General features: G+C 36.6%; 1 protein-coding gene across 1 annotated transcript; it reads right to left on the bottom strand.

Annotated features, from left to right (window-relative positions):
- Window positions 1-14,903: 14,903 nt before the first annotated feature.
- LOC143532673 (protein ACTIVITY OF BC1 COMPLEX KINASE 8, chloroplastic-like) lies at window positions 14,904-35,240 on the bottom strand. The gene is made up of 21 exons (XM_077027656.1): window positions 34,746-35,240; window positions 34,256-34,391; window positions 18,979-19,145; window positions 18,614-18,734; window positions 18,420-18,520; window positions 18,254-18,352; window positions 18,053-18,163; window positions 17,885-17,964; window positions 17,583-17,652; window positions 17,411-17,484; window positions 17,261-17,330; window positions 17,055-17,143; window positions 16,843-16,967; window positions 16,591-16,671; window positions 16,379-16,439; window positions 16,218-16,272; window positions 16,028-16,126; window positions 15,845-15,934; window positions 15,710-15,769; window positions 15,490-15,613; window positions 14,904-15,317 (listed from the first exon to the last, which is right to left on the bottom strand). Exons 1-20 carry the CDS (start codon window positions 35,184-35,186, stop codon window positions 15,497-15,499), a joined length of 2,247 nt encoding a protein of 748 aa, XP_076883771.1. The 5' UTR covers window positions 35,187-35,240; the 3' UTR covers window positions 14,904-15,317; window positions 15,490-15,496.
- Between the last annotated feature and the right edge of the window lie 20,377 nt (window positions 35,241-55,617).

Below are 55,617 nucleotides of genomic sequence, written 5' to 3'. Positions count from 1 at the left end.
TCATCATCATCCAAATTAACATTGTAAGACTCATCATTAGAATCATCACAGTCTTCACCTAACTCATCTGAACTACTATCAACTGGTGGTGAAGTGTTTGTAACTGGTGGTAGTTCAATTGGTGCTGAAGTACTGATAATTTGTGGTAGTTGACTAGGTGGTGAAGCTGGAAATACCTGTTTTCTTGCTATAAGCTTGCTGTACCTCACAGGACTCAATGTTGGATGAGAAATGGTTGGCTGGGATTGTGGTTTACTATGCATTGTTGGATGAGATAGGGGGCTAGTGGGCTGCATAATGGGTTGGGCATCAGTGTTAGTGGGCTGGGATTGAGTGTTAGTGGGCTGGGATTCTAGGCTACTGGGTTGTGGTTTGGGTTTCCATAGATTTCGGTTTGAACGTATATAACTAACCTTTCATCAGCTCCAAGCAGAGATGCCATCTCGTTTACTACTCCATCACTATTTAAATGTATTACTCGACCATCACCAGGCATTAAGCAATATAAGAACAAATCCTCCTTCTTTTCATATGAACCATAATCCATTGCATAACCTAGTATCTCAAAATACGAAAGCTTATCAACATCTAACCCTAATGATGTTGTTTCCCCCCCAACATACCTTAATTTAGGAGGATTGACATCAAATTTCCCACCAGTCTTGAAGTCGATATTGATATCATCACCCATTGTTTCAATCGTCTGGCCCTAATGATGTTCAATCTTCGATCAATTAGGGTTCGTTCTTCGTCTACAGAGTATTAGGGATTTTTGAGATAGAATTAGGGATTGTATTGAGTTAGGGATTTGTATTGAGTTATGGATTGTATAAAGTGAGAGACGCCACGTAATGTTCCACATATACGTTATACACAGTCAGCCGGCCACGTAGACGTCCACGTAATCTATTTTTTGACAGATCGGATGGCCACGTCAGAAAAAGACTAACGGAGTTAACATCCGTTTGTCGCGGCCCGTTAAAAACAATTGCATAAGTAGTTGGTACTGCTATGTAACACCGCGTCTCAAACCCTATAAATTTTACTTTAAAATACTAACTTCTATAAGTATAGGGACCAAATTGTAAATTCTAAAAATCTTCTCCCATCGCGATACGCGACGGGGTAACATTTAACCCATCGCGTAGCGCGATGGACTTGCACAACAACTGAGACATGGGTGGCGTAGCGATACGCTACGGCCCAAATCACAACGGTCACCGCGTATCGCGATGACCTTGCCGAGTCATTGGACACGTGTCCAACAACCTGTCAACACGTGGCACGATATGACAGGCCACGTGTCATCACCAGATAAAGGCGGCGTAAATTGCGGCGCCGCGGTACGCGACGGGGTCCAGAATCAGCCTATAAAAGGGGGTGACGGGTTTGAGGTATTCTCATCCCAAACACACCTCCATTTACACACACTTAACCTCGAAAGGCGTGCCCCATTGCCGTAACAAGCCGACGTGCCATTTTCTCATAGTTCATGCAAGGAACGAAGTTATAATCAGCAATCGTATAATCGAGTAGATCAAGATCATGCCTTTTTCTTATTATCAATCTAAGTATCCAATCTAAGGTAGGAGTTATGTTTAAGTATTTGAATTATATCTTAAACAATCAATCGAGGCTATGGCCTTTAAACTTGATCTTGTTTTACAAACATTCACATTCATAAACGAGTTTTCATAAACATTACTTCATAACAAAGTAACGTTAACCAAAGATATATTTTGACGGACATGCAGTAACAGTAAGGGGGATATCTCTAGTAGTAAGTTTCTTGCCTAAGGAAAAGTAATTCGTATGAATCCCAATCAACCGAGGGGCCCGTTTACTTACCTGGAGGAACTTACCAATGTGTTATAACCTATTAAGCCAAAGCATGCTACATCAAACGTCACATAAAAACTAAGAGTTTTCATTCACAATCAAAGATAAACGATTTCAAGGTTAAGCTTAGTATTCATAGCTTAATCAAAACATCATTCAAGTATTTATACAAACCCATAGGTTAATATCATTCACAATCAATCAATCAAGGTTTTCCAACACCGAGGGTACAGGTGAATACGTTCAAACCTTTTATAACGTGAATACGTTAACCTTTTCAATAAGTCAAAACATATTTATACTCTATAAGATGAACGGGTGTTTGTCTTAACGAGTCAGTCAATGTTTACATGAGATTATGTGATCTCTAAAACATTATAATACAAAGTAGAGAATAAAATCAACTCAGACCGAATATACATGTGTCTGGATCCAAACATAACTGTTAAAGCTCAATCAATCAAAGGAAAGGTAGACGCGAGCTTAAACGGTCATGACCAGTTCTCTGTTCAGGGCCATTTGGCTCGGAGAATACCGTTATGTGTGTAGGGCAGTGGTACATATACCAGAAGTAGTAATGCTTCCGCTGACGTTGTCAAGAAAACTATGTTTGTATTGTAATCGTCATTCAAAATGCTTATTGAGTCATACGTGTTCACCAGCATATAGCTGACGTATTTTTCCAACCCATTGCAAGTAATTAAGCATAAGTAGCATTAACAAGGATTGGAGTCTTAATGAATATAGAGGCGCGTACAAGATGGCTCTGTTTTGATAAACTAAATCCTTGGAATATGAAACGTATCTTTTGTAAAATAATACTCGGGTATTTAATTTCCGAGTAAATTTTCAATGTAAATTAATATTATGTTCAAACCTAAAGTCTTCCGCTAAAATTAACCCTTTAACTCTGATATATTTACAAAACAAGTACCAACTATTGGTCACACGCCTAGGCCCTAAGTCGGGGTTTGACATGCCAGCAGGCAAGTGTAAAGTTGGGATGTATATTTACCAATATGCCATAGTTTGGATTATTTAAAACCAATTTTCCTATAATATATTAGAAGAAATAAAAATTATAAATAAACTTGTCAAATAAATGGGTAAAGATAAGGGGGTTTAAATGTAACTATACTACAAAATTAACATAATTTGATTGAAGTACAAGGACCATATTTGTAACTATATTTGAATAAAATAATGTAACCGTTCATGAAGTTACAAAAGACCACATTACCCCTAAAACTTCATAATTTTATGCATTGTGTGTTGTACAATTGGCAACAAATTTTATACCTCTTAAAATTTAAGAGGTCCTTGACTCCTCAATTATATATAGTAGATATATATATAAGGTGAAGTTAACATACAAATAAAAAAGCTTCCTTGGTCATAGACAACAAATAAGGTAGGATTGGTAAACTTCCTATCCCTAATCTAACTACGTGCAGATGTCTTATATTAATTACCTTGGTCATAGACACCGAGTAGCAATCCGATCAAAACCGGGAATCAACTACGAACCATCCGATATGGGGAGTAGCAATAGTTATTATACAAGCTTTTTCAATCATAATCAACCGATCATTCCAAAATTACCATATGGGAGCTAACCCGTGTATCTCCCAGAAAGCCAACAATGCCCAATCGAAATTTCCGATAATACTGCCGACAACAATCCTCAGTACTATCCATCCGACATTCCCACATACCATCCTTCCGAGGAACAGGAAGTGCAGAGTAAGATCAAACAGAAAATTGAATCAGAATCATCTAACTTGATGAATTGTCACTCTGATCAAAGGAGATGGCAATTCAGATCACCACCATCGAACTATCAATACCAAACCTGATCGAGGAATTTTATACAACTAATATCCCCGATGAGGAAATGAATACATACGTTGCAAATCCACACCTCTATCCACAAGAGAACGCTTATCTCTTCCCAGCTGCATCCGCACCAACGGGATACCCTAACCCGCCAAATTCAGTGATGGATGAGCTAAGGAATGAGAAAGTGGACAAGAAGAGAATAGGGAAGAAAATAGTTAAGAAATGTGACAAGATGAAGAATCTTGTTAAAAAGTGGATTAAGGATTAGGAATCGTTGTTACATACTGTTGTTAACTATTATGTTTTCTTTGTAAGATAAATAATGTATTATAAAGAAAGTCTGTCTTTTCTCTTAATTTTGTTTTATTCATGTAACAGCATGTCTAAAGGCAACAGTAATCAAGAAATGCAAATAAATAATAAAGAAAAGACCATAGCAGAAAACATAAACAACGATAAAGAAAAGACTGTAGCAGAAAACATTCAAGCAATACCGAAAGACTAGGTGCTCGGTATTCGTGATTTAATCAAAGAAGCTGTAACTCCGCTTTATGACTTAATCAAAAATGATTCAAGTCGAACCACCTCTCATAAGAGGGCAAGTCGAAGCAAAAGCGAATATGCTACTTCAAAAAGAGAATCAAAGAAAGAATCTAAAAAGGAATCGGAAAAGAAAGAAAGTAAGAAAAAGGAAAATGAGAAAAAGAAGGAAGCGAGTGATGAGAGTTCGACTGCTGAAAACGACCTCCGTGATAGAACCAAGAAGTTAAAAGTACACGAGGGTTGTGATTTCAAAATATTTAAGGTTTATAACCCCAAAGAGTTCCATGGGGATAAGGGAGCGATACACACCCTCCGATGGCTGGAGGAAATGGAATCAATTGTACTGATAAGCAAGTGTACAGAAAGTGAGAAAGTGCAATATACCTCTCAGATGTTTAAGGGAGAGGCATTAGAATGGTGGAATACCCTAATCGGAATCAAGGGTAGAGAAAGTTTATACAATCTAGACTGGGCAACATTTAAAGCCATGATACTAAAGAAGTTTTGCCCTATTAATGAAATGGATCAAATACAAACCAAGCTGTGGAACCACAAGGTTGTGGGAACAAACCTCAAGGAATATAACACTAAATTTCTTGAGTACTGCAGAATTGTACCTCACTTGGTCACTCCTGAAATCAACAAAGTGACGCGCTATATCTACGGGTTACCAATAGAAATCCGTGACTTAGTCCGTTCACATATGCCGTCTTCGACGAAATCTGCTATGGAGTTGGCCGGGTATTTGATGGATGGGATGATAAGGAATTGGTATGAGAAGAAGAAGGATGATGGCAAGACGCCAGTTGGAGGAAAACTAAGGAAAGCCGAGAAGAAGAGGGAATGCGCGTTTGTGTATAGTCACCCCATTTGCAAGTCATGCGGTAGGAGACATTTCGGTAGATGTCTTCGACCAACTAACATCGTTGTATGTGGATTTTTCAAGAAACCAGGACATTCGGAAACAAATTGCAGGAAAAAGACAGCAGTATGTTTTGAGTGTGGTGAGAAGGGACACTTTAGTACTGAGTGTCCAAAGAAGAAGTCGATGACAGTGGCGGTTGGTGCAAGTGGCAGCGGTGTCAAGACCAATGCCAAGAAGGGAAACGCTCATGCCTTTATGCTAAATACCCAGAAGGCAGCGGATATACCGGACGTGATCACCTGTACGTTTCCTATTAATAATGTTTATGCTAGGGTATTATTTGACTCAAGTGCAAACCAAAGTTTTATAGATTATAAATTATGTAGTCTATTAAACGAGCCCTTAGTTAAACTAGATAAACATTATGAAGTCGAGACTGCTGATGGAAATATAAGTAGAATAACTGAAGCCTTAAATAATGCCACAATTTCCTTAGCTGATCACGTCATACCTGTACGATTGTTACCCATGACATTGGCAGGTTTTGATGTAGTTTTAGGTATGGAATGGTTATCGTCTAATCAAGCCCGTATCTTATGTAATGATAAGGCAATTGAAATTCGAATGTCTAACAATAAAATTATTCATATCACCGGAGACAAAGAAGCAGGAAGAGTAGGAATCATTTCTAAGATATAAGCAAGTAGTTGTTTAGGTAAGGGATGCCTTGCATTCATGGCCTATATAACTAAAGAACCTGAACCCAAGAAGATGGAAGAAGTACCAATCGTGTCCGAATTTCAAGATGTATTTCCTGACGAGTTACCAGGAGCCCGACCAGATAGAGAGGTAGAATTTAGGATCGACCTCATGCTAGGAACATCACCAATAGCCAAATCTCCATATCGTCTAGCACCTACGGAAATGAAAGAATTAAAGAAACAGTTAAATGAATTAGTAGAAAAATGATTCATAAGACCGAGTTCGTCATTGTGGGGAGCTCCAGTTCCGTTTGTAAAGAAGAAGGACAGATCAATGAGGATGTGTATAGACTACCGAGAACTGAATAAGGTCACGATCAAGAACAAGTATCCACTTCCAAGAATCGACGATTTGTTCGACCAACTTTAAGGAGCAAGTTGTTTTTCAAAGATTGATCTTAGATCGGGTTACCATCAGTTTAAAGTACAAGAAGAAGATATACCAAAGATAGCCTTTAGAACTCGATACGGACATTATGCCTTTTGGACTCACTAATGCTCCGGCAGCTTTTATGGACATGATGAATCGGATTTGCAAGCAATACATAGACAAGTTTGTTATCATCTTTATTGATGACATTCTCGTTTATTCAAAATCCAAAGACGATCATCAAGTTCATCTTAAGATCATACTTGAAACTCTAAGAAACGAGAAGTTGTACGCCAAATTCTCTAAGTGCGAATTCTGGTTATCCGAAGTTCAATTTCTTGGTCATGTTATAAATGAAAAGGGTATTCAAGTAGACCCAGCAAAGATAGAAGCCATAACCAAGTGGGAGAAACCCAAGACACCGACTCAAGTCAGAAGTTTCCTAGGCTTAGCCGGTTATTACCGAAGGTTTATTCAAAACTTTTCCCGAATAGCTGTTCCATTAACTTCACTCACGATAAAGGCAATTAAATTTGAATGGGAACCGAAGCAAGAGGAAGCATTTGAAACACTCAAACAAAAGTTAACCAATGCACCTATTCTGGCCTTGCCAGAAGGACTAGAAAACCTTATCATTTACTGTGATGCTTCGCACACGGGAATGGGGTGTGTTTTGATGCAAGGAAAGAAAGTAATTGCATATGCTTCGAGACAGTTAAAGGTTCATGAAAAGAATTACACCACACACGACCTTGAATTAGGCGCTATAATCTTCGCGTTGAAATTATGGCGACATTACTTGTATGGTGTTAAGTTCATTGTATACACTGATCACAAAAGTTTAAAGCATATATTAGATCAAAAGGAATTAAATATGAGGCAAAGGCGATGGATGGAAACGCTTAATGATTACGATTGTGAAATCATATATCATGAAGGAAAAGAGAATGTTGTGGCTAACGCCTTAAGTAGAAAAGAACATGAGAAACCAAAGAGAGTTCGAGCTCTTAGGTTGGAACTCAAAGTTGATTTAGCTAGTCAGATCAAAGAAGCTCAGAAGTTGGCACTAGAAGAAGGAAACATTAAAGCCGAAAAAGAGAATGGTACAATTGATCAATTAGTCAAAGGAAGTGATGAAATACTAAGACTCGGTACTAGGATTTGGGTACCAATGGTTGGGAATTTGAGAGATAAGATTCTTGAAGAAGCACACAAGTCAAAGTATATGACGCATCCGGGAAGTGACAAGATGTATCACAATCTAAAAGATGATTACTGGTGGATCGGTATGAAGAAAGATATTGCTTTGTATGTAGCTAAATGCCTGACGTGTTCTAAAGTAAAGGCTGAACATCAAAAGCCGTTAGGATTACTACAACAACTGGAAATCCCAATATGGAAATGGGATATGATAACTATGGATTTCATCATGAAGTTACCTAAAACTTCTCGCCAAAATTATGTGTTCTGGGTTATTGTAGATAGACTTACCAAGTCTGCCCATTTTATTCCAATACAAGAAACGTTTAGCATGGACAAGTTAGCATACTTATATGTCCAAAACATATTACCCTTACATGGTGTGCCGTTATCCATCATTTCGGATAGAGATAGTCGTTTTACTTCAAATTTTTGGTCAAGTTTTCAAAAGGAAATGGGGACTCGATTAAACTTAAGTACTGCATACCATCCCCAAACTGATGGCCAAAGTGAACGTACAATTCAAACCTTAGAAGATATGCTTTGTGCCCGTGTTATCGATTTAGGAGGAAGTTGGGATACCCATCTTGCTCTTATGGAATTCTTGTACAACAACAGTTATCATACGAGTATCAAAATGGCACCATTTGAAGCGTTGTATGGGCGTAAGTGTAGAACACCTGTATGTTGGTCAGAAACAGATAATAGTCAGTTGTCAGGACCTGAAATTGTTCAAAGGACTACTGATCAAGTTATACAAATCCGTGAACGATCGAAGGCAACAAGAGATAGACAAAAGAGCTATGCGGACGTTCGTCGCAAGCCCTTGGAATTCAAAGAAGGCGATAGAGTATTATTGAAAGTGTCGCCTTGGAAAGGTGTAGTACGATTTGGAAAGAAAGGAAAACTGAGTCCACGATTTTTAGGACCATTTAAGATACTTGATAGAATCGGACCAGTTGGTTACCGATTAGAGTTACCCGATGAAATGAAAGGAATTCACGATGTGTTTCATATATCAAATCTACGCAAGTGTTTAGCTGACGAAACTCTTGCTATGCCATTAAAAGATGTTAAAATCAACGAGAAGCTTAAGTTTGTGGAACAACCGATTCAAATAGAAGATAGCATGATCAAGTTTCTCAAGCACAAACGGCTAAAGCTCATAAAAGTTAAATGGGATTCAAGACGATGACCCGAGTATACATGGGAGCTCGAGTCAGAAATAAAAAAGAAATATCCCTATCTATTCCAATAAATCTCGAGGACGAGATTATTCAAAAGGTAGGGAGGATGTAACACCGTGTCTCAAACCCTATAAATTTTACTTTAAAATACTAACTTTTATAAGTATAGGGACCAAATTGTAAATTCTGAAAATCTTCTCCCATCGCGATACGCGACGGGGTAACATTTAACCCATCACGTAGCGCGATAGACTTGCACAACAACCGAGATATGGGCGGCGTAGAGATACGCTACGGCCCAAATCACAACGGTCATCGTGTATCGCGATGACCTTGCCGAGTCATTGGACACGTGTCAACACGTGGCACGATATGACAGGCCACGTGTCATCACCAAATAAAGGCGGCGTAAATTGCGGTACCGCGGTACGCGACGGGGTAAAGGAACCCATCGCGTACCGCTACGGGGTCCAGAATCAGCCTATAAAAGGGGGTGACGGGTTTGAGGTTTTCTCATCCCAAACACACCTCCATTTACACACACTTAACCTCAAAAGGCGTGCCCCATTGCCGTAACAAGCCGACGTGCCATTTTCTCGTAGTTCGTGCAAGGAACGAAGTTATAATCAAGCTAGCAATTGTATAATCGAGTAGATCAAGATCCTGCCTTTTTCTTATTATCAATCTAAGTATCCAATCTAAGGTAGGAGTTATGTTTAAGTATTTGAATTATATCTTAAACAATCAATCGAGGCTATGTCCTTTAACCTTGATCGTGTTTTACAAACATTCACATTAATAAACGAGTTTTCATAAACATTACTTCATAACAAAGTAATGTTAACCAAATATATATTTTGACGGGCATGTAGTAACTGTAAGGGGGATATTGCTAGTAGTAAGTTTCTTGCCTAAGGAAAAGTAATTCGTATAAATCCCAATCAACCGAGGGACCCGTTTACTTACCTGGAGGAACTTACCAACGTGTTATAACCTATTAAGCCAAAGCATGCTACATCAAACGTCACATAAAAACTAAGAGTTTTCATTCAAAATCAAAGATAAACGATTTCAAGGTTAAGCTTAGTATTCATAGCTTAATCAAAACATCATTCAAGTATTTATACAAACCTATTGTGTATAGGTTAATATCATTCACAATCAATCAATCAAGGTTTTCCAACACCGAGGGTACAGGTGAATACGTTCAAACCTTTTATAACGTGAATACGTTAACCTTTTCAATAAGTCAAAACATATTTATACTCTATAAGATGAACGGGTGTTTGTCTTAACGAGTCAGTCAATGTTTATATGAGATTATGTGATCTCTAAAACGTTATAATACAAAGTAGAGAATAAAATCAACTCAGACCGAATATACATGTGTCTGGATCCAAACATAACTATTAAAGCTCAATCAATCAAAGGAAAGGTAGCCGCGAGCTTAAACGGTCATGACCAGTTCTCTTTTCAGGGCCATTTGGCTCGGAGAATACCGTTATGTGTGTAGGGCAGTGGTACATATACCAGAAGTAGTAATGCTTCCGCTGAGGTTGTCAAGAAAACTATGTTTGTATTGTAATCGTCATTCAAAATGTTTATTGAGTCATACGTGTTCACCAGCATATAGCTGACGTATTTTTCCAACCCATTGCAAGTAATTAAGCATAAGTAGCATTAACAAGGATTGGAGTCTTAATGAAGATATAGACGCGTACAAGATGGCTCCGTTTTGATAAACTAAAACCTTGTAATATGAAACGTATCTTTTGTAAAATAATACTCGGGTATTTAATTTCCGAGTAAATTTTCAATGTAAATTAATATTATGTTCAAACATAAAGTCTTCCGCTAAAATTAACCCTTTAACTCTGATATATTTACAAAACAAGTACCAACTATTGGTCACACGCCTAGGCCCTAAGTCGGGGTGTGATATGCCAGCAGGCAAGTGTAAAGTTGGGATGGATATTTACCAATATGACATAGTTTGGATTATTTAAAACCAATTTTCCTATAATATATTAGAAGAAATAAAAATTATAAATAAACTTGTCAAATAAATGGGTAAAGATAAGGGGGTTTAAATATAACTATACTACAAAATTAACATAATTTGATTGAAGTACAAGGACCATATTTGTAACTATATTTGAATAAAATAATGTAACCGTTCATGAAGTTACAAAAGACCACATTACCCCTAAAACTTCATAATTTTATGCATTGTGTGTTGTACAATTGGCAACAAATTTTATACCTTTTAAAATTTAAGAGGTCCTTGACTCCTCCATTATATATAGTAGATATATATATATTTATATATATATATATATATATATATATATATATAGGGTGAAGTTAACATACAAATAAAAAACTGGTACAAAACGTGTGAATCAAAGAAAATCCCAAAAATTTTGGCGGTGACATAATTGTAAATAATAGGAAAACTCCATCTCTCACATAACCACATTTTCAGTTAAAAACCCCAATGATCGATCACCCAAATTCCCCTCCAAAATCGATTAAGACACTCCCATTTGGTTCGAAAAATTCAAATATCAGATTATTCTACTCAAATCAATCATAATTGTTGTCTGATATTTATAAATTGTTTGATCCCTAGTCAGCCTAATGTAGCTTGAAACCAGATTTCATTGATGTTGCTGGATATCATTTTCAAATTGAAGTGAAGGCTATTTCCTTTGTGAACCTGGATAAACAAAATTTAAGTTGTACAGATTCAACAATAGCAGCTATGGTAGGAATCGTTCTAGTTAAACAAAATAGATTCAGAACGGATTATTACAATAATTACTCTACTTATATAAGTTTATTACTCTACAATTACTCTACTTGAAATTGAACATTACACTACTGCTTTTAATTGAAAATTACGCTAGTTGATATTGACAATTACTCTACTTTAAATTTAAATATACTTCACTGGTAATATAAATTACACTACTTGAAATTGAAAATTATTCTATGAAAAATTTAAAAATACTCTACTTGTAATAAAAGTACACAACTTGAAATTGAAAATTACTCTACTTAAATTTGAGTTTAGGATAATTACATATTCAAAGATTTACAGATCGGTCTCTTCAACCATTGCAATCAATTAATTGCTTAATTCTAATTGATTTGAGTTTGTAGCTTGTACAGGTCTTGTTCAATTGAAATTACTCTACTTATATAAGTTTATTGCTCTACTTGTAATTTAAATTTACTCTACTTGAAATTGAACATTACACTACTGCTTTTAATTGAAAATTACGCAAGTTGATATTGACAATTACTCTACTTTAATTTTAAATATACTCTACTGGTAATATAAATTACATTACTTGGAATTGAAAATTACTCTATGAGAAATTTAAAAATACTCTACTTGTAATAAAAGTACACAACTTGAAACTGAAAATTACTCTACTTAAATTTGATTTTAGGATAATTACATATTCAAAGATTTCCAAATCGGTCTCTTTAACCATTGCAATCAATTAATTGCTTAATTCTATTGATTTGAGTTTGTAGTTTGTACAGGTCTTGTTCAATTGATTTCACACACTCTTAATTTTCAGTTGACCCATTCACTTCAACTCTTTTGATTCATAGACATTGATTGAATAAAGGTTCAAACTCTGTAAAATCAACTTAAAAGAATGAAGTTAACTTTGTAACTTTAATTGCAATCTTCAAACGATCAACATGTTATTGCAATCAAAAGAACTTCAATTGATGGAAACTAGTGACGATTAGATTCAATTGATTGATTAGTTTTAATTGTTCGGTGAGATCAATGCAAGATAGAAACAGGGATTGACGTAACTAAGCTTCAATTGATTAGCGAAATTGATTAGCTATTTACAACATTGCCACCGTATTATTTCTCTTTTCTCTTTGGTTCGTAAGTTTAGTATGGTTTTTTAGTTTGTATTTGATCCAAACCCTATATATATATAGAGAGAGAGAGAGAGAGAAAATGGTTCAAATAAAAAGAAAGAGTTTTCTAAGAATGGTAAGAACCAATAGATTTTTGACAAGTGACATTAAAACATATGGTGAAAGAACAATTCTAATAAACTATGTCGGTTATAGTTGTTAAAGAGAAATTATAGGAAACTACGTCGGTTTTTGGTAATTTTAATCTCAACCATTGGTTAACATGATCCAATGGCTATGATTTATTCCTAGTCTTCATCGAAAACTACTTCTTTTTAGTATAGCCCTCCCATATATATATATATATATATATACACACACATGGAAAGAATTAGAGAACAAATAAAGAATTATTTTTAACTACTTTTTCAAAAGATATTTTGTGATTTTTTATTCTTCTAGTAAGTTGATGTTGTTCCTAAAAAAAACTGTTGATGTAGTGTATATGTGCAATAGTTTGTATTATATATATACAATAGTGTCTTATTGCATATAATATAACACAACTGCATAAACAATATTGAATACGTTTACGTATTATGTTTACATTTTTTTAAATATGTAACAACTTTGTAAATAAGATTACAGAAAAAGAAGATATACGATCTAAATACATATTTTCAAACACATAATTTACATATTTAAATATGTAACAAATATTAAATAAGTTTACATATAAACAAATTTGTAAAATAGTTTACAAATTTATAAATACATGTTTACATATTTTTATATATGTAACAAATTTATCAATAAGTTGTAACAAGTTTACATTTTTTAAGAGGCAACTCTATAGAATAATAATCAAGTTTTGGAATTGTTCTAACCAGGTCACTCATAAAATCTTTTGTTCTAATCAGGTCACTAAAATTTTTTTTGTTTTAATCCTTGATATTTTACCTGGATAGCAGATCATGTAAGTTTTTTATAAATAGTTTTCGTTGCAAAAAAAAATTGAATCAAAAAAAATAATTTTTAAATATAATTTTTACAAGTGCAAGTGCATTTGTTTTATTAAGTTCATTTAAAATATATCATTTTATGATATTTTAAAGTCAATTTATGTTACACGTAATATAGATGCAAATATAGATGTAATGCATTTTTCCATATATGTTATGTAATTTTATAATTTGAATCATTCCGTGTGTTACACGGGCTATAAAACTAGTATTTTTTATATATGTAACAAATTTAGAAATAAGTTTACGTATCAAGTTTATATTTTTAAAATATGTAACAACTTTGTAAATAAGATTACAAGAAAAAGAAGATATATTATCTTACTACATTTTTTAAAAACATAATTTACATATTTAAATATGTAACAAATATTTAAATAAGTTTATATATTACAAATTTGTAAAAAAGTTTATGTATTTATAAATATATATGTTTACATATTTTTATATGCTGTTTTTACCTGATTCGAACCAAACCCGCATTTTACGTCATAGTTTTTTTCTGAATATTATAGACGTGCCACCTGCAACAAAATAGAATAAAATCAAATTAAACAAATCAAAATGCAACCATACATACAGGTTCAATCTCATCTTTCAAACTATACTTTTAACGAATCATAATCTATCAAATAAACGAATCAGAAAATATCAAATTCGGAACTAAATAAATCGTGGATTCAAAATAGACCCCTAAAACAACCAAATTGCAACCATCGAGCAATTTTTGGACAGTAGCTGTTGATTTAACCTCAACCCATTCGTGACCGCATGCACCACCAGCTGAACAGATCTTGTTTTCACACATACTGCAGAAATCATGATTGAAATTAACATAATCTGAGGTTAAAAATAAGAGAAAAAACATTGGATCAGAAACACCAAAAAGTAAAAACATATATGCTGCAAAACAGGTTGTCACGCCATGCAACACAGGTTGCCACGCCATAAACTGAAATATCATCACAGCCAAAGACCATACACAACTCGCTAATTAAACAATAGCTGTGGCTAAAGGAAAACCATGAGAAATATGAGCGGCAATTAACGAAATTAACAGTTGCGTCTGATTTTTATGGAGCCCGCTAGCCACGAGTAAAAGTACGTTAACTAGGAAAATAAAATAATTGTTAAAAACCACAAAAGGTAAAAATAATTATTTTCTATAATTTAGCTCAATCCATTTCACCCGTGTTAAAAAGCAACCACTGCCTCAAACTAGGGTTATAAGGCACCAAAACAGAACTTTTTAAAACAGAACACTTTCCCAACCTAAATCCACACATGGTGATCACTGATCAAGAACTCGGGAGACAATTAAATTGCGCTCCAGCATAATGACATCGACAAACACTAATGAAAAAAAGCTCCATTAGCGGTCCAATTATTATAACCCATACAAAAAAAAAAAAAAAAAAAACTAATGCAATTGAATGGAAAAAATAATCAAATATATAAATTTATTAACATACAGATATTACTGTTAGTTTTACACCAAGGTAAATTGCACATGCCCGATCAAAGAAACCTGACCATGGTGAAACCATGCCCTTCTCTTATAGAGTATACGTATCTACAGATGTGAAAGTCGAATGTGTGAACCAAACCACACCCCAAGTATCCAAACGCTCATGGACCCATGGGCTCGGGGAGCTTCAATGACCCACAAAAAACATACAATATTTCACCACAGATCTCTAAATTGGAAGGATTGTTTGTCTACAAAACTCTGTAGCTTCTTTCGGAGGTTAGGTTGTGAACTTGTATCTATAACACACAAGTATTTACGGTTTTAATCTGCACAAGATAGAAAGTAGTTTCAAGAGTGTTTGAATATGCATTATGAAAGTGATTAAATAATAAGAAGTTTGATCGTCTAGTGAATTCTGATTATAACACTTACAATTTGTTTATTAGATAGCATTGTCTACAAAACAAAATGCTTAAAGATTAAACATAAACCACTTACAATTTGTTTAAGCTGTTCCAGTAATCAATTTCTCCCGTTGATCGAGTTTCTTAACCTTCAGCAGGCCAATCAGAACTTGTAATCCAAAAAATGCACAAAAGAAATATGATATCATAGCAGGACCCTGAAAGAAGACATGAAGCATAATATAATTTTGCACCAAAGGTCCAACAACTTTATTGCTAAATGAGGTTATCAGTTAAATAAATTTGGTGCTAACTCTGATAGAATTGAGGTATAAAATAGTTGCCAGGTTGACTAGGCTTCCAGCAGCCACCGCCTGTCATGTATTAAATATAATTAGAGAAACTATATTATATATGTAATAAGATCTTTGTTATTAAATAAAACTTACACTTCCGATTGTCTTCTGAACAGCAGCAACACGTTGAAATGACCTCTCGGACTCCAATGCTCGAACTCGTAACTTCAAATCACCTTGCTCCTATTTCAATATGATATACAAAAATTGTAATTCCGATAAGTTGTGGAAAAATGAAAATGAGAATGAAATTTAATAGACAAAAATGATATTCACCAATCGTTCAATAACTGCAACGAGTTTCTCAACCCTATCAGCTTGTCTAAATAAGTTATAAAATGCCTGTGCTTGTCTGTCCCATCTTTTTTTAATGTCCTGAAACACAAAGAACATACCAAAATATGAAATTAGATTTGAATACACAAAATGCAAAATATTATGAAAATTGGCTTAAAATTAAACCTACCTTGATGACCACTTCAATACCAGCTTCACGAAACCTTAGCAATTCCAGAGCATAGCTAGAAATAAACAAAAGATCATGTTACTGATAACACTAACCACTTCAATAATATGGCCTCTTTCCCTTTTAATCTAATAAGTAAATGGGTCAAAAATAACACTCACGGTTTAGCGATTTCAGTGATGTCAAAACGTGGGTCAAGACCCTTCCCAATGCCATCTAACACTGCAAGATACAAGTAAACACAGTGAGTTATGTCTTTAAATTGTAATTATTATGATATTATTAATACTTAGGTAGTTAGGTATCTAAGCATTTCCCTCTGGTATTAAAAGACAATAATATTTACAAAAGTTTAGATTTTAGAACCCAGTACCTGAAAAAGCTCTAACAACAAAGGTGAAAGTGGCAGGAAATCGAAACGGCTGATCTGCTGAAATAGCCAGTAAATCCTCACCTGAAATAAATAGCTATTCAACATAATTGCAACTAAACAAAAAAAATGCAATAACCGATATCACAGTACATGGAAAAAGCATTTTAAATCTTCTATACTAATACCATCAAATAAATACGACATTTGCCAAAATAACATAAAGTGAGATTAGATAGATAAAATAGTCAATACCAATTGCAGCTAAACGCTCTTTTTTCTTCTCTAACTTTTCCTCTTTGGTCAACGGTTTCTTAAATCCAAGTTCTGCAGTTGCCAATTCTCTTTCTCTTCTTTGTGCTGCAAGGCGTTCTTCAAAGCTGTAAATATGTAGGTTATATTGACATGGGTGATAAAAAATAAACGAAATATATATTTATATTTATATTACAGGCTTTGAGGATAACCTATTAAGGAAGAATTGTGCAGTTCTTCTGACAGCTGTCATGTCTCCAGTTGGCACAAGAACGCCCATTTGAACCATTGCTTGAATAACCTGCATCATATATCATAAAATTAATATATAGAAGTAATCGTTAATTTCTATTTCTTACCAAACATACAAAAAATTAATCAATGCAGCAAAGAGAATAAATCAAAGAGAACCATCTACCTTATTTGGATCTTTCTCATAAACTCCATAAAAAACTTCCAACAAAGCTTCCCTTATGTTTGGGCTTATGCTGCAAAACTTAAAGGTCAGTATTTTAAAGAAAATAGTTTATGACGTTTTCTCAAAATATTAAAATTGGTTAATCTTTACCTCCCCATCATTCCAAAATCATAAAATATAAGCCTTCCACCATTCACATCATCAACAGCTATATTACCAGGATGCTGAATCAAACAAGGAGATAGTTTTAACCATACTCTGCATGTGCATTGTATGTATGCCACCAGGCATCAAAATCCAGAAGAATATACAGAAAACTTACAGGGTCAGCATGGAAGAAACCATGAGACAGTATCTGTTCCAGATATGATTCAACAGCATACCTGCCCAGCCTGTGGAACATACATATTACCAAACATGTTTAGATGATCAAATCATGTTTAGATGTTCTCATTTATATTTTTTGTTGTTTCCTGTTAACCTAAACATATGATATTTATAATGGCACACATAGCGCTTAATATAACCAAGGCAGTTTATAGTTTTGCTATAGCAAATATGCATAAAAATGTGCTCTAAGCACTAAACTCACGTAGTTTTTATTCAAAACTCTTTTATACTTACTTTTTACGATCAACACCTAATTGATCCAAAGCTTGTATCCTATTGATCTTGATTCCCGGGACATACTCCATTGTAAGAACCTACAGTTGGATCAACATAGTAAGCTAAAAAAATATTAAAGTTACAATAATATTTAGGATCAATTTATATATGTACAGAACTATTTACCTGTGGAGTTGTGTATTCCCAATATATATTCGGGACTTTTACATAGTTTAGATCCTTAAAGTTACTTGCAAACAACTCTGCATTTGCAGCTTCTTTTGTATAATCAATTTCCTGAAAGATACACAAAATAGCACTCATTAAAATAAAATGTATAGCACAACTGTCACCATTTTAAAATAATGTGGGGTAGAAAAGAGTCACCTCGTACAAGACATTAGCACACTCGTCATAAATAGCAACCCAATCCCTTTTTGCACCATCAGATTTCGGGTCAAATTTCTGAAGATTTTCTGCTATTACCTGAAAAAGACGAAAAATGTTGAAACATGGTTTTGATAACATAAATTTAAATTAAGAACTGACTAACCCTTAGATTTTTAAGATCAATATCGAAAAGATCCTTGAGGCCTGGTCTTTGTACTTTAACAACCAATTCTTGACCCTTTAATCTTGCTCGATGAACTTGACCTGCATTACATATAAGTCAAACCAAGACTATGACCATATATTGGTTGATTAACATAAGATTTTTCAATGGCATTTAAATAATCTTGTGATTACCGAGACTGGCAGCAGCTATTGGCTCAAAATCTAAGTAATCAAATATTTCACTAACAGGAGCTCCAAGTTCTTCTTCAACGATGGAAACAGCAGTTTCTGATGGAAATGGAGGAACTTGATCCTGTATGCAGAGTTCATAGAGTTAGTTCATATGGAAAAATATTATATTTGGTTGATTTATATAACTATTAGTAGGCAGAAAGTCGTGAGATTTAACAATCAATACGGTTTAGGGTTTTGTGAAGTAAAACTATCTCATAATTCATATCTTTACAATTACATACTTAAGAAAAAAAAGTTGATCAAATTAGTTAACATAAATCATCAATAACAACTGAGATTTAACAATCAATGTGATAATATACCTGAAGTTCTGATAATTGATCAACATATTCTTGGGCAAGAATGTCTACTCTTGTTGAGAACTGCTGCCCAATTTTGATGAATGTGGGCCCTAATCTCAAAATACTCTCTTTCAACCACTTGGCTAGAGTTTTCCGTCTTTGAATTTTCTTTTGCTCTGTCATACCCCCTGCAGACAGCCAAAGACTTTAGCCAAAAACTTATAGTAACAAAAAAAGAAACTATAAAAAACTTGCAAATCATATGCCAAGAGCATAGAAATAGGTTTTGACCGACTTCTCGAAATAACAATGCCATATAATAATGAAGAATTCAAAACAACATCAAGAAAACTTTAATACTTGAAGACATTAAAGAGCACATGCCCTGCCTCAATAACAGTACATGCATATTGGTGTACCTGGATTAAGGTGCCCTTTAAAATCTTCAGATATCAAAGTGTCCTTGCATTCTTTCCGAATCCCCATTGTTCAGGTGGTTTCTTTCCATTTTCATGAGAGAGAGAGAGAGAGAGAGAGAGAGATTGGAAGTGACTTGATGAATGATATGTGATATGCCAATGTATAAGGGAAAAAATCTAACGGTCATACTGTTATCATGACTTTTTTAAGCAGATTTGTTGTCTAAATTCATTGTCTCAATTTTAACGGTCAGAATGAATTTATATATCATGTATAAAAAAGTTTATTAATGATATTTATTGGGCTTTATATATGGACAAAAATTACTTAAATTTTTTGTTTCTTTTTATGCTTGCATATATTTTAATTTAGTAATTTATTAATCATTTTTAACGGTCGGATGAATTTATGTATTTAATTATGATAATGGAGAGCTAATAAACCGCTTTATCATGAATACTAAGAAACCCACAGTTAAGATTCAAACAGAAAGATACAAAGTACCGCGATTATTAACAACAATTACTACAACAGTAACAACTGTTATTATCAATGCGTGCTACTGTTCACTGATTTTGATCAGTTGATTTCCTTATGAATCAACGTGATCTTTTTCGGTGATTCTCCTGTTTCCCCTGATAAGCCATTAGATTATGGCATTGTTCATTCACGTACTTTCATCAGTTCGTCTGTATTCATAGCTGATGTAGCTAGGGCTTTTGTAATAGTGATTTGGGTCAATCAGTGGTGATCCTAAGATTGGAAGCTTGTCTAATGAGGGTTTGGGTACTTCACCTTTGGAAGTACCTATTGATGTTGGGAGCCCTGATCCAGGGTTTTCATGTTAGGTATCGAAGCACACACACACACGAACAGAAATCAAAGAACAAAGAAACACGAGAGATTTACGTGGTTCGGTTACGGTGTGTAACCTACGTCCACGGGGGGCAACTAGGGTTTATTATTTTTGTGATCATAGATTACAAGTACAAGAGATATATTTATAGTCTAGCTAATTAGGGTTTAACCCTTTGCTAATCTTGTTGAACAAGAAACTAACAAACTGGGCTTGAGCTATTAGGGCTGGCCAGGCCCGTCTCTGCCGCTGATGGGCTGGGCTGAAGATAACACATCTCCAACAATCTCCCACTTGGTGTCTTCGGACCTCGAACTGCACCATCTCTTCCGTACTTATGTAAAATGAAGAATCCCCTTTATTCTTCAATTTTCCCTAGTTACCCCACTCTCCTCAACTATTCCTGGAGACCAGCTGAAGCTATGCATAGCTTCAGCTTATCCAGCACCACAGACTTGGTTAACATATCTGCTGGATTCTTAGCACCTGGGATATTCTTCAAACTGATTGTTCCATCTCTAATCAATTCCCTCACAAAGTGATACTTTCTCCCAATGTGCTTCGTCTTGCTATGATAGACAGGATTCTTAGCAAGCTTCACTGCCTCTCGTTGTCACAATACAACGAGTAATCAGGCTGATGTTTTCCTAATTCTTCGAGAAAAGTCTTCAACCAAACTAGTTCTTTGCTCGCTTCTGCAACAGCCATATACTCGGCCTCTGTTGTTGATAGAGCCACACTTTTCTGAAGTCTTGAAATCCAGCTCACTGTTGTGCCTCCCACTGTAAAAACATACCCTGTAGTGCTTTTGTATGTCTCTCTGCAACCTCCCAAATCTGCATCAGTATAACCTCTGAGCATAGTATCTTTACCCTTAAAACACAAACCCATCTTTTGGATACCCTTCAAGTATCTGAGTATCCACTTGACAGCTTCCCAATGTTCTTTACCAGGATTTGACATAAATCGACTGACTACCCCAACAGCATGAGCTATATCTGGTCTAGTGCACACCATAGCATACATGAGACTCCCAACCGCTGATGCATAAGGAACCTTAGCCATCTTTGATTTTTCTTCTTCAGACTTTGGTGATTGTTGTTTGGTAAGCTTCAAGTGACTTCCTAATGGAGTATTTCTAGTCTTAGTCTTCTCATCATTCATCTTGAATTTCTCTAACACTTTCCTTATGTACTTCTCTTGAGATAGTGTTAGTGAACCAACTCTTCTGTTTCGAGTAATACTCATCCCGAATATCTGCTTGGCTGCACCTAAATCCTTCATCTCGAATTCTTTAGACATTTGTTTCTTCAACTTGCTAATCGCATTTATATCAGACCCTGCTATCAGCATATCATCTACATACAGAAGTAGAATGATGTAGGAATTTTTGAAATTCTTTAGATAGCAACAGTGGTCAGTTTCACAACTCTTGAAACCTATTCTCTCCATGAAGTCATCAAACTTCAAGTACCACTGTCTCGGTGCTTGTTTCAGACCATACAAGCTCTTCTTCAGTTTACAAACCCAATTTTCTTCACCTTTTACTTGAAAACCCTCTGGTTGTTTCATGTAGATGTCTTCATCAAGATCTCCATGTAAGAAAGCTGTCTTGACATCTAGTTGCTCTAAATGTAAGTTCTCTGCTGCAACGATACCAAGAACCACCCTGATAGTAGTCATCTTCACAACTGGAGAGAAGATTTCACTGTAATCGACCCCCTCTTTCTGTTGAAACCCCTTAACCACTAAACGAGCTTTATACCTCTTGGCTCCATCGTTCTCATCTTTGATCCTGTACACCCACTTATTCTGAAGAGCTTTCTTGTCTTGCGGAAGCTTGACAAGAACCCAAGTCTTGTTCTTGTCTAAAGAGCCCATTTCTTCTTTCATTGCTTGCTCCCACTGGAACGATTCTTTTACCTTAATTGCCTGAGAGTAGCAACCAGGCTCACCATTATCAGTTAAAAGAAGATAATTAACTGACGGACTTGTACGACCGGGATTGAACCTGTCCGGCGGTTTAGTAGCTCTGGTGAATCTCCTGACCCACTTGTCAAGTTGTTGTGGCTGTTGTGGAGGTTGATCTTCAGACTCTAAACTCCCACTATCTGAAGACCCCACTGGTTCTTCAACTCCACCGTCATTATTATCAAACTCGGGATCTGAATCATCTTCAGGACCTGCTATAGATTTTGTAACTGGTTCTTTTCTCTGACTTGTGGTTTCGAACTCAACCTCTTCGGTCTGAACCTCTGAGTTGACTGACTTTCTGTCTTTGTACAGCTCTGCTTCATTGAATTCGGCGTGCTTGCTTCTAACTACCTTTCTGCTTTCAAAATCCCAAAGCCTATAGCCCATCTTTTCTGACCCGAAACCAATGAGTGTGTACTTCTTTGCTTTAGCATCTAACTTGTCACCTTCTGGATTAATGTCATAAGCACTGCACCCGAAAATTCTTAGGTGATCATACTTTACAGCTTTACCCTTCCATTCTTCTTGAGGAATCTTGAATCCCAACGATACTGAGGGCCCACGGTTGATAAGATAAGCTGCAGTATTAACTGCATCAGCCCAGAACATCTTTGGGAGCCCTGCATCCAATCTCATACTTCTGGCTCTCTCACATAATGTTCTGTTCATCCTCTCTGCAACCCCATTCTATTGCGGAGTTCCCGGAACTGTATTTGTCATCTTGATCCCTCTTTCAGCACAATAATCAATAAATTCTTTGCTGATGTATTCTCCTCCGTTGTCTGACTTTAAGCACTTAACCTTCAAATCAGTTTCAAGTTCAACAGCATTCCATTTCTTAAAAATACCAAAAAACTTCATATTTATGTTTAAGAAAGTAAACCCATACCTTGCGTGTTGAATCATCGATGAAGGTAACATAGTAGCGAGATCCTCCAATTGAAGCGACCGATGTCGGTCCATATACGTCTGAGTGACCTAGCTCTAATTTATGAGCTTTTGGTGCTCTACCTGTCTTCGCAAAAGTTACCTTCTTTTTCTTGCCAAAGTCGCACGGTTAACAAAACTCAGACTCGACCCTCTTCAACTCTGGAAGCTTTTCCCCGGCGACAAGCAATTTTTAACCCCTTTTCACTCATTTGACCGAGTCGTTGATGCCATAACTTTGATTGACTCAGCCCACTAGTCACTACATTAACCCCTTCATCTGGTACTTCAACCATATATAAAGTACCTCTTTTCTTACCTCTAGCAATCACCATACTACCTTTCACAACTTTCCATTGTCCTCTACCAAAGGTGACATCATATCCCTCATCATCAAGCTTACCGATGGATATCAACATCTTACTTAAACCTGGAATGACCCGAACATCTTTCAAGGTCCATATGGTTCCCAATGGAGTTTTTAAGTCTATGTATCCCCCACCTGTTATATCAAGACACTGATTATTAGCCAAACGAACTTTACCAAAGTTACCTGTTCGTAGTTTCTTCATCATCTTCGTGCTAGAAATAGCATTAAAAGATGCTCCTGAATCCATAATCCAGTCTTCAACAGGATTCTCGACACAACATATAAGCGCATCATCTGATGCTGATGTGGCAGCGTTCACCTCTTTCTTTTCTTTAGGTGGGTTGGTGCATTGACTTCTGAAGTGCCCGTTTTCTTCACAATTCCAGCAAACTATGTCTTTCCTTGGTTTTGCTGATCTTGACTTACTTCTTCGTTTAGACTTTGATCTTCCTCTGTTTCCTCCCCTACTACTGTTTCTTCCTCTACCCTCTGTACTGAGTAACGAACTTGTCTCTCCAGTGCTTCTTCTTCTCGAATTCTCACTTAATATCAAATCACGAACCTTACTGAACGTGAGAGCTTCGGATCCAACTGACCCGGTAACTGCAGTGATTGTTCCTGACCAGCTATCAAGTAATGAGGATAAAAGTAGGCACACTTGTAGTTCATCATCTAACTTGAAATTAACGGAAGACAAACGAGACAAGTGAGAATTAAACAGCTTAATATGAGCAGTAACTGAACTTCCCTCTTTCATACGCGTGTTAACTAACTCCCGTATTAGGAACACTTTATTGGCAGCAGATGGCTTCTCGTACATGTTTGACAACGCTTCCATAATCCCACGCGATGTGGTTTGTTCTAGGATGTTGTATGCAACATTCATAGATAAGAGTAAGCCGGATTGTTGACATAGCCTTCTTGTCAAGTGTTGTCCAAGCTGGTGTTATTGGTGTAGGAGGAGTCCCTAGATCCGAATCCAAATCCTTTTGTACTAGCAAATCCGTGATTTGCATCTTCCACCATCCAAAATTCTGCCCATCAAATACCACAATTCTGATCTTCCGTCTTCAGCCATTACTTCTGTTTCTGGATTGAACAGAACCAACAACAGCAGTAGTTCGGTTCTCAAACTGATCAGCAGCAGCAGCTGCGTTTGGTGGGTCAGGGATGACTGCGGTCAACTGCAACAGATCTGGGTTGTCTTCCAGCAAAACCCTAGCAGTTGGCTAGGATCGGTTTTGGGTGGGTGACGGCTGGGTTGGTGTTCTTCGATGATCAAGAGTCGAGCCTGGCTCTGATACCAGTTGTTAGGTATCGAAGCACACACACATACGAACAGAAATCAAAGAACAAAGAAACACGAGAGATTTACGTGGTTCGGTTACAGTGTGTAACCTACGTCCACGGGGGGCAACTAGGGTTTATTATTTTTGTGATCATAGATTACAAGTACAAGAGATATATTTATAGTCTAGCTAATTAAGGTTTAACCCTTTGCTAATCTTGTTGAACAAGAAACTAACAAACTGGGCTTGAGCTATTAGGGCTGGCCAGGCCCGTCTCTGCCACTGATGGGCTGGGCTGAAGATAACACATCTCCAACATTTCAATGGGCAGATCTAATTCCAAGACGGCTGTGCAACAATTTTCGTTATCGGAGGCTGAAGCTGAGTTTCTACAACAATCTATTGGGCCTAATTGAATTAATAGGCTTCAATTTGATGACATTGATGAGTTATGTAAGTTGGTTGACGCTTATAATTCTTCAGGTAGCTTCGATTTAGCTCATGATAGTGACATTTTGTTATCTGGTGACGAATCTGCTAGGGTTGAGGGTAATGGATATGGTGATCCTAACTTTGGGATCTCTTTGGATGATATTATTGTGGTTCAACAGTTTTCTGGGCATAATGATGCTATGTTGGCTGCCATTGCTAATTTTGCTAAAACTGGTAACCTTGTTGCAGTTGATGGTATGAAGGATAACAATGTTGGTAGTAGGATAAAGAAAATAGTAAAATCTGCTTTTAGATGTGCTCATTTGTTCCCTCAGTTGAACCCCAATCACAATTTTAATGATTTTGTTTCTCTGAGGCTCTTTGAGCTTTTGGATAAACGAAAGAAGAGGACTATTAGATATGAATTTGGGGGGATTAAAGCTAGAAGATGTCGTGGGATAGAGAGGAAGATTTATGACTGTTCCATGGATATTATAAACACAGGATTATTAGGAGATGGTATTATGCCTGATGTGTATTGGAAGGAGGGTGTACAACAATCTAGATCATGTAATCCTGATTTACTAAAGACTGATAAGGGTGAAAGGGTATCAATTACTAAGAAAGGAGAGGTGAATATGACTTTTGACGGTAGCATGAATGAATTTAGTAGTCACATGGATCGCGGTTCGCTCCGGTACGGGAACGAGGAACGGGAACGCGATTCGCTAGTGATGACGTATTCGGTACGTAGGGGGGTAGGTTCATTTCGGTACGAACCGGTACGGTGTACCATAGAGTTCGGTTCGATGTTCCCAATTCAAAACATAGTATATCAAACTCCAAATTCAAATGACCAATTTCAAAATCCGAATTTCAAAATCTAAATTCCAATTAAGATAAAAACAAAAAAAGAAAACATAAATGTTGTAAGTTATATAAAAAATGCTGTAAAATAAAACTTGCACTAAAATATTAATTGATTTCATTGCTGTAAATAGATCAAGATGTATGTGTAATATAATCGCTCAAAAATATACATTGATTCTGTTGACTTTAATTGATTTGCTGCATTTGGAAACCAAATCTGAATAGGAAAGTCGTTTCTAAATTGATAGTGTATTAAACCCCTAACAAAAACGATCGCTAACACTGATTTAATCAATTAAATTGAAAGCAATCGCTAACAATATTGAACCCAGTACGTACGCTATATCAATGGATCGATTTCAATTGAAATTAGGAACGCCGAACCAGTTAATTGGAATATGATCGCAAAATTGATTGGGAACGACGAATCAGCCAACTCAATTCGCGATTTCATGGCGATTGGGAACGATGGCGATTTCGATTGGGAACAAAACGATCCAATACGAAATACGTGGCCTTGCTAGCGAATTATGTGACTATGGAATTTACTGCTATGGGTTTTGCTTATAAACCTTTATACATTGGGCCTGTCATTAAAGAAGATAATGTTGCTCTTAATGCTATCCCTATTTATTCCATTGGTGGTTCTACTTGTGATGAGAGTAATGTTGGTAAGAAATATTTATTTCCTGAAAGGGGAAGGTTGAAGAGGATTTCATTCAAAAAAACTGTTTGCAAGAAGGCTAAAAAGGAGGGTAGATATATAACTACCGCTAAGGATATCCCTATGATTGCAAGGTTCTGATTGAGAAAGTCAAAAGCATAACTCAAGATTGGAAGAATAATTTTTTATCCTATGCTGTTAGGTTACAATTGGTGAAATCTGTTCTTTGCTATATTTCTGGTATTGGGCTTCTGTTTTTATCCATATTGAAAAGGCTTTTGAGAGGGTTTCTTTGGAATCAAGGTGAGTCTAGTAAGGGCACTTCAAGAGTTAAATGGGAAGAGCTTTGATTACCTAAGTTGCAGGGTGGTTTGGGTATTCCTTCATTAAAACTTAAGAATGTTGCTTTACTGGCAAAACATATTGACAATATCCTAAATGACAGATTGATACAGACCAAAACTTAAACAAGATATTAAAGGGTATTTGGCCCGAATCAAGATGGGCTATTCTCCAATTAATCCGATTCGAGAAGGATTAGATCTCCATTACCAGGACTTTAACCAAGTAAATTCATAACATAAACATTGACCTCCCCTAAAACTAGAACACAATATATAAATAAGCATCAACAGAATAATAACTGGCCCTAAAATTAAGCTAATAGAATAATAACCGGCCCTAATCTTGAGCATCTCATTTACTCACTTTCCCCCTTTTTCAATAACATCTTTGACCAAGATTTGGGATCTTATCACAGATGTTCTATTTGGGTTTAAATGGGTGAAGGATGTAAAGTTGAGAGGTAAGAGTATATGGGATGTTGACCATAAGAGGGATGGTTCTTGGAGTTGGAACCAATTACTCAATTGTAGGGAGAAGATTAGGGGTTCACATGTTCAGAAAATAGGGAATAGTCTTACTTGAGAAAACCTTTAAACAGTATTATTTCTAGAAGGGATTTTAGATCAGCTGGGTTTGCTTATGATTGCAAAGTGGCTGATCTGGTGCAAAATTGTTTATGGTTGTTTCCTGATTTTTGGTTTCTCAAGTATCCTGAACTAACTTTAAATGATCTCCCTATTTTATATGCCACCAAAAGGGACTCGTCTTTGAGGAAATGCTCAAATGATGAATACAATTATTTCTCCGTTAAGCATGTTTATGAAAGTATGGGTGCTAAGCATGAGGTTAAACAGTGGGGTGATTATTTTTGGGAGATGACATGAATACCTGGGATAGTGTCATGTTTTGCTGAACTGGCTCCTAATTCCAAATATGTGTGGAGTATTATACAAAGGCTGGTCCTTGCCGCTACTGTGTATTATATTTGGCAGGAAAGAAACTATAGAGTCTTCACTCAAGAGGTCAGACCTGTTTCTGTTTTGATAAAATCTATTATTGATTGGGTTAGGTACAGATTGCTTGGTCTTAATATTAAAGCTTCTAAGAATTCCATTGAGGCTGCCAAGGTTTGGAATTTTTGTCTAATCCATAAACATCATTCTTGTTAATGTGGGCCACTAGATACTTAATTAAGAGAGTGGATGCTGTTGGTTGGTAATCTGTTTTTCGGTTGGTGTATTTTTTATTGGTGGTTATGGAATTGGAAGAATGGTTCGAAATGGGGTGACCAATGGGTTCAAACTGTGGTTGATTGTAGTTAAGAAGGTGGAATATGTTTTTGGTTAAACACAATCTTTGTGGTTGGTCTGATGAAATGCATTATTGTAGCGGTGGCTATGTTAGATGGCATGATGAAGTTTTATGGTACTCAGATCTTGTTATTTTTGTTGTTGAGGATCAGATGGTACAATTATGAGGCTGCCCTAAAGTGGGATGGGAATGGGTAGCTGATAAGTACGAATTTTTGTTGGTCTAAGAGATTTCTTTTCATTGCTGAATATGGGTTGACTTTATCTACTGAAGATGCTGGTAAGATTTGTTATAAGTTGTTGATTGGACGAGTGTGCTTGTTTGAGTTGCAGATTATTGGGCATATGCTGAGTGGTTATTTCTGTGTTGTGGGTTGTTGGCTTTTTGATGGATGCAATGATCTTCATTGCTACTGGTTCTAATTCTGGTTTGGATTGTGGGTTGAATAATAAGGATCTCAATGTTCTTTTAAAGTTTTAAGGCAGCATGCTTTGGAGTTGTCCGGAATTTGTTGGTGACTTGGTTTGGATTGTGCCTCTTGTTGCTATTTGGTTTTCTTTTTTGACTTGGCCCTAGTTGTGGGTGCAGTTTTAGTTTGAGTTTGGTAGTTGGGTAGGGTTGTTTGTAGTCTGTTGGTTTTGGTTTGTTTGTTTTGAGGATTAGGTCATCCTTTAGGGTTTGTCCCGGGGTCCCTAATCGCTTGGTTTGTACTGTTTTTTTAAGTTATGATATTTTTTCCGGGGTACCGTCCCCTTTACCAAAAAAAGAAGGTATTTGTATTGCATAAATTTTACAATGAGACACACACACACACACATATATCGAATAAGGAAAGTGATATCAAGAGACAATACAATCTCAAGAGACTTAGAAACTGAAATTGCATAGCTAAGGAAACCAACACAATTAAACGAGAGTGTCATATGGCAGGTTTCATAAAAAAAAAAAACTTCTCTTTAACATGCCCCAGAAGCTAAACTAGTGGTAAGACAGCGAGCTTGGAGCCTTGGACTGAAGAGTGTTAAACAAACAGATGCCAAACCTTTGGTCATGAGATCAACAAGTTGAGCAACAGTAGAGACATGCTTAACAATTTAACATGAAGAGTGCGAGTGAGAACCATATCATAGAGGTTGATTGTGTTAGGAACAAAGCGGCGCGCGGAAGCGAAACAGCACACACATGCACAACGATAAACACACATAAACGAAAATATAAACGACACAAGAATTTAACGTGGTTCGGTCCCCGCGAGGGGACCTACGTCCACGGGCTGCAACTAGGTTTTCTTATTAGCTCAGAACCAAGATTACAATTACATGATGGGATATATATAATAAACAAGATTAGGGTTAAACATAATTAGGAGCCAAAACCGGGCCTTCTAATAAAACCGGCCCAAAGGCCTTCATAACCCAACAATCTCCCACTTGAAGGCCTTGCGATAAATTCCAGCCTGCCATCCAAGTAAATATAACAATCTCATTCATCCAGTAACTCTAGTAATCTTCAGTAATAGAAATCAACCAAGCCTCCAGTTCCAAGAACAAGCTAAAACTTCAACAAAAGAAGTTCTCCAAGCCTCCAGTTCTCTAGGAACAAACTAAGATTTCTACCAATCCACACCAGTTGCAGCGCCCCTTCCCATCAGTTACCTGAAAGGCCCATTGAAGCTCCCGAGAGCTCCAATCCGGTCATCACAGACCCAGCCATGACAAAACCCGCCAATGGCTCATCCTCAATCTTAACCGGCCCTCACTTACTCACACTACCGGCTCCAAAGACTTCCAGAGGATAATCACTCTCCAAAAATCAGCAGACTATACCAGGAGAGATTTTCACATTCGGATTTCCCAGTCTTCCGAACTCAACGTCCCTTTGGAAACAAACCTAGAACACACCGCGTGCTCCCACTGTTACCAAAACCCCGAACATGTTTAGACCTCCGAATACGCTCAAGCTAACATCACTGTGGCTCCAGGCTTCATGTCTGCAAACTGAAACCCCTTAGCTCTACCCGATTCAGCGAGCCAAGACCTTATAACTCGGAAGTTGGTTCACTTCTTCCGACGATACAGAGACCGTATCTTCCAAAAGTCTTTAACTAAAAGATTCAACAAATGCTTCATTGAAGTGAGTAACAAGAAATAAAGCAAACTAGAATCTTGAACCCAAGAGTCGTCACCGCCTTCACTGAGTCCCAATGCATCAACCCCAGATACATTCTCAAAAGCAGAATTCCAAACCTTTCGACATCGACTCTTAAAATGTCTCACCTCTACGCAACCTATCAAGTCGACTATGCCCAGCTCCCACTGTTTCTGTTATCCCAACCCATGCCACACCAACACTCCATGAGATGAACCCCACTCGTACTATCCGGGCAAATAACTTTACCCAACACGAGATTATGAACCTCTCAAATGGTGTACCACTGATCACCACCAAACAAGATATAACTTCACAATTCCAAACGAACAAGAAGTAATAATCACAGTTTCGAACCAGCTAACAGGCAAACAGCTATAACAACAATAGAACTTTCATGAAATCAAGCGGGTACCAAGGGTTCTATGACCGTACACACGATCAGTTAACTCAAACCCTAACCGAAAGATCATCCAAACGAGCAATAGTTAACATGACTTGCCACTAACCTCATTTTTTTTTCACTTATGCCGTCACCAGCACACCCGCTGGTTCCATTTTCTCCAAGTTTATCCATCACCAGTACTATATCCAAGTTCACATGACAAACCAATCAACCAAAATCCAAACCGTCAAACATTCCGATCATAACCACCTCGTCTTCAGTTATAACAATAACAAACGAGAACAAATCGAAAACAGTGAACAGACACAACAAGGGCACGGGCCTAAACTTGACGATTGTTCAACAGAACACTGCCAAATAAACCGATTTGCTCTTGCAATAACCGATAAATCAACTAACTGTAAATAAACTATATAAAGTTACCTCAGACTAATCTCTTGCAAACAAATCTGAACCCGAACCTAAATGGTCTTCACAAAACCCGGTTCCCTGAAGCCGAGCAACCTCCAAAGAAAAACCCTAAAACCCGAAACACCCGACCCGGTGCTTCACCTGCAACGCCCGAGTGAAACCTGCAACTCCAAGAAGTCCAAAACAGGAATTCTAATTGCAAAATCACCCGGAAAACCGTCCCAAACAGCCCTGAAAAACAGCCCCGAACAGCCCTGTTAACCAGAAAAACGAAGATCTCTGACAATACTGTTCACCGCCGGAATCACTGTTCACGGCCGGAAACACTGTTCATGCCGGATACTGTTCACCGCGGCACTGTAGCGGCGGCACTGTAGCAGCCCTTCTCAAACCAGCCTCTTCTACCTTTTTTTTTTTTTTTCGATCGATACCCGTGCAAAACCGTGTGTAAACAACGAGCCAAAGCTCTGATACCACTTGTTAGGAACAAAGCGGCACACGGAAGCGAAACAGCACACACATGCACAACGATAAACACACATAAACGAAAATATAAACGACACAAGAATTTAACGTGGTTCGGTCCCCGCGAGGGGACCTACGTCCACGGGCTGCAACTAGGTTTTCTTATTAGCTCAGAACCAAGATTACAATTACATGATGGGATATATATAATAAACAAGATTAGGGTTAAACATAATTAGGAGCCAAAACCGGGCCTTCTAATAAAACCGGCCCAAAGGCCTTCATAACCCAACAGATTGTTAAGTAGGTAGCACCAGGGTTGTCACACTAGAGAGTGGCCAGAGCAACATTCGAAAAGCGTAGCACAGACATGAGAGACGTTATCCATCAAAGCTCAGCAGCAATGTGAGTAAGGGCACGATATTTCGTCTTTGTACTAGACCAGTAGACGGAGTAACAATATGTTGCCTCTTGGAACAGCAGCCGGTAAGATTTGGTCCTAGGAACACACAGTAGCCGGTGGTAGATTGGCGGTCGTCAGGGCATCCAGTCAGCATCAACATATGCATGAATAGAATAACTGGGAGACCAGTGAATGCACAATCCATGTGCGATAGTACACTTAAGATAACGGAGAATATGCTAAACTGCAACCCAATGATGATCGGTAGGAATTTCTGAAAATTGTGACACTTTACTGTGTATTCAGTACTCACAGCATACGCTATTTCATGACTAGTCAAGACGATATATTGAAGACCGTCGACGATACTACAATACAACAATGGGTCATCAAGAGGAATACAAGAGTGTCATGAGAGCTGGCAACCCGAAGCCACTGGATTAGACAAGGGTTTGCATTGACTTAGACCAGTATGTTGTAGTAGGTCAAGCAGATTTTTGCATTGTGAGAAGTGAAGAGCGTCATCTATGAAGGTGGCCTCAATTCCCAAAAAAAACTTAGAAAACACAAGTCTTTTGAGAGCAAATTGTAAGTAAAGATGACTAAGCAGACCAGCGACAAAGTTGGAACAGCTTGCAGTGATAATAATATAATCAACATAGACAAGAACATAGCATCTCATAGATACATGACAATAAACAAATAAAGATGTGCCAGATATGCATTGAGAAAAGCTAAATTCTTGAAGAGTTGAAGATAATTTAGATAATCATGCTCGTTGGGCTTGTTTGAGAATTGAGACCATAGATAGCCTTTTTAAGTAAAAATAATGGTCGGATAAGTAAGACTCAGCGAAACCTGGGGGTAGAGCCATATAAACAGTTTTTGAGAGATCGCCACTCTTTGGGCAATCGAGGGAACCAGAAGAATTGCCGGTTTTACGACCGAACTAAAGGTTTCAGTGTAATCAATTCCCCCGGTTTGGTGAAACCCCTTGGCAATCAGTTGGACTTTGTAACAACTAACGACCGATGAACCCCTTGGCGTGTTGTTTATTGTGGCAAAAGTGCAAAACCACTTACATCCGACAATGTTAGCGCAGAAAGCTAAAATTCATGTACAAGCAGATTGTAGAGCAGCAACCTCAGAGTGCATGGCATCACACCATTCTTTGACTTCTATGCTTGGGTAAAAGTGTGTGGTTCCCTGCTGGGTCATAAAGAAGATGATATCATATGTGAAGAGGGAACCGTTTGGGCCTACATGTATTGTCAAGAGTACAAGTAATCATGCGATGAGGAGGTGGTGATGGTGTTGGAGGAGTCATGGAGGACGGTGGCAGTGTTGGCTGTGGAGTTGGAAGGGTCTCAGAAGAGAATGATGTAGCAGGTATGGGATTTGAGGTAGGAAGCACAAACAGAGGAAGAACAGACGCATAAGGAAAGACGGTTGTAGAAGACACACAGATAATGACAAGTGAAGAAATAAAAAAACTGGTTTCATGAAATCTGACATGACGAGATGTATAGAAGTGACCTGTGCTAGCCTGCTAGGATCATAATGATGAGCGAGGGTATATCCAAGAAAGATGCAAGGCACAGATTTAAGAGAAATTTAGTTATGATGAATGTCCCCAAGATGCGAGGCACATGTTTAGGAGAAATTATGCATCTACAAGCGTGTGTTTCCTAGATTAATGCACCCTCTATGTTTTGGCTTATGGTTTATTTCTATAGCATGGCTTGAAATTACATTTGTGCCTAAAAATTCCTTCTAGAAACAAGGAAAGACCCAACATGAAAATTGGACAGCTATATTGTCAAATGTTATATGTCTTTCAATGTTTTACCTAAGCATATAGATCAGAATTTATCAACCTCTAAAGCCAAACAAATCTCATTTAAATTAAAGGGAGAAACAAGGTAAGACACTAACACAGATCATCATCATCTTAGGCCATAAAAGATGAACAGATAAAACCACCATACAACTGAGTTAATAACTAACCTTGATATGCAAACTTCTGATTGATGAGCCAGACTTTAAAAAGAAATGTCAAAACAAAACCCCATATTTCACAAGTCCTTTGAATGGTTGAGTAAGTCTTGAATCTATTCCACCTCCCACCAGGAGCAACAGATACCTACAAAAACATAAATCCTCTATCAGGAGCAAGTACAATAAAAAGAGGTTAATAAATAGAGTTTAACCATCATTCAACTTTGACAAACTACATTCCTAAAATAACAGTACCACCACATTCAAATAACATCATCACCTCATAACCACCATTCTAACCTCTAACAATCAATCCACTATTCCACACTGCTTATCGATGTATCTATATGCTTACTATCATTTAAATTATTCCATACTCATTCTACAAGTGCCCCAAACCCCAAATTTCTGCATACTCTATTACTTCCTCAGTTAAACCTTTAAATTAAACTCTCTAAAACTCTAAACAATCAACAGGAAACTGTTTAAAAACATATACCTCAACCTTGGCCTTTCCGCCACGTTTAAACCACGCATCTTCTTGACCGATCTCCTCAATCGTCTTCTTCTTCTTCTTATTCTTATTCTTCTCCACAGCATTTCCCCCAATTGTCACTCCATTAGCATTTCCATTAACATACTTAATCAAGCTCCCATTCTCACCGCCAACGCTCCCGCTCAACTTCTTCCCATTAACATAACTATTATAACTACCATTCCCATTGCCAGCAACATCAACCTTCCCATCCTCCTTATCCACAATAATCACTTCTTCTCTCGTAACCGCTCGAATTCGACCTCTACCAGCAACTTTTGTATTCGATGATTTACGGAGTGCATTGCGTCTGGAAAGTGAGAAACGAAGTCTGTTGGAATTGGAATTTGGGCGGAGGAAAGTGAGGTCAAGTGAAGCTGAGGCGGAGCAACATGATGCTGCCATGAGTAATTGAATTGATTAATTACACTGTGAAATTGAATTGATTGCTGAATTAAACCCTAAAATGAATGAAATGAAAGATGTGGTGAAGGACAAGACACGAGGATGATGAGTTGATTGGTTTGGAATTTCAAACCACTGTCAGCCTCAAGTCCATATACACTCATTCGTTATTTTATTAACTCTTATATTTTACGTTATTTCGTATAAAAAGGGCTCCAATCCTTATGCATATACGAGTCAAACGTATCGGAATGTGTCATTCTAACACGTGATAGGATTCGTGAAAGCATTTGGGTCGAGTTTATTGGTGGTTGACAATTAGAAGACAAAAGGAATTTTTTTTTTAAAATGGAGTTATTTACAAACAAAAAAAGGAAAATGAGGAAAGTCAAAAAAAAAAAAGACAACTGGTGTATCCGCTGCTGCCAGGAGCGGATCAATTATTGGGACCTATTCCTTCGCTGCCAATGTCGGATTACGATAAACACTTAAAACCCCGTTTATATTCCAGTATCTTCAAACTAACGACGTATAAACAGTTTCAAATTTGTCATCTAACTTTAATGTATGCATGGATAAATCCCTTCAAAGCTGCAACATGTCCTCAAAGCTGAAACATTTCACATGCAAGGTCCTGCCAAACACCTTCAATATTAATTCACAGTCAAAACCCGTGAGCCATAATTTTAAAGTTGCACAATGATAGGGTAGAAGGAGGTAGAAGACGAATCAGAAAAAAAAAATTCTTCCTAATCCGCTACCTCCAATAGCGGATTAAGGGTTTTATGTATTGTTCCTAATCCGCTGCTGGCAGTAGAGGATTAGGGGTTTTAGGTTTTGTTCCTAATCCGCCATTGGAGGTAGCGGATTAGGGTTTTTTTTTCCCTTTTAGCTTTTAAGTTAATTTAAATAATCCAAATGGTGTTCTAATGCACGTTGTTGGTAGCCCAGCTGGTAAGTACATTAGATACAAAATGGGAGGTCACGGGTTCAAACCCCTCCCAGCCCGTTTTTGGTAACATTTTATTAAATAAATTTCCATTTTGTGAAGAATAAGCATGTCATCTGCATAGAAACATGGTGCATGCATACCTACCCTACACAAACACATGCATCAATGTCTTCAACATTCAAGACCTCACATACACAAAGCTGACAACATCAAAGCTGCCACCACATGCGTTATTGATTCAACATTATTGCTGCCAACAAATTATGCAACTTCTTGTTCATGAAATTGTTGATGAGTTATGTATCAGCCTATAAGTTTATCTTCAGAGTTTAGAAGGTTAATTTGTGTTATGATCTACTAACTTTTCTTTTTTATATAAAATGTATATAAATTGTTAACATTTGTGTCACTGCTATAAACAAAATTAAATAAATTTCAATGTTCTTTGTCTCACTTCCAAAAGATTTTTCATTATATTCAACATCAGTTAGTTACGGAATGGGAGGTCACGGGTTCAAACCTCTCACAGCCCGTTTTTGGTAACATTTTTTTAAATAAATTTCCACCATTCACTTATTTGTTTTAAACTTTCCACCAAACCTTTTTTTAAATCATTAATATTTTATCTACCCTACTAAACTTAATTGATTTTTACCTTCTTACCTACACATGCCTTCAAAGCTGCCAAAGCTGCATAATAAATAATCTCAAAGACTCATGAACAAAAAAAATATTTTTTTTTCCTAATCCTCTCCTGCCAATGGTGGATTAGGATTTTTAAAAAAAAATCTTCCTAATCCACTATTGTGGAAAGAGGATAGGGTTTTTAAAAAATTCAAATTTGTTCCTAATCCTCTGTTGGCAATAGAGGATTAGGGTTTTTATTTAAAACCCTAATTTGTACACGGTATTTTCAAAGTGGTGTATAAATAGTGAGAGTAGTTGGTAAAATTACTTGGTAATTCATAATCGACTATAATGGATCCTAACGTTGTGTATGCTAGCAGTCCAACAAGAGTCATTCCCAAGGAGTTATGTTACCTTTGTGGTGCTCCTACTTTCTACCGTATGATTGGCTATACGTGGATCCTACATTGTGTAAGTGTTTATGTATTTATTATCTTGATCAAATATGTCTTTTGATCGAGTTACTAAATATCTGTTTTCTTAGTGTAATTGTGAGCTTCCTCAGCCTGAATCAAAAGTACACCCTCCCACACAACCCCCTCACCGGAGTTAACTTTTGACCAGTTGAATCCAGATTTGTTAGAAGACCCAGATGTGTTGAAGAGTATTTATGAAAACGAAGGGAGAAAAGAAGCTGAACCGGAGTACCACCATGACCTGTATCCTGGAGATCACTCATCAGATTCGGAGTGGTCAAATGATTATTGCCATTGGAAGTAATCTATGTTTTATTATAGTTGTTATGTGTTTTTAATGTGTTTTTTAATAAAGATGTTATGTGCTTCATCCATTTGTTTTTAATCAACTTGTTTCTTAAGTACTGTTTGCTTATTTATAGTTTGTGTCATTCTAACACTTTAAAATCTAGACTTATAACTCATAAAATTTGCTTTATGATAAGTGAGAAAACTCTTATGCCTAACCTGAAACGTACACCCTATTTTAAATTTGTCATATATGAGACTTAAATGATCCAATGACCATCTTCATGTATACTTTTATTTAAAATTTATAAACTTACAATTTTTAAAAACTAAAACAAGTTACTTATACTAAAAACTATATATTTCACCCCCACCTTCATTCTCAAACCCACACTTCTACAATCTCACACTCAAACTCACACTCAATTTCACAAACCACATCTAACACCTCAAACCCACACCCAAATTCACCCAAATTCACCCAAGAAAATGAATCCGAACTTGTATCTCAACCCGGGTCCAAGCGATGATACTCTCTTGTACCTAGGAGCCGAACACCGAGCCCGAAAGTTGTTCCTCAATCCACGAGATGGGGAGATTTCTACATTGGATTTTAAACGGGGGATGGTACATTTTGGGTGCGAGCCATGGAAGGTATCATACAACTAGAGGGTAGATTTTTAGGGTATATTGATTCATTTGGATTTGGCGGTATTGTTCGTTGTGGTTATAGGAAAGTTGACCGAGCGTTGGTAGAAGCTCTGGTTGAAAGGTGGCGGCCCGAAACAAACACGTTTCACCTGCCATTTGGCGAGGCGGCTGTCACCTTGGAGGATGTTAACCCATAGAGGGCGAGGCGTTTATTGGGTCCGAGGAATCGTCCGACTACAACGAACTGAGGCATATATGCTATACTTATTTGGGTTTTAATACAAAAGAGTCTGATTATAAAAATCAATTTTTAAAACTCAAATGTATAGTAGATTTTATGTTAGAAAACCCAATGTACGAAGATTCTACTTATATAGAATGTATTCAGCGTGCCCATTGTATCTGCATAATAGTTGCTTCTAGTAACATGTTAGCAGATACAAATAATGGGTACGCCTCATTACATTTACTATCTCATTTGAAAGACCCACAAATTAGTGGGCGACTGAGTTGGGGTTCTGCTGTCCTAGCGTGTTTGTATAGAGAACTCTACAAAGGGAACCAAACCCCAAACAAAGGCAGTTGGCGGCCCAATGTCACTGCTACAAGTATGGGAATGGACACGGATTCGAACAAGAGCCCCACAATTGTCGATCAAGAAATCAATTGGAGACATCCAAATGGAGCAAGGTATTAAAAGATTTTATAAATATGTTTTAGAAATATGTTGGTGTTTTGATTTTTTTGATTAAAATTGTCAATTTTTATTATATTACTGCATATGTATATGTATATGTGTATTTCTTAAATATGTATAAAGAATCATATATGGTTAAATGAAGTATTTTAAATAATAATTTATAATCTATAAACAAAAAATTATTTTAAATTAAAATAAGCAATATGTGTGGATGGAAAAGCTATTTTGTAATAGTTATTTATTATTTTTGTTGCTTTCATATTTTTTATGGGATGGCATATCTTTCATTCAAAAAATTGCACCATATATCGAGCTCTTTTAGTTCTAGTTTGAGTGTTATATTCTTATATAAAGTGACAACTAATAATAACAAAAGTTGTGTTTTATTTCTATTTTGTAAAAGAGTTTTATATTATTATTATTATACTTTTATTGTTATTATGTTAACAATATTGAGAAATTTAGGGTGTAGATATAAAAAAGGTGAGGTGTTTAACGGAATGAATCCTTTTGAGTTTTGAATATGATAATTTATAAAAAAAAAGTGAAATAAGATTATTCATGAAAGATTCAAACTAGTAGTTATATTATTTTATTTTTAAAAGTAAAAGATAACTACTCTATTTTAAAGAATTTTCTTTATGATTGTTTTTATTGTATTTTGGTTTAGTTTACTTAATTGATAATATCTTATGGAGTTTTCTTTATTTAATTGCTACGTCTCATCGAGTCGTATTTCCATCGCAACGCACGGGGTATAATACTTGTTAAAACTTATAACTAACAAATATTCTTTACAATTTCAAATCCCACATTTAACCATATTAAGAAGTAACTCATACACTGAATAATAATCACCACGTAGATATTGTAACACTTATTATTGTATTTGTGAAGGTGGGCGGAGCATCACATGAGTAACACGGAGACTCCTTCACACGTGCTGAAGGCCCACCGGACAACACTACAAAATCTATGACAGGACGATGTATTTTTTTTCGTTTACCATATAGGTCTTTTAAAGAGATTGTAAATACTAAATATTAACAATATTTTTGTTTTAACAGTTTGATTGGATGCCTTATCGGGACGTGATGATTGGACTCCCGCAAATGTGTCTATTAGGCAGACGCAGTTGGAGGTCATCATGTTGTCTAATTTATTGGAATGTCGTTGAGTATCATCCGGTGGAACGGGTGATGAGACAGTTCAGATTTCTTCAGGAGGTCCCTAACCCTATCCCTTTATCACGTGAAGAGCTCCGGAGACTCCGTAAGACAGCACGGAAAGGGAGGTTGGGCACAGACTGGTCTGAAGTTCATGCCCAGTATGTCGAAAATTGGAACCAAATACGCGCAAAAGCGGTGCAAGGTATGCCGACCATAACGGCTACGACACTCCAAACTTACAATGAATGGTTCCATCGACATACTGTGTTATACATAAAGGACCCGAGGCACGCCCCGGTGTTGAACATAGTGGGTTCGATGATCACGGTGGAACGGCAAGATACTTGGTTAGTATAATTACTAATGTAAAATTAAATTTAATAAATAAGTAATGCGTTTGGGTTTTAATTAATTTTTCGTTTTGTAGGTGGATGGACTAGGCCACATTAGTCAAGAAGCCATTAGAATGCAGAGCATGGTCCCTGACCATTACTATGAAAATATTTCAGGGGTCCAAAACATAGCTTCTCAACTAATTCAATCTGTTAATCATGTGGATCAGCCATCCTACATACAAACTACTGATCCGGATTTAAGACACGATAACACGGTCCCCCAACATGATTCGCGCCCTCGGGGGCGTCTTGGTCGACCTAGACCTCGGGCAAACCCTATTAACGATGATTATCAGGGGCGGGTCCCTCCAATGTCGGAGGCCCTACTACCGGGTATGGGGCGGGTCCCTCCAATTTTGGAGGGACTAATGCCGGCTATGGGGCAGGTCCCTCCTTTTTTGGAGGCCCTACACCCGACTATTGGGGGGTCCCTACAATTTTGATTGGCAAGCAGGTTATCGACCTTCGTTTCAAAATGTTGGATAGGGATCATCAACCATCAACAAAGAAAACAATTGGGTATCCTCTTTGTTTGACTGCACTCCTACAAGTAACATGATCCATGCGATGTACACGAACACCCTTGGAGACCCCAAAATTACGATTATACCGGTGTTAGTGTACAGCAGCCGCGCTACCAACATTTAACTCCTGTTCCAATGAGCTTGGAACTACAGCTGACTTAACTGAAGGCTCAAATCCACCAACTAATGATGAACGCCAAGATCGAAGACCACGAAGACATCCAAGACCAGTTGGTTGTGGCACGGGTGGCTGTCTGAACCCACTTCCGCATAAACATTAAAAATCAATTCAACATGTGATTATTTGTATTTTTATTTATTTTGTGTAAACATTTATCAATTCAACATGTGGATTTTTCATGCATGCAAGTAAACTAGCCATATTTTTGTTATTAATTATCATCTAATAATTTTTATTAAAATTGTATGCTTGTCATCTTTGCCAATATTATATTGAATGAAATACATAAAGAGTCCATAAAACATAATACATAAAACGTAAAAAAAGTTTAAATGAAAACTAGGACATAAAATGAAACAAACAACAACTTGAATGCATAATAAAAAATACAATAGTTAATGTTGTCGGTTCGGACAATTGTTGATCCTGTGATCCGTTGATTTACAACCAGAAAACCTACGACCCGTCATTTCTTCAGCGTAGCTGGCGTCCATATCGTTATGCATCCTCCTAGCACGCCGTCTTCCCCTTAAGATGGTTATCTTCAATGGGTCCCCTTGAATTCTCCAGCCGGCGTACAACCAATCTTGTTTATAAGGCACTAGAAAATACTGTTGACTATATTGTGCACGGTAGGTTTCTATGTAATACCTTGGATCAGCCATTTGCACGGTAGGGATGACTCCACCTGGTACCGTTAATGACGTGCTGAATAAGGGAACACTCAGTGTTGCCGAGCCCTGATTTCACGTTGATGGTAGACTGTCCACATGCGGTGAAGATAGTCCGTTGAATAATTAAACTTGGTTGTGTAGTGTATGGTGTATTGCTCAACATCTCTTTTAAAGGTGCATTCAATTAACGCCTTTATTGGGAGCATCCTGGCACCACGTGACACATTGTTCATGCTTTCCGATATGTTCGTGGAAGGTTACCCCATCGTCTATTCCCACTATCATACAGGACTGTCCATTTTTTATCTATCACACGGAGGTACCGCCACGCTTCTTTATTTGTTGCCTTAAGCTCATCCATCAGGCGATCATACTTTCTTCGTTGTGTTGTGCATCCGATCTCCCAACACACCCTTTTCAAGCTCACACTCTTGAACTTCGCCATGAAATTGCTTCTTACATGCCTTAGACAAAATCGATGATAGGTGTTGGGTTCCTTCCATGATTCTAAATTATCCATGGCGTGTTTTATGTCCGCATGCCTGTCAAAAATTACACACAGCTTTCGCCTTGCGGGGTCTTCAACGTTGTCAGCAAATTGTTGAAGAAACCACTTCCAGCTCTCGTTTGTTTCCTCATCCACCAACGCGTACACAATCGGCAAGATCATGTTGTTTGCATTTTTGGAAACCGCCATCAATATTTTTCCCTTGTAATTGACCCTAAGATGAGTGGCATCTATAGAGATCACAGGCTTGCAAAAACTAAAGGCTTCAATACTTGGACGGAATGCCCAAAATACATATTGAATACTGAGCAGTCACTTGGACTATAGGGATGATGTAACCACTGGACAACGGTACCGACGTTTGCTTGTTGTAGTGCCATTATGTAGCTTGGTAATTCATGGAAGTTTTCATCCCAGCTACCGTATATGTTTTCGATGGTTTTTTTCCTGGCACCCCAAGCCTTGCCGTAAAAGATATCAACATTCAGTTTCTCTTTGCCAGAGACTGAATTTGTTTCACAGTATACGATAAATTTGCAAGAACTTGTTGGATGCGGGCTGCTACAACTTTTGATCTTAGGGCTCGGTTGTTGTTGCGAGAAACAGTGGTAAAACACGAGTGAGCCGGTGTCCATGCTATCATTTTGAAACAATTGGAATCTTTTAATTTTCTTGCCGTGCATGTCCAAAGACTTGGTTGAGAGGCATCGTATTGGTTGTTTGTTTGCTTGATACTTTTACATTTCGCTGTGAAGACTTTGGGTCGGGTTTCTGCCATAAATATCTCTCTGTTGTGGTTGATATTCCACATTCTAACGACGTAATCAACTTGGGCTTTTGAAGTGAAATACATATTTAAACGTATTTCTGGATCTTTTTCGTCCCAAAGATCCATTTCATCTTCCGAAAAATTATCCATTGGAATATAGTCTTCATCCATTCCTCTGCCAACAACATTAATGTCGGGAAAATGGGTAAGTCTCTGATTGTAACATCCTAAAATATTCTTGTAGTAAATAAAGAAAGTCGCGTTTATCTATCGTGTGCTAATATTTAATTGATATTAAATAAAGAAATGTCATGGACTTGGGTTAAATAAGATGGATTAAAGGGTCATGGGCCTTAGGTCCATGGGCTTTAGGGGATATAAATACCCCCTAAACCATCCTAAAACCCTAATCCTCATTCCATCTTTCCATATTTGCCTACACACTCCAAAACACACACACACACATTCTCCCGAGAAAGAGAGAGAGAGAGGTGAAATCCGAACAAGCAAACGTGATTCAAGATAGATACAAGATACAAAGTCATAATCTAGCTAACCGAGACCAAAACGAAAACGTAAACTTGATGCTAAAACGCAGCTAATGAACCATAAACCTATGCGGCTCGATTAAATGAACCTCTAAGATCTAGTTTTGAACGTTTTAACTTAAAGGTCCAAACTTTATGCTTTCACGGGCCGAGTTTTATCCAAAATTAGCCATGGGAACGATTTCCGAGAAACACTAACGTCATATCTAGAGATTTCATGTTAAAACGGAGGTGTTTATGGTTTAAAAACCAAACCCGTGGCCGGCACTGAACAACTTCGCCTGTGGTTAACTTTGCTGGTGACTAAGTTCGCTGGTGACTAAATTCATTGATGATCAAGTTCACTACAACAAGTTCGCCTATGGTTAACTTCGTGTAAGGCCCCGTTACCGGTAGCCCTACTTTCGTGTTGGATTTACTCATAAACGCAGTTCTAAATATCATAGTTAATTAAAACATTCGCGGAACATTAAAAACATTCAAAATATTACATTCCATAACCATAATTCTTGTCTTATCGAGCATTCATCGTCATTTAAAAACAAAACATAGTCTTTTAAAATAAAACATCATAGCAAAATCTTCAGATGCCAGCTTCGTCCAACTCTGCCATGTGTCCCCCTCAAGCTACCTGCCTCATTCTACTCACCTGCGTGCATACTAAAAGTCAGCTACGCTGAGTGAGTTCTAGTTAATCACGTACTCATACAATACCTTCTTACATTTCATACTTAACCTCTTAACTTTCTTTCATACACACATAAGTGCAAATACTTTCATTCTTACCTTCATACTTTCTTTACATACATAATCAAACGTTTTAAAGAGCCTTTCGCCCTATAACCTCACAGATATTATAAGGGTCTGGTCCCTAACATCACAGATATTATAAGGGTCTGGTCCCTATCATCACAGATATTATTATGGTCTGGTCCCTAACATCACAGATATTATGAAGGTCTGGTCCCTATCATCACAGATATTATTAGGGTCTGGTCCCTCCTCATTACCATACAACCATGCCTTTCCTTCGTTTGTTAACTTTATCGCATTCATACATATAAACAAATACATTATACTTACCTTATACGTAACACTACAACCTGACAGTACGTGCAATATCCGAAGATCGTTCACGTACTAACAAGCAATCATTCATACATTTCACATCATTCATATAAGGCATACACTTATCACTTAGGATAAGTGTATTAACAAACATATCGAGTATGCACACAGCCCCGAAAACATAACACATAAGTGGGGCTAGAAACTCACCTGAATCCTGTTACGCTCTCCGTTAATCGTTATTCCCTTCTTGAGCTGTGCACGGCTAACTGTATAATATTTACACGTATCAATTAACTACTACTCACATTGTATTTCTATCTTTATATAACCCACAACGAACGGGGGTCCGGGGGCAGCGCCCCTGGTAGCAGGGTCTAGGGGCGGCAGCCCCTAGCAGGGTCCAAGGGGCAGAGCCCCTGGCTGGGGTCGAGCTGCCAGGTCATCTTGGAAAAATTTTATTTCCATTAACTGTTTTAACACATTTTTCATTAGATTTTTAATTTATTTTCCAATTTGCTAACTCCAGCGAACTTATCATTAAGCGAACTTATCATTAAGCGAACTTAACAATAAGCGAACTTAACATTAAGCGAACTTACTGTAAGCGAACTTAGTGTTAAGCGAACTTAACGTTAAGCGAACTTACTGTAAGCGAACTTAATGTTAAGCGAACTTAACATTAAACGAACTTATCACCAGGCGAAGTTAATTGCAGGCGAAGTTAGACATCAACGAACTTAGGGTCTAGCGAAGTTAATCATAGGCGAACTTGTCAACAAGCGAAGTTAATCATAGGCGAACTTCTCAACAAGCGAAGTTATAGGTTAGGCGAACTTGCTTGCAAGCGAAGTTAAGCTTGCAGGCGAAGTTATGGCTGGGCGAACTTAGCTTGAAGGCGAAGTTAAGCTTGCAGGCGAAGTTGCCCAGCTGCGCCTCTGTTCAATCTTAATCCCCCAAAATCATCATCGATTTACTGAGAAATCCATGGGTATGGTATTTGACTAACCCGCGATCATTCCTATGGTCGTTTTTGGATAAGATTTGACCCGAAAACATGTAAAGTTTGGACCTTTAATTTCATGAACGTTCAATACAAGATCTACGGTTTATCTTAAACGAACCGTACATGTTTATGGGTTTATTAGGTTCGTTCTAGCATCAAGTTCGCTACTTTACGCTTCGTTTAGATCCGATCTATTATCATTTCAAGTTTCATGGCAAACCGTCTATAAAAACATGAACTTTAAGATCGAAATCTTACCTTTATGTGTTCGGTTTGCGTGGTTATCTCGTATCTAGCTCGTATATCGAAGATCTAATAATGGTTGGCTTGATTTTGGTCTCGGACGTCTCTCTCTTTCTCTCGGCCGAAATATAGTGTAGTGTATGTGTGTGTTTTGAATGTATAGAGAATAAGATGGAAATGAATGATGGTTTAGGGTTTAAGGGTGGTTTAAGAGGGTATTTATACCTCTTGAAGCCCATGGACCTAAAGCCCATTACCACTTAATCCACCTTAATTAATCTAAGTCCATGATCTTTTCCATATTAGACGTTAGTTAATATTATTAAACGCACGACAATTTAACGCAACTTTCTTTATTTATTAGAATATTTAGGATGTTACACTTCGCTACATACAAGTTCGCTACTGATAAGTTCGCAGAATCTAAGTTCGCTTAATGTTAAGTTCGCTTAACCTAGGTTCACTTAAGTTAAGTTCGCCTAACATGTATGTTCGCTTACATTTAAGGTAACGAATCAGATAGCGAATCAGACTTAATATGTTATGAAGGATGAGTTAGTGAATTAGAAAATAAATTAAAATCCTAATGGAAAATATGTTAAGACGGTTAATGGAAATAAAATTTTTCCAAGCTGACCAGGCAGCTTAACCCCAGCCAGGGGCGCTGCCCCCGGACCCCCGTTCGTTGTGGGTCATATAAAGATAGAAATACAATATACGAGTAGTAATAGTTAATTGATACGTGTAATTGTTATACAGTTAGTCGTGCACAGCTCAAGAAAGGGATTACCATAAACGGTGAACGTAATCGCATTCAGGTGAGTTCCTAGCCCCATTTCCTTGTTATGTTTTCGGGGCTGTGTGCATACTCGATGTGATAGTTAATACACTTACCTTAACTGGTAAGTGTATGCCTTATATCGTTTATATGTTATGTATGTATATCTTAAATGTGAATGAAAGCTTGTCGGTACGTGAACGATATTCGGATATTGCACATGCTAACAAGGGAGGTATGTTTATGATAGATGAATGTGTATGACAGATATATGTACAATATACGAGTATGTATGAATGATTAAATAAAGTATGTATGTTATGGGTATGCAAAGACGGTATGTACGAAGATGAAGAAAGAGGGACCAGACCCTAATAATATCTGACATAGAAGGGACCAGACCCTATAATATCTTAGATAGAGAAGTAAAAAGGGACCAGACCCTAATAATATCTGAGATAGACAAGAAAGGGACCAGACCCTAATAAAATCTGAGATAGACAAAGGAAAGAGGGACCAGACCCTAATAATATCTGAGACAGAATGGACAGTAATTATATAGTATGAAAGTAATAAAGTATGAATGTATGTATGAAATTATGTAACGAAAGTAAGTTAGTAAAGTAATTATTATGTATCTTCGGATGCATAATTGAAGGAAAGTGTATGTATTGTATAATGTGTGATTAACTAGAACTCACTCAGCGTAGCTGACTTTTAGTATGCACGCAGGTGAGTAGGATGCGACAGCTGGCGTGAGCGTGACATATGGCAGAAGAATAAAAGCCTGGCATCTGAAGATCTGCTATGTTTTATAAGTTATGTTTTGATTTTGAAAAGACAAGAAGAATTTTTAATACATGTTTATGATTTGATATGTAATGTTTATGAAAGTTTTATGTTCCGCATAAGTTTTTAATTAACTCTGATTTTAGGACTGCGTTTATGAGTAAATCCAACGTCCAAATGTGAGGCACCGGTAACGGGGCCTTACACTGACTTTGTTGTTGCGGCAAAGGAGGGAGTGGTTCGTCGTCCTCCGATTCATATTCTGAAACAGATTGTTCACTCTCTGGTGTGTCTTCAACTTCTTCGGCAAGAGAGTCTTACAAGAAAAAAAATTAATTTATTACCTTTTACAACATTTTTTGACAATAAAAATAATTAAAAGGGATGTAAAAAAGGAAGTATAAAAACCTTCATTGTGGTCTTCAATGATTGAGGAACTTCCATGCTCATGTTGTTGCAAGTATGGAACTACCGTCATCCACGCCATATAAATTTTACTAGTGTAACCAGGAACAAGGGAAGCTAGTTGGTATATTAATAACATATCACTTTCTTGGTGAATATGTGCGGTATAAGAACATTCATTTAAGTCATAGTAGAGTGTTAACTCTAGACAACAACATTGACGGTCAATTTGAACACATCTACATATGTTGTAAGCCAACTCGGAATAATTGATCTGCTGAGAAACAAAGAACGTAGTGCTACGAGTTCGCGGAGCACCCATAACAACCCCGTGTGTGTATGACACTTCACCCCCATAATATAACTGCACTACAAAGGTGTTGAATGGCAAAGAATTAGACATTTGATGCTTGAATGAGGAAGTTGAAAGAGGAAGTTGAAGGAGGAAGTTGAATTACAAAGTGGTTGAAGTAGAGTTTATAATTGAACGAGGTGGTATCTTGTATGGATGGTGGTATTTATAAGTGATTCACTAAAATTTATAAAATGATTTAATACATATTATTACTATTATATTTACTAAAATGAGTTAAATGTGTAACTTGGTAGTTGGGACTTTGGCAGGTAGTATGAAGTTGGTAAAACTATACGACATAGATTTGTAGATGAGTGGTATTAATTTGTAAGAGATGAATACATCTTGTTTCAAATGATACATTACCCACTTTCAACTATAAATACATACTTCATATTTAACATTTTCACATCAACCCTACCATCTTTCAAACACTTAATTTTCTTCCAAATGGCGCACCGAAGAGACAAAGAAGAAAATGAAGAATTTTTTTCCTCACAACCAGTTTCCAAATCGGCAAGATGGACTGCTGATGTTTGGAGGCGTTTAACGAGGCCTCGTGCAATAACTTCGGCATTTTCTTCATATGTTCCCGAAAACCCCCACCCCCACAAAATAATTTTGCAGTTATTAATCCAGCGAAAACAAGTTGTTCAAGAGATGTAGTTGAGTTTTATATTAACAGAGATGTCCCATTTTGATATACAAAGTTTTTACCCATGAAAAAACTCAATCGAAGTTTTTAGGGGTACTTTGTTAGGGTACGAGTCCAATGGTTCCCTTTCTGAAACGGTAAAATTCTAGAGTTTTATATACTTTTATATAAATTTTTATATACTTTTAATTATATGCTTCATTAAATGACTAACTAATATTTTTGATAAATATGTTTTTAGCACATCGAAGCGTGGACAACAATATTGATGATCGTTCGATACGCAAAATTAAGAACTAATACAGATTTTTAAGACTCCGTTGGACATTTGTTGCCCCCGTGTTTTTATGACGAAATGAAAAACGAAGACTCCATAGTTGCCATAGAGCTGCCGGAACAAAAGACCCATATCCACGATTTTGGGAGGTTGACCAAGTGTATATTCCGTTTTCGTTTCATTCTGGTGGTGATTGGTTACTCGTCCGTATAGATCTGCGAACAATGGAAATTACCCAATACTGGACAGATAAAAGGTGGAGAAATGAAAAACTTCAAAGCGCTAAATGGAGATGTTATCTGTGTTTTTCCCATGGTTTCTTGATCGTATACGTTACTAGAGAAACTCGAATATTTCATACGAGAAAAAAGAAATGGTTATCGGTTTAAGTGAAGTTAACGTGCCTCAAGACAAGGGTAACACTTCTAATTCAGGTGTTTAGGTTTGTATGATGATGGAAATGTTAGTTAAAAAGAAGCCCTTAGTGATTGAAAATGACGTTGATGAGGTATGTGCTAACTACCGACATCATATGGCACTTGAATTATATAAGTAGCGCGTGGAACCCGACCTTGTTTAGAGTTTGTTGTATTGTCATCATATTGTACCTCTATTTATTTTATGTTATCTAAATTTAGTTGTAAGTCGTGTCATTTGCCTTGGTTACTTGTAATATTAATCTTCAATTATATCATGTTATCATGTTGGTTCACGGGTCTTGAAGAAGTGGCAGCATGCATGCGAACCTGCATAAGACTGTAAAATCTGAATGCTTTAATAAGGCTGTTACTCTTTAATAATGCATGATAGATGAAAGTTGGTAGGTCAAAAAAGGTTACAAAAAATTAAGTGAATGGTGAAAGTTACTCAAAAAAAGTTACAACAAAAAATAAGTTAATGGGGAAAGTTAAAACAAATAAGTGAATAATGGAAATTTATTTAAAAAAATGTTACCAACAAAAAATAAGTTAATGTGGAAAGTTTAAAACAAATAAGTGAATGGTGGAAATTTATTTAAAAAAATGTTACCAAAAACGGGCTGGGAGGGGTTTGAACCCGTGACCTCCCATTCCGTAACTAATGTACTTACCAGTTAGGCTACCAACGACATGCGTTAAAATACCATTTGGATTTTATTTAAATACTTAAAAGATAAAAAGAGGAAAAAAAATAAAGCCTAAACCTCTCCAGCCAGCAGCGGCTTAGGAACAAAAATTTGGATCGGGATTGGTTTTCTATCTTGGTTCGGCTAGAAAAAGAAGAGAAATTAGAGAGAGAGCTTAAGTGTATGTTTTGGTGGTGTATGGAATATGTGTAAATGAATGAATTAAATGGGTAATTAAGGTTTATATAATTATGTATCATGGGCTTAAGCCCATGGTCTATCCTTCTTTCCTTCATAACCCAAGTCCATAGCCCATATTCATTTAACCAACACTAGCCCGACTCATAATAACTCATATTTCTATTTTATTAACCGAAACGAGAAAACGGGATGTTACAAATAACTTAAGCTTTAAAGGCGGAAAAATCGTGCATGAACCACCATGACTTAACATTCCGACACTAAAAACCTTTTTAAAAAAAATATCGTGTTGGAGTCTAAACATGTGCACGTACCACCGCGTCTTTTTCATGTTTTCGACTCAAATAACGATTGTAACAAAAATAATAAATCGGGATACAACGTCATGTCAAAACACTAGTCCATGAACCACCGTGGTTCTATTGTTTTCAACACCGAAATTAGGATGGCGACCGAACGCTCGCATTCGACAACCTAAAGTGGTCATCTCATATGAGACAATCTTTAAGGAGATTTAAAAACAACGGGATCCAAGTTAAGCTCGTGATCCAAAAAACACAATAAAAACTAATGTTTTGCGGTAAGGTAAGGATACCTCAGATTATTATGAAAATGCATATATGTATATATATAAAGTTAAACAAAATTAAGGCAAGGATACCTTAGAATGTTTTGAGTGTTTGTGTATATTTACGATTTGATGAAATAAATAAGTATATAAATAAGCATGTGTATTGAACAATCAAGTAGGGTAAACACGTATAGGCAACATGTATAAGGACCCTAAAGTGAAAACTATACTAGATCGTTACGTCTAACCATCTATCTTATAGTCTTGTGGCTCTAATACCAATCTGTCACACCCCGACCAAAGGCGGCGGAACATGCCGGGGTGCAACGGATTGCCCAAAACAAGACACTATTAAAGTGACAATATTTAAACAAACTCATTTTATTTCATAAAATCAATAAACAACACATCATGTTCATACATGCAAATTGAATACAAGTAAACAAAAATATGTATTGTTCGTTTTGCTAATATCCTAATAGTCTTGATAACGTTTTTCGTTAAGTCCTCGAGTCAACAAAAGTCAAACCTGTAACATTGCATAAAATAAAGTTTGTCAACACTAAGGTTGGTGAGCAATTTCATAGTTTTTGAACAAGTATGTATATAATAAGAAAATGCCACAACTTGTATACGAAACAATAAATAATAGCCATAATTTGGATAAATAGATAAAATCGCTAATAGAATTATGTTAGCGACACCTAGCTATAAGGGGATGCCAAATGGTCTATGATTTTATAGTTATCGTTAATTGCATTATGTTAACGACACCTTGCTATAAGGGGTTGCCAAATAGACTAGGATTTATAGTTCCACCAACCAAAAGCGATAAACACATAGGCATATAATCATGTAAGCATAGAACACCAAATCGAGCATTTATTTAAGTAAAGTATACAATAAAGTTTGTGGTTTAAGACTCAAGTATAAAGCATTTAGTTTGAAATAAGTATGCAATATCACCCCCAAAACGAAATATGGAAAACGGGGTATGAAAAGTACTCACGTTCAAGTAATAAACTTGATCGGTAAAATGACGAGTAATCGGAAGGATGGGGTTGAACGAGCAAGGTCTAGGAGAAAGGAAAACTTGAATATGAAATATTTAAGAACTTATAATAATAACCCTTTAAAAATGCAAGTTTGCTCGAAACCGAGTTAAAGTATCTAACCTTAATATTTACTCAACCTATATTAAGTAATAAGGTGGGGAAAATGCAAAAATGCAAGTCCCTTTGGAATAAAGATACTAAAACGAGTTTTAACAAGTGTTTCGGTTTGTTGGTTCGGGTCTTGATAATTGGTTAAACCCAAGGTCAACTTTCCAAGATAATGAATGTTATGAGATAACTAAATAAAACTTAATAAGACTTAACCAAGTATGTAGTTCTATTGTTTTAGAACTAACAACGCACGTTAAGCGAGTGTTCGGTTTTGTCGGTCCAAACTTTGTTATGAGATCAAGTTGGATCCAACATTTCCAAGTACTTAAGAAAATAATTAAAATCAGTTTATAAAGTATTTTTGAAGATTTATACAAGTCTTGATAGCTAAAAACACACTTGTGTGTCTAAGCGAGTGAAAATCGGTTTTGTTCGGTTTGGTTCGGTTTTCATCTCACAATAAGTTCATAGATGGTTTCCACATGCCCAAATATCAAGGAACTTGTATAATAATTTATAAATGATGAAACTTAAGTTTTACAACCAAAAAAGTTAACAATAAAGTCTTTAAACAAAAGTTTGGTTTTCGGTTCGGATCTAGTTTCGGGTTAAGACCAAGGTTAGAATCCACAAACCCATAACCATAGAAATTATAAAAATGATTTTATAAACATAGATCTAACATTAAACATGTTTAAAGTTTAAACAAGAATTTAACAAAAAACTAGTAAGCAAAGTTCGGTTTACGGTTTAGAGCTATTTACGGTTAAACCGAAGCATAGACTCTTAAAACCCATAACCATGGAACTTGTAAATAAACCAAAATGAGTAGAAGTTAAGCATGAATAATATGTATAAACAAGTTATATAAGTATATATATATCAAGAACACGAAGTCCTCCATGAAGCCTTGCCTTACGAGGTCTGAAACCTCACCGATCGGAATCGGAGAAGTAACTACCAAAGGTTACAAGGGGTGTATATTATATATATGTTGTTCCACCATATTCAAATATTAATAATACTATATAAACAAATTAGAATGAAAGATTAAACTCGGTTTGACTTTTGAAAGCCAAACCTTCAAGAACACTAAGAAAATAACATTAAGATTGATATACGTCTAGTTATACATCTCGAATCCCTTGTAAAGTTATGTTTATTTAATGTTTCAAGTTCGGTTTAGTTCATCTTTAGTTCATATTTTATTAATTAAGGTTTTGAGTCAGGTTTTATATATTTATCGTGTTTTAACTCTTTTGGTGTCTTGTATGTTAAACTTAATTCTTTCTATCATTTCATGCGAAGCTTATGTTCGTTTTGTTCATCAACGGTTACATGATTACTTCACGTAATAGTTTTGATTTGTTTACATGTAGATGGTGTCTTGAAAGTCAAGGAAAAGAAGATCTAGAAGGTTCATGTCGTTGCTTGGAAGCTAAGGAAGAGATCTAGCAAGTTTAAGTAATAAATAACATGAAAAATTCGTGGGCTACATCAGAAGGGCGCCGCGCCGCGCTAAGGCAAGGGCCAAAGCGGTCGCGGGGCGCCTAGGGATCCCTGGTCAGCACGTTTTGCAAGTTACAAGGCCAGTTCGTTTAATATATAAAGGGTTATAACCTAGCCGATAGGGAGATTTTTGGCAAGCCGTTTTTGAGAGCAAAACCAAGGTTTTGAAGGTGATTTGAAGCTAGGAACCAAGGAGGATCAAGAGTTCTTTCATCCGGGTGTTCAAGGATCAATTGAAAAGGGTTTTATCGCTCTAACTTTCGTTCCTTGTTCATTATTTGTCATGTCTTTCCTCTTTGTTTTTAATACTTGTTTAGAATTGTTTTTAATAATGATTCTAGGCTAGACTTCATGTCTACCTAGGTTTGATGAAATTGTGTTGAATTGATTCTTGCTTTGGACATTTGATTTGATTATGGTTTCATTATTTTAATAGTAAAAGACTTGGTTTTTCTTTCATGATGCATAAGAGTGTTTATTATCTTAATTGATTGTTAATTTTCGCTTCACATAGATCTTTAATCTTTTGATTGTGTTCTTTAGATTTAGGGTTTATGTTTAATCATTACTTGGTGTTTTGATTATTATGATTGAATGGGCCATTAGATCATAGAAGCTTGTTGATAGTTGGTTAGGATTTTGAGTGTTCTGCTAAATTCCAATAGCTGTAAGGTGAGGAGTTGTTCATGTGTCTTAGTCAATCGCATGCTAGGATAGATAGTGACAATATTCTTGCTTGGTGTGTTGATCCTTGTTCATGATGTCGTGATAAGATTATCAAGTTATCTAGGGTTTAGTGTTTCGTAAGATTGCTTACTTTAGATACTATTAATTAACCCTATTTGATAACCATGAGGAAATTAATATAACTGATTGCTTAATAGTCTAATAATCATTCTTTGGGATGTCGTTTGATTCAGTCAAGGGTCTTTTAGGGTTTGTTAGATGAATACGTTTAGAAATCAGTTTCCATATCATATTATTTTTCCATTGCTTGATGATTGTTGATGCATGGGATTCTTACCTAGGTCGATTCCTTCTCTGATTGGTTTTGATCTTGTGTTTAATTGCATGTTTCTCGTTTACTTGTTTATTTGCTTTCTTAGTTTAATCTTAATTTAAAAACCCCCTTAAAACATTAATAATAAATATTCGTGTCGTAAGTCGAGTCTAATTAGTTAATTAACGTAATTTATAGAGTCACGTGGGTTCGATATTCCGGACTTACTTAGCTTTAGTACAATTGACCGGTTCACTTGCCGGTGTTTTGTGTAGTTGAGTCTTAAGTCTAGTTTTTATTACTTGTTTAGTTTAGTTAATATTTAATTGAGTGTTTCTAGCACATCAAAGATCTTTGTATTTGGGAGAGATTTTGGAGTTGTATCAGGGGAAAAATGAAAGAAATGGTGGTGTATATGTAGGGTAAGTCGAAATGGTCAAGCATAAAGGGTCTTGCATGAAAATGGGATGGTTAAAGTCACATGTTTGCATAAAAACAACCAAAAACGAGTTTGCTGATCTGATGGGGGTTTAAGTCACATGTTTCGGGATGGTTTAAGTCTTGCATGAAAATGGGATGGTTTAAGTCACATGTTTCGGTTTATAAAACGGGTCGGTTTACATAATAAACAAATACGAAACGAAAATAAGATTGACCCGAAATTGACGAATGTCACAAAAAACCCTCAAAAAATTATTTAAAAATCAATCAATCAATCATACCCAGCATAATCCCGCCAATAGCAAAGCTATAAGTAGGGTCTGGGGAGGGTGGGATGTAGGCACACCGTACCTCTATCCAAAGGGATAAAGAGGTGGCTTCCAGAGAGACCCTCAGCTCT

Source organism: Bidens hawaiensis, unplaced genomic scaffold (assembly GCF_021521415.1).
Source record: "Bidens hawaiensis isolate Kalapana, Puna unplaced genomic scaffold, B.hawaiensis_p1.1 tig00009540_1, whole genome shotgun sequence".
NCBI classification, from domain to species: domain Eukaryota; kingdom Viridiplantae; phylum Streptophyta; class Magnoliopsida; order Asterales; family Asteraceae; genus Bidens; species Bidens hawaiensis.
This window is presented reverse-complemented; position numbering and strand designations above follow the sequence as displayed.

Excerpts from the sequence above, each read along its gene's own strand:
- LOC143532673 (XM_077027656.1), bottom strand. The coding sequence starts at position 35,186 with ATGGCAGCATCATGTTGCTCCGCCTCAGCTTCACTTGACCTCACTTTC. Across the intron at positions 17,331-17,410 it reads GATTTTGGAATGATGGGGAG|CATAAGCCCAAACATAAGGG; the intron begins GTAAAGATTAAC and ends TAAGTTTTGCAG. Across the intron at positions 17,144-17,260 it reads ATGAGAAAGATCCAAATAAG|GTTATTCAAGCAATGGTTCA; the intron begins GTAGATGGTTCT and ends TATATGATGCAG.